Genomic DNA, 53,768 nt, shown 5'->3' with positions numbered 1-53,768 from the left:
CCACCCACGCCGGCCGACGAAGTTGTACACGGGAGCCGGGGCGAGAAGGGAACATGGGAGTGCCCAGCTGCCGCCCAGCCGGGCACGACCGCACCGCCGCCGCCTGCTCCGAGCGTTGCCAGCGGCAACCGTCCTTCCCCATGCCACCAAGCTCCCTCCTCACCGTGCCGGCCTTCTCTCCCCATTCGCCTAACACCGCTAGGCCACCCTCAGGCTGCTGCCGTGCTGGGCCGACCGGCGTGCGACCGCCGTCGCCTCGGCCCGGTCGCCAGGTCGTGCCGCCGCATCCAGCCTCTGTAACACCCTGAAAATTCGACCAACAAAATCAAAACTCTAAAATTATGGGCCTTCAAAAACATTTTAAATAAATTGCATCATGCCGATTTTATTCGCCTACTTCATTGGATTTTGATTTCGGAGTTCATAGATCGCGAATAAGGAACAATTAATTAGGAATAAACCCTAAAATTTAGTTGGCAAAATAAATAATTAAAATATAATTTAAAATAAAGATTAGGTGAGGATAGAAATAAATAAAATATTATCGCAGCCATATTTGTATCAATTAAATTTAAGTGCGTGGGAATAAGAATTAACTCTAATTAAATTCAAGTAAATTATATAAAAATAAAATATGGGTAATGTTAATCTAGGGTGAATCTTTTGGTTAGAGCAACACAAATATTGAGTAAACTTGATTTGTGCAAAAATTAGAATTTATAGGGCAAGATTTAAATAGAAAATAGACTAAATTAGGGTTAATAAGGATCTAGCACTATTCATTGCCTACAAGGTGCTTGATGTGGTCCTAGCCTAGCCGGCCCCGAGCCCCATGTCGCCGACGCCGTCGCGTCGCCGTCGCCGCGCGCCGTCGCCATCGCCGCCTGCCGCCGCGCGCCGTCGCCATCGTCCCTGCCGCGCCGCGCCGCCGTTGCGTCGCCTGTCACCCCGCGTGCCCGCGCGCCGTTGCCATCGCTGTCGCGTCGGCTCCACTGCCGCGCCGCGCGCCGTCCCGTCGCGCCTCGAGCCCCGCTCCTCCGTCGCCGTCGCGTCGCCCGTCCCGTCGCCGCGCGCCCGTCTCCTCGCCGCCTCGCGCCCCGCGCCCTGCCGCACGCTCGCTGCTGACGCGTCACGCCGCCGTCCGGTCGCCGTCGCCCTGCGCCGCTGCCGCGCCGCCCGTCCCATCGCGTCGAGCCCCGTGCCACCGCGCGCGTCGCGTCGCCGTCGCGTCGCCGTCGTCCCAAGCCCCGTGCGCCGCCGTCGCATCGCCATTAAGCCGGCCACCCCTTCCCTCTCTTTCTTTCCCCCTCTTCCCTATAAATTCCCCCACCCGATCTCCATTTCCTCCCACTCCATTCCCCTCTTTTCTCCTCTCTTCCCCTCCACCGCGCCGCCGCCTTCGTGCCGCCGCGCCGCCGTCCTCGGTGCCGCCGTGCCGCGCCGTGTGCCGCGCCGTGCGTCGCCCCGCCTTGCGCCGCTGTTGTCGGTAAGCCGCCGCCCCTCCCCTTGTTCGGTCACCGTCGCCGCCCCGGGGAGGCAATGAGCCGAGAGAGAGAGGAAGGGAGAAGCCGGGAGGGAGAGAAAAAGAAAGAAAGAGGAGGGAGAAAAAGGAAGAAAGATGAGGGAGAAAAAAAAGAAAGAAAAGAAAGAAAGAGGAGAGAAAAAGAAAAGGAAAAATAAATAGAAAATTAGAGAGAGATTAAGGAGGTTTAGAAAAATTAAAATAATTAGAATTTAATTATAGATTAATTATAGTCGTAGAATTGCAAAACTTAGTATAATTATAGATTATTTTTGGTACTCTCTATAAGTAATTAAATTCGTGGTAGATATTTGGATTTAATTACTAAGAATTGTATTTTTCGTTAAATTTTAAAGAAGATACCTTTAATAGCAAAATGACTTAGGTTGTATGAGCTTAAAATTGGAATAGCGTGGTTTCGCAAACCTTGTAGTCGATATAGGAAGATCGATTCGCGTTCAACTTTTTGAGTTTATTGGATTTTATTTGAATTCTAATTGAATTCAAATCGTTCTTCGCATGTACATTTAGACCCCGAGGGAGTTGCGGATCCGAGCGAGGATCAAGACCCGCAGGACTACGAGCAAGGCAAGTCATCACTATTCTTTGAACATGTTGATCCCAATTGCGAAATTATTTTGTTTACAAATAAGATTGCATGCAATGATGAACATACTACTTGTGATTATGCCATGCCTTGATTATTGTTTACCCTTAAATACTTGTAACCATGATTACGTATGAGTCCCTAGTCAACTATGACAAATGCTTAGAAATGCTACCCTAGATTCATGCATGCTCATATTTATCAAATGCTATATGCTTGGGAAATTACCTTTGGGAAGGTAATTGAGATGCGGCATGTGGAGACATGAGCGCCACATTGCCATGATATTGATGACATGATTTGTGAAAGGAGAAATAAACTAAACAATTGTTTTAGACTGGGGCGGACGGAGGATTTGGGTGGTATCTAGAAAAGGCTAGTACCGCCCCCGGTCAATTAAGGACCGAGCCATGAAGTTAAGCATGAAACGACCCCCGTACAACGCACTTCTCGTATGGGTATAGACCTAGCGGATTAGATAGCCGAGCGGAGGCAGTATCCCTGCATAGATGGTTCACCCCTGAGTGAGGCATGTGCGCTACGGTGGGACAGCCATTGAGGTAGGGCCGAGAGGCGTGCCCTACATCGGTGTCACCATTGGTAGGACTGCCATGAGTGTGGGAGAGAGAGAACTTAATTTGAACCATAATTTAATATGTGTGTGAGACTTCTCTTTCCCGGGAGCGCCAGAACTCCTCTCGCTGCTAGAAACATGGACGCCTAGAGTGCATGAGGATCTAAGTTCATGGAGCGGGTACTGCCAATGCGAGGTTATCGAAAAGCTTTGCCGTGACGCGTCTCATGTGTTGGGACGAGGCTTATGTGTTGGGCAGTCGCGGAGTGCGGGTAAAGTGTACATCCACTGCAGTGTGAGTAAATCAAATCTATTCGAATAGCCGTGCTCGCGGTTATTGAGCACCGGGACATGTATTACACTTGGCTAGACTCTAAATTCTTAACTTGTGTAGGATGGGATATTGCATGATGATTCTTATGCTGTTGGAGCCACTTCCTGAGAGGCGGGAAAGTGAACGTCCTCAGAAAACCATGACGACTCAATGGCGGGAAGCTATCCTTGGGATCACAATGGATGGTGAACAGAACCGTCGTTGTTTAATGTGAATACTGGTACTAAAATTTGATCAGTCTATGCTAGGTCTTAGGCTTGTGAAAAGACTTACAAAACTTGCTTTACGCAAAAGAACCATAGCCATTCCTTGAATACCCTCTATCATGTGCATTGTTGCTGTGGTGGCTTGCTGAGTACGGTTGGTACTCACCCTTGCAATATACAAACTTAATCAGAGGCCGGATGTGAAGCTTCGGAGGATCCTTACGCTTACTATCAGGAGGGTGATGAAGACGATGGCGCTCAGTAGGTCTTAGTTACGGTCGTTGCCTGTGACAATGGCGTGCCGCTGCCTTATCTACTTCTGCTTTGGGAATGTATTTCGGACCGCTCGGTCCTATGATCTAAGACTATGCCTGCGGGCTATGATGTAATAATTCGCACTAGACTCTCATGTATGTGCACTTGGTATTTCAGCTATGAACTCGTGTGTACCAGACTACTTGATTTAGGGAAATGGTACTGTTTACATGATTGATTCCTGTTATAAAAACAGGGGTCCACAGCCTCGCTCCGCCGTAGAAGGGATATAGAGAGAGAAGGGATAGAGAGTAGAGGGGAGATAGAGGATAGAGAGAGGAGGGAGGAGTGAGGATGACATGTGGGGCCCACGTGGGTCCCACCATTTTATTATTATTTTGTGTGTAACTAACATGTGGGTCCCACGGGTTTATTATTTTTTCGATCGAATTGCTACGTAAGCGCCACGTCAGATGAAAACCGAATCAAATTAGCCACGTAGGCGCCATGTTAGCCAAAACCACCCTCAAAACAGCCGAGGGACCTCATCTGCACCGGTTTTGATAGTTAAGGAACCTGTTGTGTCTGTTTTCCGGTTGAGGGACGAAAATCGGATTCGTTGACAAGTTAAGGGACCTCAGATGAACTTATTGGGCGGCAAACCCTTTCCGTCAGCCCATATTCCTGCGCGTGCGTCCACCTCGTAAATCTCCCCCAATTCCTCGTCCCCCAACCGACTGACCCCAATTCCCCAAATCGATCGCCGCAGGATTCTCAAAAAAAAAAAAAAAAAAAAAATCGCCGGAGGAGGAACGCATGGACGGATCCTGCGGTTCCCCACGCCAGCTGAAACCCTAAACTGCTCAGGTATGGCGCGGACCACCGCGGAGGAGGGGGAGGGAGAGGCGGCGACGGGGTCCCGGTCATCGTCGAGGGCAAGCCGGCGGCGGCAGCAGCGAGGCAGCCCCACGCTGCCCACGGTGATCACCCGGTCGAGGGCGTCCCAGTCGGTTTCGCCGCCGCCGCCGCCGCCGCCGCCGCCGCGGCGCGGCAAGAGGAAGAGGTCCGGTACCGCCGAGGAGCGGAGAGGAGGTAGGACGACCGGCCGCGATGGTGAGGAGAATGCCGAGAAGGAGAAGGAGCATGAGGAGGCGGCGGCGGCGCCACATGAGGAGAATGCTGAGAAGGAGCAGGAGGAGAAGGAGGCGGCGGCGGCCTCAGCTTCGCCACCGGCAGAGCATGCCTCTTCTGGGGCGTCATCCGCCGTCAGCTCCCCCCTGCGTTGGCCTTCCCTCCCTCGCACCGTCTTGGGGGAAACTGCCTTCGGAGAGACCATCTTCGAGCCATTCGAGGACATCGACCCGGACATCGTCAGGGCCCATGAGAAGTTGAAAACTAGATACTTTGCTAAGCAAGGTAAAAATCGACCCCTCCCTCTTATGCTCTGAAATGGTGAACTTGGTTGAATTGGATGAACTATGGTTAAATTTGCAAAGCATGTTCTAATGTGCTCTTTATTTCTACTGAATTGGATGGATTATTTGACTTAATTTGAATGTCACTTTAATATACCAGCCTGTATGAAGTAGAACTTGATGTTATATGCACTGTTAGTCTTATGCACTATGTAACTGAAATGGTGAACTTGGTATATGTTTCAATTTGCATATCACCTTCTCTATGTATATGTGCTTTTTATTTCTACTGAATTGGATGCATATTTAACTTAATTTGAATGCCACTTTGTCATATATATGTGCACTATGATTAGTGGGTTTCTTTTTTTCTTTTTTTGTTATGCAGATGTTTTCTATTATGTGTGGGTCGTGTGTGGTCAATCGTGGGCGTGCTATACTGTTTTTACCACTTGGATGCTGGATACTTGTTAAATGGACACATGAATTTTCTTTTCTGCACTAAACCTGAATTACCATCACTTGAGCTTGTAATGCATACTCTGCATGAATGTTCATTTATGGATGGAATAAAACATATTTTTGTAGTCTGCCTCATTTATGAAGTGCTTCATATCATGTTGTCATTGCATTTGGACGAAAAGCAAATCATATTAGCAGATTGGTTTATGATTTAGCTTGTTTGATAATGTAATCATGTAGGTGTAGAACTCTCTGACAATAGGTACAAACAATAGCTATAGGATACTATGACTACCATATACGCATCAATCAATCTCAAAACTCTTAAGGTTTGGGGTGAGCTTCATAGTTCATACTCATTTGGTCATCATCCACAATCTGAATTGTACAGTATGAAGATAGGCCTGATCTTTCAAGGTAATTTGAATCCAGAAACCTCCTTATTTGTCGGCATAGCTTGCCTCCTTTGACTCACCCGCCAAAAACCTAGATTACAAATTCCTTTTTACCCTGCAAACACTCAATACACAAAGGTGAAATAGGGATTGTCCAGTTATCGTGTGCCTACATTTGGTACAAAACCAAAGATGAACCCTAGATGGATTCCTCAAGAACACTCACAAACGTTGCCAAAGCCATGATGATGGTTTCTGGTATTATTTACTCAAATATTTAATATACCCTCTTAGCTGCCCATTGGCCTATGACATTTATAGCCTGACGCTAGCTTCCCTAGTTTAAGATCATATTTGAGCTCTCTTAAAAAAATAAACAATATGGGTTCTCCTAAAAAATCAACAGGAGTACGATATTTTGCACTAGGGTGGATGTTGGGTTGGCTGCACTCTTTTTTTGGATTTGTTTAAGGTTCCAATGAGCCATTTTCCCAACTGGTAATAAAGTTATCAGATAGATGGTTCAACCACATGGATGTTTTTGGGACATCCAAAACAAAGTCAGAAAAGAAAGTCGAAGTTGCTTGGACTTGTGCTCAAAGTACTAGTGTCGATTCTTATGATCGGCAATAAAACTTATAGGATGCACAAGCAAATTTGCACTGGACTCTTTCTGTAAACATATAACATATTGTTAGGACAGTAGGCATATTGAATCATTGAATTTCCTTGTGTTATGAAATATATAAATATTTCCCTGCGTGAACTAGTTTCCTTGTGTGAAGAATGGTTCAAAAATATTTTTCTTCCTCTGCATTATATCATTACTAAAGCTATGACTACTCTCAGATCGGCAACTCAAGTTAGCTTCATTGGATAACAACGTGCGGCTTTCTTGCTTCATAAATCCAAGATTGAACCATGTCCGTGAATCAGCTACCAAGCCAATTCTTCAAATTGCAAAAGTTGTTCTGGGTTTGTCTTCATATATTGGTTAGTAATACACATCCTCTTATTGAAGGTTCCTATAATGTTTTCTGTGAATATTTCTTTTCTAACCAGTGTATGCATTTGCAGATGGTAAGCTGTTGAGACACTCCTCTGGTTTTCTAATAGAATGGGATGCGGAGAGTAAAATTGGCATTGTTTTGACATCTGCCCTTGTGATCCAATCAAAATCTCCATCATGTGATCAGTGGTTGGCCAGAGATGAATATGCTCCCCATGCTAAGGTGTGCTTACATCCAACCTCTTTCCTTTGGACCTAGGGTGGTGTTTGGTTCAATCACGTTAACGTAAACGTAATTGGGAATGCTTCCGCCGGTAACTGATTACAATGTAATCGCTTACGTGCTTTGTTTGGATAGTTGCTGTAACGGATACCAATTCATTCCCGCTGTTTGGTTAGACAGTTAGGTAACAGACTAGCAGGTGCAAGCAAAACAGGTGTCGGTTGAGAATTCAAATTCTGAAACCGATACCCAACGAGAAAATACTTAATATGGAGACTTCTGTTTGGATGCAAATGCAGTGAACAAGCATAACACTGTCACTTCTATTTGGATGCAAATTTTGACAGCAAGAATTCAGGAGAAAGATATAATATTTTGCAAAATATAATCAATGGCACATCTTCAAAATTTAATCAATAAAGGATTGGATGAACAATTGACATGAGTGAAACTATCAGGTTAGTTAACAAATAAGCTAGGGTAGTACTTTTGTCTCAAAAATAGGACAGTACTTTGATCACAGAATATGTACATCGTCATGGTTCAAGCAAATAAAAGCCGAAGTATTGAAAATAAACATCTTTAGCACATAGGAAATAGATAGTGAACATATATGGTCTCCAATCCCCAAGACTTGTGCATATATGGAATTCTGGGTTTCAAACATAGATAGTGAACATCTTGTAGATCAAATGCCTAACATCCAGCACATCAGTTTTTCTTTGCCTCATCTGGTAACAAAAAAAATTCAGAAATTAGTGAAAGAAACATTACATGAAAGAATATATAGTGCTCAGCATCACACCAAATTAAGAAAAAAGGTGGCATTTTTTAATCTTAGGAGTAAAAAACCATAGACCTTCAGGAAACTGGCTGCACAAGGAATTGGTAGAAAAGCTCTGTTTTCTTGAACCACTTTTTTATATGTGCAAGCAAGCAAGAAAGGCGTAGGCACATACTCCAGCTAGGAGTAGTTTGGAGTGAATATGATATTACTACTTATGCTCCCTTAGGTTAATTCCTATGACATTGAGCTGGACAGCTGGACCCATACATGCATTATATACAGCGTTCGCGGAAAAATACATGCATTATACTGGTAAATGGTTTCAGACAAATAGGTCTCCTTTTCTTGACCTATATCTTCCTTTTATCCTGGTTGGGACAGTTACTTTTATGTGTGTACCATCCAATGCACCTAGGCAATTCTACAATCCAGAACACCACATCAATAAAATATGGTACAATTAATAGTGGTGAGTTTTTTGAAAGGAAATGTGATTTATTTTTTAGAATGTGCTACCTTGAAATACTTCCATCTATCATCGGTGGTGTTCTTAGGTATAGGTTCTGGCTTCTTAAGTAGAAGTTGATGAAGCCTCAAAACAGCTAGTAGGCATAAATTGAAATGCCTACTTACAGTCTCTCTACTTCGGTAAAAAAAACTTCCCTATTGTTCTATTCTTTAAATGGTAAGATAGTATATATAAGAATGAAGCTACTGATTCCTCCAACGGCATATTTCTTGTATCCTCAATACCTCCGATGTCTCTAAGCATGTCACATAGAATGTGAAATGACCTCCTGTCCATTCGGAGCTCGCTTATACAAGCAATATCACTCTCACGAGTAAGCTGGAATAGTCTTTCACTCCTAAGTTCTCTAATTCTGATCCTCCTCTCTATTTTCCAACATTTTCTCTTATATGAAATCAAGAACAGTACAGCAACATAATAATACATAAGTATAACAGCAATCATCATATTTCTAAGCCCTAAATTTCTTCTCCGCGTTTTGGTACTTAAGGGAAGGCGAGCCATAGCACAATACAAATACATAAAACAAAAGCATTAACCCTATGTCCAGAACATATCCTGGTAGCACACATAATACATCAAGCTACCATTCAAACAAAAGACAGTGCATTTTTTTTTGTTGCTAAACATAAGTAATTCACCAGAACACAATATCAAGCATCTATTCAAGGAGCATATTTACATGTATGTGCTGTTTTACTGGAACATATTCTGTCAAACAGACAATACGCAAAACTTCTTTCCCCAATCTGATATTGTGCAAAATAATATATCACCTGGCAGTAATGAAAATCAAAATTTCAAAATCTAGATAGTGAAATGAGTTGGTCCAACTTCCCTACACACAAAAAAAAAAGAACCATGTACTGATGTTCAACTTTCTTGCAATCAAGGAAAATAGATTCTACATAACCCATGAGAACTTATGAAGCAAACAGATATGAGGCAGGAACACATGTGATTCACTAGTATAAACTACTACTCCCTCCGTCCCAAAATATAACAACTTTTAGCCCTCAGGATTTGTCCCGAAATATAGCAACTTCTCCACCAACATTCTCTTCCCAACCAATCACAACCCTCCACCATTCACTTTTCCCACCTACCTCCACTACTCATCCAATCATAATCCTCCACCACTCACTTCTACCTACTTTTTTAATAACCGTGTCCAACCCTAAAACTTCTTATATTCTGGGACGAAGGGAATACATGATTTTTTAGAAGACTATCACAAGATCATCACTCACCAGCATCACAAGTATATCATCATAAAAAAAGGTGGTTTCAGTAGGGGGAGGGTTCTCACCAGCGAGGTGTTCGTTTGATAGTGGCAACGACGAAAGACGGATGTAGTTGATGGCTGCAGAATCTTTGACTAGCCTCCTGCTGCACGTCCTCGCCCTTCTCGTCAAGATCCAGTCTCCATGGAGTTCCTCCCGTCAAGATCCACTTGCCAAGGAGGTGGAACTCCGGGGAGGTGGCAGCGCACGTTGGACGGGGGAGAAGGGACTCTGGAAGTGGAACTCCCAGAGGTGGGGAGCACCGACGCGCTGGCCTGGCCAAGCGGTGGTGGAGCGCACTTGACGGGGGAACAGCGGAATGTGCGGGGCGAGGGGGCAGCGCCAGCGACGGGCGCGGGGCGAGGGGGCGGCGCCAGCGACGCGTGCGCTGCGAGGGAGTAGTGGCGGCGGCGCTCGATTTGGAGGTGCTAGGTCACGCGCTCCTCTCTGTATCGGTATCGCATTCCGCCCGTCTACGAGCGTAATCAGATTTGTATTGGGCCGGAATTCGTTTGCGGGCTATCCGATTACGGTCCATCTGAAACAAACAAGTGTAACGTGATCTATTCACGGTGGGAACTGATACGGGCCAAAAATGACGCAACCAAACAGCTCCTAGATGGTATGCAATGGGCGCATGGCAGCGAGGCTTGGAGCATAACTTGCGACTCAATTGAGTTGAGAGCAGGCGCACAGGCTGATACCAAATAGTGTGGTCTAGGAAAAACAGAAATTGGTAGGCAGATCACTCTCGAGTTGCCGGAGGCTGATACCAAATAGTGTGGTCTAGGAAAAACAGAAATTGGTAGGCAGATCACTCTCGAGTTGCCGGTTTCTTCGGAAGATTGATGCTTTGATCGGCTTTGTTGTGCAAGGCCCTTTCTAATATCTTTGTTGCTCAAGTCCCTAATACAATACCAGACCCCTTTATCTTGGTGCCAATCTACTAATTAGGAAATCTAAGACAAACTAAGAATAGGAAACAAAATCCTAAACCACCTAAACAAACTAGAGTTAACATATCTACTGATTACTTCCTGTGCCTATGGTATTTGATCCCATAATGTCGGTCCATAACATATGTTTTCTGCAATGAATTTTCAGGTTTGTGTTCATTTGTCGGATAAGGCTGATACAACTGTAGTTGCTGACCTGCTGCACTATGACAAACATTATAATCTTGCTATATTCAAGATTTCTATAGATCTATCTGCTCAGATACCCTCTTTTACTAGTGAGCTAAAGTATGCTCAAGAGGTTTTTGTACTTGGAAGAGATGAGGATCGAAATCTGAGTATAGATTATGGCAGTGTGACATATAAGAGTCCAAGCAGCTTACATCATCATCATTATATGTTCATCAGCAGTGGGGTCAGTAAGGTATCAATTTTGATTTTCATGTAGTACAGTTTGCCTTTTTATTTTGGTCTTTATTAACTTGTGTTGTTGATAATTCTAATATTCGTGGTTTCAATGTTTTAGTTTGCTATAGGGGGACCGGTCATCAACTTTGATGGACAAGTCCTTGGAATATTCAGTCTTCCAGAAATGGCATTTATACCTTCTTGCATTATACTGAAATGCTTACACATGTGGAAGAGATTTAAGTAAGTTATTCTCTCTGTTGTATTGTTGTATGATTTTACCTAATTCATTCTGATGCATTAGTTAATATTAGACCATTCTCTTTTAACATAATGTTTTGATTCCAACTTTAAACATTTTAGACATAATATTTCATTTTAGCTGAAATAGATTGTTTAAAATGGTTGTATGATGATGTTTTGCCTCTTCAAATCTCATTATGATTATTTCGTATAGTTGCATTCCTCGTCTGCATGTTAGGATGAAGTTTACTGCCATTGCCCTACTCGACCCTGCTCGTATAGAGAAGATCTCTCGGAAGTGTGATATTGATGCTGGTCTCATTGTTACACAGGTGTATATTGTTCATTGTTGCTTATTTCGTGAAAATATGTTCACTTCCATGGTTCTTTTTTCTATTATGCATATTATCAAATAATTAAGTGTCAATTGAACCATAGGTGTCCGAAGGATCAGTTGCTGAGAAACTTGGAGTTAGAAATGGTGATATTATCAAATCTTGGAATGGAATTAGCATATCTACGACGATTGAGGTAGATCTGGTGCATATTCATTGTATTCCTATAAATGAGTAATAACAGCAAGTATTTTTAGTCTAAGATATAGAGTAGAGATGAAATCTAATAAAAGTAGTAATAGTAAAGGTTGGTGAAGTACACCTGATAGAAACTATATTTCATGTGTATTATATTGTCTTTTGTTCTTTATCACCTGTTATTTTTATTACTATTGTCAGTTGGAGAACTTCTTGTTGCATATTGGCGAGGAGCATCTGGATAAAGGAAACAACATTGGTTCCAGTGTGGATCTATCAGTAAGTATAGTTTCTTGTTCTTACCAATGATTTAATATACTATATGTCCCTTCATATTAATATTTAATTATGGAACATTACTGAGACAAAAGAGAAGACCAAACATACAAATATAAGATAGCATTTATTTGTAAGGTTAAAAATGTTGGGCTATGCACATAAATAAAACTAAAAAGAATTGTGAATAGTTTCAGTTTTGTATAGTTTATGTTGTTATCTTACCTGGCAAATTGCAAAGATCTCATATTTCCATGAAATGAGCTTCATGGAGGTTCTTTTTGTGTTTTCTGTCTTTCTGAGATTAAAATCTATTTGTGGTGTCAATTTCTTAGCATTGACAAATACATTAATTTTGAAATTTTAGGTTGGTATATTCCACATACGGAAAGATTCTCATGCCACACTCAAGCTGACAGTAAATGTGTCGAATGATGATGAAGTGGTAGCAAAAGGTATATATATGTCATTTTAATGTTTATAGTGCTGAGAAAAATATATATGCATTTGAGGTTTACTGCTGATATGATTATATGATTTATACATATTAGGATTCTAACGATTTATTTAGAAAAGTTTCACATTATGAAAAAATGTGCAAGCGGATACTTGTATGTTTGTTTTCACCATTAACAGATATTTAGAATAAATACCTTAACTACAATGTTTCTACTGTCTAGGCACCTATAATGTAACTCCCGGAGACTGTACCCTGGTAGATGATGAAAACGTGGTACGAGGTGAGTTAATCTTATTGTTTGCTGCTAAATGTTAAATGTTAAATTAAACATATTTTACATATGTTGTGAAGAAACTAACTCTAGCATAAGAAATCGTAGCTGTCCTCATAAAGTGTTGCCTTTATCAAATACTTTTCCTATTTAAGTTATGTGTTTAACTAGTTTTGAAGTTCTTTTGAACTCTCGAGGACACAACAAATGCACCGAATGACATTTTACTGTATGATTAGTCTGGGTCTTTAGGATGTGAGAACTTTATGGATGGGACTGCATATTTGGCTGAGTTCGGCACTCCATATTCCCAATCCAACTCTCTCGTTTTCCGTGTGCACGCTTTTCAAACTACTAAACGGTGTGTTTTTTTTCAAAAAATTTCTATGCAAAAGTTGCTTTAAAAAGTTATATTAATCCATTTTTCAAAAAAAAAAGCTAATACTTAATTAATCACGTGTTAAAAGGCCGCTCCGTTTTGCGTGCAGGAGGGATGGGTTCCTATCCTGCATTGCTTAACACAGTATGGGACGAGAGTTTTATGTGGGCTGCATTAGTCTGAGATGTGAAAATGTGTGGATGGGACTTCATTGGTTACTGTGATTGATTTGTATATTTTCTGGCAACTTGTACATTGTTTTTTTTTTACTTTCAGGAGAGGAGGCTACTTGCGAAACTGCTACTGATGAAGTTAGGGACATTGAAATTTCTCCTTTGTCTGAGCATGTATGTACTGTGTCATCCTAAAAATGTTACCTTTCTCGTGTGTAGTCGACTCAACAATGATGAAAATCTACTTTCAGGGTATGACAGTCCTTTCTGATGAAGAAGTTTATGATAACTGAAGACGGTTTAGTCGGCTCTTGATTTTGTAGTTGCACATGTTGTGTTTTGGAACTGAGGCAATCTTTGTTTACACTGACCAATTGGGTGTGCAAGAAACTGAGCTTAGTTCTCTTTCTTGTAGCAGAGCCACTAGTTATCTGAAGTGATGTTCTGGACATGTATATATTCAGTGGAGAATTTAGTTTGATGTGACTCTTCTATACAATTTTCATGGTGCTTGGAGCTCTGGATGCCTATGTATATGATAACGATATGATACGGATATCAGTTGGGTGTTTTTTTTTTTATCTCATTGACTACTAATTTTTCTACAATTTTGGCGAGCACTAGGTAAGCCGTGTAATGGTTTTGGCTCGACATGGAGGTTTTCCTTGGCAACCTTAGGATTAGGTTTGGTAAGGGATCTCTGATGATGCTATGTATTAGGAATAAGTCCACTTGTTGTACCTCAACTTTTCTTTGAGTTTGTTTGACATCCCTTATTTTCAATATCAGAAATATTTACTCCTAAACTATATAGCAGTATGGATGCTTGGTTTCGTTGATGTGATATTCTAGTTAGGAAAAAAATATTAAAAATATATGGGATCCATATGTAAGTGAGAAGAAAAAAAATATGAGACCCGCATGTTAGTGCCCTCTTCTCTCTTCTTTTCTCATTCCAGCCACAAAGTGCTTGATGAAAGCAGCCGACGAGTTCACCCAATCTTTAGGAGAGGTGGAGGCGTGAGAAGGACAGACAGGCAGCCGATTTGCTCGTATGAGCTCGAGCTCGCTCGACCTCTGTGGAGGCAGAGGTGGAAGTGGGAGGGAGAAGGCAGACGGTGAGCCCATTGAAGAAGAGGAGGGAGGCGGGGTGTAAGATCTCGAGTTTTTAAGCTATAGTCTTAGTCATGCTAATGTCTTGGTCACACTGGTTGAGAGCGGTGTTGACCGTGCCACGATGCTGCCCGGGACATATTAATGTATTGAATGGTGGATCGTGGCTACCGCCAAAGTTGCAGTCATTATAGTGACTGCATCTGATCCCAATCCAATAGAATGATGCCTCATGCCCTCATGCTATATTAATTGTTTTGTATCTTAGAGAATCAGCTCATGAGCATTAATGCAAGAATTAAAAAAAACTTATTTTTTATAGAAGCATTTGTTATATGTGGGGCTTTATATTTGAATATAAATGTTATGATTTTTGACAAATTATCATCTAAATCTTATTTATGGATATTTTTCATGCCAACATATTTCCTCAGGTTTTAGGCTCAACTAAAAAGGTTTTATGAAGACATAAAATTCATATATAGTGCAAGCCGTAACCTAGGGTCAACGGCTACACGGATTTTCACCAAATACGGATGAATATTTATAAATAAGCTTTAATAATTATTGGCTCTCTATCTTGTATTGGCGGTTATTAGTTTATTAATCTTTTCCTGTTTTGTGCTCTTTGTTAAGAGGATATTTTATTTCCTGAGAGGTTGGTTATGCTTTTTGTTGGACGAATACTGTATTAATAATTGACGGTAGCTTTTTTAAGCCTGGGATTTATTCCCTTGTAAAAAAATAATTGTTTCGTGAGTTTTGCATTAGTGCTAACTGCTAAGGTAAAAGTGAGACAGACAAGAAAAGCTAGCGAAACAGACACGGAGCGTCCGCTTTGGTTGCGGGATCCGGCCCACCTCGCACGGGCCTTCCACTAGTCCACTAGCTGTATTCTGCAGTTTTGAGCGGAACGGCCGGCCAAGATTAGATTAAAACTAGAAAACTTGGTTTCTTTGATTATATATCTATTCTTTGATTCGCAACCATATACAAAAGCTCGCGGTACAAACGATATAGTCCAACACCAGTCTCTCATGAGGTTACCAATCGGCAGGAGCAACCTTTACAGCTTCAGCACAGTTTAAACCTAAAAATAATAAATGATAGAGAAATGGCTTAGACTGGTATTATCAAAATTGAAACCTGCATGGAACGAAAGTAGTAGGTTCTTGAAAATAAAAGCTAACAGAACAATCAAGTTAAATCTTTGAGTTGTATTTCGGATGTGAGAAATTTCACTTTAGATTCAAATTACATAAAACAAATAGACGGAAAGTAGTACGAGGATACTTATGCAATTAAGCAACCATAGCATGCAATTTTAGGTGCAACAAAATATAGCTAAGTTATCATGGTATATCACATGGATATATATGTGTGTAGGACCTGAGCGCCTGGCTTGGTTCTTCGGCCCACATCACTGGGCTGCTTACAAAATAAACAAAAATTTAACGCTAACAGGATGATATAATGCAATGTATAATTTCTTGCAATTATTGCATTTTCAGCTAAAACTGTACTTTTTTAGATTCACCATGGTTGCACAGACAGCATCACATACTTTACTGTACCATTCATTTAGGCTATCCTTGATATTTGATAATTTGCACCTACTTCAATAGCAGCCTCCAGAATGCATCCTTCTTGATGACCACTCTTGATTAGCCTATCCTCTCCCTCCCTCCCAGTATGCAATGCTGAGCTGCACATATATCTTCTTGGCTGTGTGAGGCAGCATTAACAAATTGAGTGAATATGCAATGTTCACCAAAATCATCTAATGGCTTAATACAACGATAATTATTTTAATATACAAAGTCAGAAGGCAATATAATTTGAAAAGTTAATTTGGACCTCAAAACAGCATAAACTACTTTGTATTCCCTGCCAAACTGTATGAAAAAAAAACATATAACGTATCTTGGTCAGTAATAAGTGTGGGGATGAAATCTATATATTACAAAAAATGGCAACGGCTCTGATACTTCCTAAGATAAAGAGAATGATTTTAGCTATTTGTCAAAACTACTGCAAGTATAACAAGTATATAAGTGGTTAATAAAACCTAGAGAAAATCCAGCCCTAATCCCAAAAATGCTATCGACAAGCGCAACTTCCTCGAAATACCATCGTACAAGTGTACAAGCACTTTTCTTCCCGAAATATCATCACAGTTAATTTACCGTTTAGTCTGCACTGTTAGAATTTTTTTTACCAGAATGACCAGATTACCCTTGCTCCAAATTTTAATGTCCTGAGTCGGTAAAAGAACTTATGGGGAAAAAAAGAGAGCCCTAAACCTAACTGACGGGGCGACGACGGCGGCGATGCGGCGCCCTTGGGCGGTGGCGCGGGGCCCCCCGGCGGCGGCGAGGCGGTGCTCCCGGGCGGCGGCGATGCGGCGCTCCGGGGGCGGCGGCGCGGGGCTCCCAGGCGGTGGCGCGGGGGCCCCCGGCGGCGGCGCGGCAGCCCTCTACGGCGATGTGGCGCTCCCAGGCGGCGGCGCGTGGCTCTCAGGCGGCGGCGCGTCGGTAGCAGGCTCTCAGGTGACGGGCGGCGGCACAGGGGGTGACGCGGGGGCTGCATGCGCCGGTACGGTGGTCGCAGGGGTCGGCGAGGAGGTCGCAGGCAGTGGCGTAATAGTCCCAGCAGGTGGCACATCCCTCTCATGTGGTTCCATTTTCCTCCTTTTGTTTGGCTTCATTTGAAGAATTTGTACTGCATGATGTGAATGAGATATTGGTGGTGGAATTGTAGATGGATTGGACCACAGTGAAGGGGAGCATGAACATGAGGGGATGGATTCATCTTGGATTCCCCTTATGAGTAATATACTTGTATTAGGGAGTCAGACCAGTTACATTTTTCTTCTCACACATCGACGATGTGTTCATCAACAGAATGGACCCATCTACTTATTTACTTGACGTGAGAATAATGGGCAAGACATGTAGGCCTGAATTTCCGGGTGGTTTTTCTTTCAAATGGCCTATTGATGCAGACGTAACAAACTTCAAAGATTTTCTGGGTGATATTTGTGAAAAATATCCATGGGGTTTAAATGAAACTGTATCCTTGCATTATATTCATGCTAGTAGCAAAGAACTCATTCCAATATGCAAAGATCAGGACCTGACAGCAAGCAGGATGACTAATGTTGTCATTCTAATTCTTGGGTGCTAAACAGTTGTTGCTTTCTTTTTTCAGTTCAAGCAGGACGACTAATGTTGTCGACGTGATGACTGTTAGGCTTGCCTATGATATTGGTTTCTACCTTTCCATTTTATGTAGGTGAGCTTAGCTATTATATGTAGATATGTTGTTTATGCTTGGCATCCCCGTGTCATCTGAAGTATCATGATGAATATTATACCAATATCTGTCAAAGAGTCATTTTTCTAGGAGGCATGGTTTGGTGCGGGCCGGCTAATTTTAAGTTTCTACATGTTGCATTTATGATAGAATGCTAATTTTCCTTTTCAGGACAAGAATAATTTTACATTGTTTATTTTATGCCTTATATTTACTTAATTAAGATAACTTCCTTTTACCCTCCCTAATTTTGTGTAAAACTGTCATTGTGTGTTCCTTAATTTTTTTTATGTGTTTCTTTTTTTTTCTCTTGCTGAGTTCCTGTAAGAAAGAGCTGGGCAGTTCAATGTTTGCTTGATTTGGGCAGTGGTTTGCTTGATTGTTAGCTGATGGGGAATTCGCATGGTCCAGTTTATGGACTATTTTTTTTTGTTCCAGTTGGTGCATGTGTCTGCATTTGCACATGTTTCCATCTTTTCGCTTCCATTGTTTGCTTTGAGTCAATTGGGTCATGCGTTATGAATGTGTTGGCTGTATTGCGATTCTTTTTATACACGGTTTACATCTTTACTTCTTTTTAATGATAGAATCCATGCTTCGTAGAGTTCATTAGGTGGCTATAACATTTTAGTTTTGTTGCGAATAACTTTTCCATAACTTGATTCAGTGAGCTGCAGAGGCAAGCAATTGCAGATATTAAAGATTAAAGTGTCATTACAACTGACTCTCATATTAATAAATGCAGGGTCATTCATTGATGCATTTTCCTAGCCTGTTAACTGCATCACAACACCGAGCCCAAATTGGAAAGAGATCATGGCCATCCCATCAAGAAGTTCTTGCAGGACCTTGACCAGCTCCCCAAAGTACCTATTTTTACCACCTTGCAACGCAAATTTTCTCCGAATGCTCAGTTTTCCTATGCAAATTGTGCAAATTTGTGGTGTTTTCTATTTTGTCACAGCCTGACAGCAAGCTGGTGAGTTTGCTGGACGACCGGGCAGACATGGAAATCAGCTTCAAGGCACTCCAAGTCAAGCTTTTCAGAGTTAAGTGCTATTTTCTCAACTAGATTACTGCTTTCATTAATATTTTAAGCACATTTGCATTTCTATATGCATGGTTGGAAAAAATAATGTTGTAATTTGACATTTGAACTTTACTGGTATTGTCAACAGAATCCTAGTAAATCTTTAGTGTTGGATAGTGTGGTGGGGATGGATTTCTCACTAAGTGATTCTGGTATGTTTCAGGAAGTAGTTACTGTCGAGTTTTGTGATACCTTCCAGTTTTATGTATTTTCAAAAGCTATGTTTGGGTTGGAGGATGCTACCTACAGGCATCTATTATCTTAAAAAAAACTATAGTTATCCTCAGCCATTCACCATAGGTGGTGCCGTGGTGCAACCTTCAGCAAGAGATTTATAGATTTTTTGTAATTTATCTGCTCTTTTGTCCTTTTCTATCTGCATGCTTTTGTATGCTAGCAGATAAGATTAATTATATTGAACTAGATTATCAATCCAGTAGCTGATTCCTATGTTGGTGAACCGATGAATTTGAGGCTTGCGTGCTAGCGGCAGAATAGGTGCTTATCGCTGTCAAGATGACAGGCAATGTGAGGAAGGCCCGATGAGAAGAGGAGCATGCAAGCTACAATTGCTTTGATACATATATGAATTGGAAGCTGTGGAGAGGGTTGTGCACTGGTAATGTTGTTCTTCCACCTTATTACTACCTATTACAATTTTGAATATATGCATTTGCTACGTCAATTGTTTTTATTCAAACTGATGTCATGAAACCCACCTATGTTGATGTTGAATTGCTGTACATTTCTGTAGCTTTTACTAATAACCAAGTATGCGTAAATATAATTTGTTCCAAGCAATTCTATAGTATCATTTAGGTAGAGTTCATGTCTAATGATCTTTAGTCAAATCATGAATTCAATGACATGTGTGATTGGTTATCTTGTATGTACTTGTGCTTTCTTGCAGTCAGGACTAGAGAACTGCTCCATCCTCACCTTTCCCTCCCTAACTGTCTGAATGGTGAAAAAACATACCTTGTAGTTTTTTGAACTGCCATCAAACTACAAGAACTGTGAACTGCTCCATCCTCACCTTTCCCTCCCTAACGGTCTCTCCATTTCCAGTTTTATGATCAACTGATACAAGGTAAGCAGTAGAAGTAGTGAAGCGGCTAGGGTGAAAACAGTATGGAAATTTTCCAACCACATCGACACCGTTTCCGCAAAACTAATATGATAATAATAATTTTACTGACTGTTGCTGTCTCTAAAATTTAGCTTTTCCAATTTTTGTCAGAGTGGTATTGAAGTTGACACTAAATAGTTGAATTCAAGAATATGGAAATTTCCCGACCGTTTCCGTCAAAAACAATAAAATAATTATACCGTTTCCGACCATTTTCATCCCTAGAAGCAACGGTGCCTCACATAAAGTTATGGGTGATGGTGGCAGCGCGGTACACTGTACGCAACAAAAGGATCTTTCTCTGTGTCTAGAATCTGATTGTCATCTATATTCTAGGCTTGATTTCCTTCGGTTCTTAAGATAGATTAAACAGTGGTGCTATCATATTCATAAGCCAGGTGGATTCTGATTTGGCCTATTTGTTTTCTAATAGATTATGTTGATCAGTCTGCTTTCTTGCTTAGACACACAAGATGGCAGCTTTTATTAATAGTTTTTTTATTGGACACAAGTTGAATAAATCTGTTGTGCATTTTGGGGAGAGCATCAAAGAAATTATTGATGAGAAGTTTGGCAATGAAATGTAAGATTTCTGCCTATTGTATTCTATTTTCTATTCGTCCATGTGATACAAAGTCGCGTGATACGGTTAATAAACTAATAAGCTTAAAGGTTTATAGTGAGAACTGATGTAAAGTAAGCACCTTTCACTCAAAAAATTATATAAAGCCACCCACCCCTGGGGTTTCAGTATTTCGTTGTCTAGATCGACCACTATGTTCTTTCAATAGTGGTAATTGGTAACAGGTGGAAATGTGAGTATTAGGATGCCAACTAATATTATGTATTTGAAGGCTACTAACTGTGTAATTTTGGTCGACATGCGTATATCCTTTGTGAAAAGTAATGCATTAGGGTAATTGCTTCCTACTGCAGCATGTCAGCTATCGACTTCTACTGTTCGGTTGACAAGGTAGGTGCTGATGGAAAAACAAGGTATATGGTGCTGATGGAAAAGATCGTGTGGTGGTCACATTTGATGGGAAATATCTTCCTTACGCTAAGCAGGTTAGTATTTCCTTTCATTGCTTGCTTGCCTCCCTATTGTTATTGAGCTCATCATCTATGTTGAATTATTTGCCCTCTATATGGACGATTTTGGAATTAAATATATGCTAACATATCCTATGCCCTGATCCTATCAAATCTGGCACCCATTTGATCAAATTATGTGTTATTTGTTGTTAGTTTGATTGAATCTTGGCACGCGTCAATTGTTCGATGGCTAAAAGAAGAAAAAAAATTCAGGCCCATGTTGTTGGAGAAGAACCAGTTGATATCTGTGCGAGTGTTCCCAGAGCCCGACTGGCTAGACAAGGAGCTCCCACTGCTCGCCCGCTTGGTTCTGCTTATCTCCTAGGTCTGCCCGCCGCACAGGTCTTATATCTGCCCTGGTACGGCCTGGTTGATATAGATGAGAATGTGTACAGGGAGATCATCAACTACCGCTCGCTGCATCACGCCAACGTCATTCGCTTCAAGGAGGTTCGTGCCACGAATTAGCTTTTTTTACATTTTGAACGTTTTCTCCCCTGTTTTATATCAAAAGTTGCTTGATCCTAATTACAGAGTGGCTCCAAATGATGCAGATAAGGATGATATTTTTTTTTTAAATTGAGAGAGCCGTTAAATTTAATAGTTTGAGAGTTGGCTGATTTCTCTAAACTTCATGCAGCGACGGAATCTTGTGATTGATGTTAAACAGCTACTTTTTTATTCCTTCCCTTTCGCCCTTTCATTTCTTTTGTTATAGACTATCTTACCCTTGCGTCTCTGTACCATCTACACACGTGTGAATGATTCTAAGTGGCATGGTTGCATGTGCTTTAGGTTAGACACAAATTTATCTGTCTTTTTTTTTCTTTTGCAAAACTTGAAACATAAATGCCAGGACATATTTCTTTTTCCAATGTAGGAGTAAATTGTGAAGGTATGAAGGAATCGTGTTGTCCTGTTGGCTTTACCTGTTCCTTCTTTCAGGAAAGAGGGGCACTCTGTTATTAATTGTTTTTTTGGAGGAAAAATCCTGCAGGTGATACTGACGCCAACGCATCTTATAATTGTCATGGAGTTTGCAGCAGGCGGGGAGCTGTTCGATCGAATCTGTGATCGCGGGCGGTTCAGTGAGGGTGAGGTCCCGTGATTTATTCCTGAATTTTACTACTTTATAACTCTGTCTTATGTTGAACGGGCAATATTAATGTTCTTTTATTCTGCTTGATGCTGGCCAGGTATTTCTTTCAACAGTTGATCTGTGGAGTGAGCTACTGCCATTACGTGGTATGCAACAAACAAGAAACTCATTCAAGAGGACCAATTCACCATCTCTAAGCAATAATTACTACTGTACCCTGTTTCGATTTTATATCTGAGCTAAATCTTTATGAGTTTCTAATTATATTATTCCGGTGTCAATCTTCCAATTACAGCAAATATGCCATAGAGATTTGAAGTTGGAGAATGTTCTCTTGGATGGCAGCCCAGCTCCATGGCTTAAGATATGTGATTTTGGCTACTCCAAGGTTTGTTGCCGAACCCACTGTCATTTTTGCAATGTTGGAGCTATTGGCGTCCTTCGCTGAGCACCCTCTAAACAATAATATTTGGTTGTAGATTATTCTACGGTTGTATTATGTATGGTTAACACAAAGTTTTTAGCGATCATGAGAAACTAATTATTCATCAAATTCAATTATACCAAAATTTGAAAATTAAAGTATATTAAGAGAAACTAAAAGTAACAGATTGATCTTGAACATAGTATTTGAACTTTTAGCTGGAAGCAACGGTACATTTGAATATATAGTTCTAACTAATTATTTATCAATTCCTATGATTTTGCAAAACAAAAATAAAATATTACGGCTCATATTTATAAGCTGTTATATGGGGTATAACGTTATATGTACGTAAGTTTTTGGTTTTGAGCTATGTTCAATTTAGAGGTATATATATATATATATATATATATATATATATATATATATATATATATATATATATATATATATATATATATATAACAACCTGCTACAATGGGATGACATCGCAAATTGGTAAGGTCGTAATGTTTTTCTTTGCCTTACCCATGTTTATTAGATGAGGCCAGTGCATGCATAGGGCTGATAATCCCAACAATAAGCACACTGTACATTGTCATTCTTGTGGGGTGTGCTTGGAAGGTAAAACACTTGTGGATTGCCACTTTCATTGATCTATATTGATATCTATACAATGTGGTCCTGAATTTGTTTTTTGAACTGGTAGGGTTAGTTATTCATGCATATACATGACCTGTGAGTGTAACTTGTGTTATTGAAGTGTAATCCACCTGTATCTCAAGAAGTAGTTTACTATCCCATTCGAATTTCAAACATAGGCTAAATATATCAGCATGTATAAATGCCTTCATTCTTTGATGATAGTTTAGAAAATTTAGTTGTTTATATTTAGGAAATTAATTGAGAAAGTTAATTAAGATAACTTATGGGAGTATCTGAATAGGTTTTGCTGAAAATAAATTAAAAATAGTTGCATCCAGTCCTGCATTAAGATTATATATAACACAGTGTACAGAGTCCAGGTTATATATTTTATTTTGTCAGCATATCTCTTGCGCTGATTTTTCCTTTTCAAAAGTGCTGATTTTTTCCTTTTCAAAAGTGTCAATAAGAAGGCTTTATTCTTAAACGTGCATTTACTTTGCCAACCATTTATGACATGAGAATTTTGAGACTACCTAGAAAGAACTATATTTCTTTTTGAAAACAATATAATGATTGGATCCCCAATGGAGAGACTACATATCCTGGCGATCATGTTTCTCTACCAAAGAAATTACAACCAGCAACTCTTGCAGTTGATTATGGTGATTTATAACAGAAATAAAATTCTTGCACTCCATCTAGCGATGGAATTTTTTAGACCTCTATATTTCCCTTCTTTCATATGAAAGGGAAAAAAAGGAAGAGTATTGAAGTTCATTGCTATTTTAGGTGGTCACTACCTTCTCTAGGTTTATTTGCCAAATTGTCAGACTCCTAGATCCATGCTAATATCGTACAAATGTATATTACTAATCTAATATCACAGAAATGTAATCATTAGTCTGTTAGAACCCTGCAGGCAGCAAACTACAATTTGAAGTTACATATGTAAAATCTGCCATACAAGTGTTTGTATCAACGTATATACCGGTTATCTACTTTATTATCCTTGTCTATATAAGTGTACTACTATATTTCAAGCAATGTGGGCAAGTATCGGTTCAAAAATCTAGAAAGTGGTCCTCTTGCAGCCAAGCTTGATTGCTGTAAAAAGAAATCAAGGTCCACCTTGGCACTAATGGATCTCCATCTCCCTGCTTATGTGTAGCATTGTATTTCTGTTTTCCTAAATTTGTTTTGGTTAAGGTTGATAACTTATATGCTTTTACTTCCATCTCACTGTTTCCATGTTTATTGAATCACAGTCAGATATGATTCAAGTTTAATAGTTCAAAAATGTTAGGCTTTTAGACCCTTTTTCCAGTATGTGTATTATATGCATTATGAGTGTATTAAATTCTTTTTATAATATATGTTTTGAAAATTAATATAGTAAGGATAAAAATCCCTTATATAATAAACCCTTTTTCGAGGACAACTACATGCCTACAACTTTCTTTTATGTACTTGTTTCCAGGTTTCTTTTACGGCCATGTCCCACTAGAGACGAAATGACTTTGGTAGTGGTTGTTATTGCTGTACAGCCCTCACAGTAGTGACTGGTATATTGAATGTAAATATACCCACAAATGTGCTGAAATTGGTGGAGCTTTTGGTGAAGAAGAAACAATTGGTGGTGGACAAGCAGGAAGTGATTCCTTTGAATGATTGAAACATTTGTGTTGGCATTTCTATTTTCAGATTTCCTACAAGCTAACTTTGGCATTTCTTTTTTCAGATTTCCTACAAGCTAATTTCACTATAGTATCACAAATGCCTAGCCTCAGTGAAAATATAGATGTTTTGACAACTTTAAGTGCACCGATTCCTTTTCGTTGTATTTTGATATGGACTATAAGAATCAAAATTACCTGAACAAGTGAAAAACCCTTTGGTCATCCAGAGGACCAACAGCGTTGCAACTTTGATTGAATGTGGGTTATCTACAATACTCTTCCATATGGCACTGAACATATAATATCTTAATTGTCAATCTTCTAATCACTATCTTCAGCAAGCATCAATTTATGTGTTTTTGTTTTTCTTGATGTTGAAGCAGGAGCAGTTGATTTATATTGGTGCAATACAAAAGCTCATTTGATCACTTTCCATCGGTGGGAGACAATACTTACCATCGTGTTAGTGTATTTCATTGCTAGAGTGTACATGTGTATGTTATGCTTAAACTATTTTATTGAATTCCATGTATGATTTTTTTTCTACTGTCAGATGTCTATGTACTAAAGCTTACTTGCATACATCAATTTGCAGAGTAAGACATGTTAAGACAGTAATTCTATGATATGTGATCAATAAATCTTGAACTCTGTTTCTCTTGAGTCTCTTACAATTATATTCTGGTATTCAATGACAATCAACTGATGTAGTATAGCGTGCTGGTTTTTTGTACAGGCGGTGCGCCATTGGTGCACCCCACCCTCTAGTTTCCTAATGAAAGGGGCAAAAACTGAATTCATTAGGCATTGAAGGGTAGAGGGGGTATTGGTGAGACTAAATGGCATAACCCTAAACTGGAATTGGTCATGATGGGTTTTAAAAGCAGTCTTAGCCTGATCTGTTTCCACCATCCTAATTTGATGATACCCAGCTTTAAGGTCGAGCTTAGAAAAATATTGAGTTACCACAAGTTCATCCAATAACTCATCTACAATGGGCATAGGAAACTTGCTTTTAATAGCGATAGCATTCAATTTCCTATAATCAACACAAAATCGCCAAGTCACATCTTTCTTTTTGACTAAAATCACTAGGAAAGCAAAAGGGCTCATACTCGTGTAATCAGGCCAGAGTCAAACATTTCCTTAACTTGTCTTTCAATTTCAATCTTTCGGAGGGGAGAATATCTACAAACCTTACTATTCACAGGAGCAACATCAAGAAGCAAAGAGATACAATGATCATGTACTCTATGTGGAGGTAATTCAGTAGGTTCCTAAAAAAATGTCATGAAACTCCAAAAGCAACTTACTGACAGAGGGTGGAATATGGGAAACAGGAGGTGAAACTCCAATAAGGCAGCAACCCAAACATCACACCTTTTCTGCCACTTACGAGTCTGCACTACTACGCCACTTGTGGCGGCGCCTGCAAAAACCGCACCCCCCCGGGGGGCGGGTCGATGAGCTGCATGCGAAGATCCATTATCGCATGCGGTTGCTTAAGACAGCCGCATGCGATAATGGGCCTATTTTCGCATGCGGCCGTCTTAAGGAGCCGCATGTGCGATAATGGATCTTCGCATGCGGCTGGCTTAAGGGACCACATGCGATGATCGGCCATATATGCTCCTCCAGGCCCGAGCTTGACCATTTGAAAACGAAGCTCTCTCTCGCCTAAAGCAAGCACCAATCAGGGGGGGAGGTTTTCAACTCGAAATTATTGCTTGAACTCTATACGAAAGGTGAAGAACTCTCTCTCCTCCTTCATTTGGCTCCATTTTTGTTATATTTCGTTGGTGGAAAGTGGAGTTTTTTTTTAATATTTTGACAAGGTTTGTTTTAACTAGTTTTTGCAAAATCTAGCTTCAAAATGTATGTTTTGATGGGCAAATTTTGCATGTAATCACTTGTACGTACTAGTTACATGTATTGTTGTAATTTTTGTTGGGAGACAAATGCATTTAAACTTTTGTATGAAATACCTGCGGTCTATTTTTTTTATCTGTAATTTTTTTGCCTTCATATAATTAGATGGATCGGTCGTCATGGATGTATGAGATGCGGAGAACGCAACCGTATTTATTAAGAAAGCATCTAAATTTATTGATCAGGCTAAAGCGCATGCTTTGAGGGAGAATATGACAAAGATCTTTTGTCCGTGCCTTCATTGCAAGAATAAGAAATTGTTGGTAGATCCTGGTGAAATATTGGGACACATAATGGAGTACGGATTCACTGCCAACTACAAGGTTTGGACCTATCACGGGGAATTCGCCAATCCGGAAGATGACGATGAAGAGTTAAGTTTCGAGATGAATGAGGCAGAGAATTTTATAATTGAAGACATGTCCCGTGAAAGAATGGATGTCGATGTTTCCACCGATAGTGATGATTTTGATGGTGGTTTTGATTTAGAGGATATGCTACACCATGTTGAACCAGAGGTGCTAGCGGGCAGGTCACGAGGATTGGAGAATTGGCAGGCATTAGAGAAGGCATCGAATGATCTTCTTTACAATGAAACGAAGGGATGTGATAAGGATTTCACAGTCTTGCGTTCAGTGCTTGAACTTCTGAGATTGAAGGCTAAACATGGATGGTCGGACACAAGTTTTAATGATCTGATGAGTTTGTTGCGTGTGTTGCTTCCTAAGCCTAACTTTGTACCATCAAACACGTATCAAGCGAAGAAACTCATATGTCCTTTATCTCTTGGTGTACAAAAGATTCATGCTTGTAAGAATCACTGCATATTATACCGTAAAGAATATGCGGACTTGGAATGTTGCCCAACGTGTGGCACAAGTCGGTATAAAATGGGGAATTGGCCCGTAGATTCAGAGTGTACCGATCCAGATTCTGATAAGGGTAAGCGCGGAAAGATTCCCTCAATGGTGATGTGGTACCTACCAATTAAGGACCGCCTGAAGCGTCTGTACTCAAACCCGACTGATGCTGAGTTGATGAGATGGCATCAAGAGAGCCGGAAGATAGATGGTATGATTCGACATTCCGCCGACGCTCGCTAGTGGAAGACATTTGATGCAAAACACCCAGAATTTGCTAAGGATCCCATGAATGTAAGGTTTGCGTTGAGCACTGATGGAATGAACCCGTTTGGTGACTTAAGCAGCTCGCACAGCACATGGCCAGTCCTTCTCACAATGTATAATCTTGCAACATGGATATGTCAGAAACGAAAGTACATTCTTCTCACTATCCTCATACAAGGTCCAAACCAACCTGGAATCGACATAGATGTTTTTCTTGAGCCTTTGATGGAGAACATGGAGGAGCTTTGGAAAGAGGGGTTACGACTATGGGATGAGTTTAAGCGGGAGCACTTCAATCTTCGTGCGATCATATTCGTTACCATCAATGACCTACCTGCAAACTTTTCATTATCTGGGCAGATTAAAGGGAAGACTGGATGTCTGATATGTCTGGAGAAAACTTTGTACAAATACCTGACGTCGTCTTTGAAGACAGTGTACATGCGGCATCGACGGTTCCTACCACAAAGACATAGGTACCGTAAGATGGCTAGATTGTTCGATAATACAATGGAGAATGACACTGCCCCAGCAGCAAGAGGTGGTACATATGTGTATGAGATAACAAAGAAGATTAAGGTTGTATATGGAAAGGGAAAGAAGAAGACAGTAAAGAGGAAGAAAGCTGATGGTGACAACGGGCCTGCGTCGCCTTTCAAGAAGCACTCAATTTTCTTCAAATACTTAGATTACTGGAATGACCTAGAGATTCGACATGCAATTGATGTTATGCACCTCGAGAAGAACGTGTTTGACAGCACCATTGGCACATTGCTGGACATCCCGAGTAAAACGAAGGATGGATTGAAGTCACGTAACGATCTTGTAGATTTGGCCATACGGCATGACCTTCACCCAGTAGTGCTGCCAAATGGGAAGACCGAGATTCCTCCTGCTTGTTACTCGTTGACACTTGAAGAGAAAAAAGCCTTCTGTAAATGTTTATAAGGGGTTAGAGTGCCTACTGGTTTCGCATCGAACATCAGGAAGCTAGTATCAATGAAGGATTTGACCATTTAGGGATACAATGCGCATGACTGTCATAGGTTGCTAACGGTATTCCTACCAATTGCTATAAGGGTAGTCAAACTAGTCCATACAAAGGTGGTTATAACAAAGTTGTGCTACTTTTTCAATCGAATTTCGCAGAAGGTATTTGATCCTTTGGAATTAGGTCCGCTTCAGACATTTGCCGTCGAGACTGTATGCCAGCTTGAGATGTATTTCCCACCATCATTTTTAGATATGATGGAGCATTTGATCATTCACATCGTCCCTCAGATTATTGAACTTGGTCCCTTATACTTACATCAGATGTGGACCTATGAGCGTTACATGTCGATCCTCAAAGGCTATGTACGTAATCGTGCTCACCCGGAAGGATCAATGATAGAGGGATACACAACTGAAGAGGCAGTCGAATGTTGTATGGACTACATAAAGGATGCTAATGCCATTGGCATACCTGTTCATCGACATGAAGGGAGATTGTCTGGAAGGGGTACTGTTGGTAGGAAGCAGTTCTTCGATAATGATGACAAAAAGGTGTCCGCGGCACACAACAGCATTCTTCAACAGCTCGCTATCGTTGAGCCATTCATTGAGCGACACCTAGAAGAAATCAAAGCTTGCTTCCCAGGGTGGTCCAATGATTGGGTATCAAGAGAGCACAAGCGTCGCTTTCCTCTGTGGTTCAAAGATCTAAACCTGCCAGTTGGTGATTCTGTGGAGGATCTTACTTTACAAAGACTGGCATGTGGGCCTTCAAGTATTGTCAATTCATGGCAAGGTTACGACATCAATGGATTTACCTTGAGTACGACTACGAAGGACATGAAAAACACCGCACAAAACAGTGGGATTCGTGTCGAAGCGATTGACACGAGTGGAGAAAAGAGGTCGTATTATGGGACCATTCAGGAAATATGGGAACTGGACTATGGCCTGAACATCCAGATCCCTGTGCTCCGTTGTGAATGGGTTAAAGACACAACAAGGGTTTTCGTTGATGACTACGGGCTAACGATAGTCGATCACAGTAAAACAGGCCACAAGGATGATCCATGGGTTTTAGCAGAGCGTGTGGCTCAAGTGTTTTATGTGAAGGACCCTTCAGATGAAAGAAAAACTATTGTCATATCCGGAAAGCAACAGATCGTCGGCATCGACAACATCGAAGACCCCAATGATTACAACTAGTTAGACGATGTACCATTGTTTATTGATCTTCCAATGCAAATTAATAAGGTTGAGAGAACAATCGATGAAGCGAATATGTCGTACGTTCGAGCAGATGGTGTTGCCAAGGTTATTAAGTCATAGTTATTTTGTAACCTTTAGTTCTCATTGTGTTCCAAATGTACGTGCATGAATTTAAGTCCCCCTTATGTTGTAATCATTAGCATGTAACATTTGGTTACGAGTTTTGAGCAATTTTCATGAGTTTTCTTAGTGCCAAAAATATTTGGAATTTTTGTTGTACTGAAATATTGGGAAAAAATATATATGTACAGTTTATTTAGAGGAAAGAAAAAAATATGAGTTTTTTTTTTGGTAAAAAGATCTTTCCATGCAGGCGACTTAAGCCAGTCGGATGGAAATATCTTTTTCGCATGTGGCCGGCTTTACGGCCCATACGGAAATATCTTTTTCGCATGCGGCTAGCTTAACGGCCCGTATGGAAAGATAATTTTCGCATGCGGCCGGCTTAAGTCGCCCGCATGGAAAGATCATTTTTCCATGCGGGCTCTTAAGCCGCCCGCATGCGATGATCTGCGCCTATATATAGGGAGCGCAGGGAGCCAAAATTTTCTAAGTCCCGGCACCCGCGAAACCCTAGCCGCCAGGCTGCCAAAATTTTCTAAGTCGCCGTCGCCGTCACCGCCGCCAAGTCATCCCCGCCACCACTGGCTCTTCCCCGAAGTCGCCCCCCTCACCGTCGCCGTCGCCGCCGCTAGGAACTCTCTACCCCCTCGCCGTCGCCGTCACCGCTGCCAAGTCGTCCCCGGCACCGCCGGCTCCTCCCCGAAGTCTCCCCACCCCTCGCCGTCGCTGTTGCCGCCGCTAGGACCTCTACCCCCTCGCCGTCGCCGTCGCCGCCGCACGGACCTCTCCCCCCTCGCCGCCACCAAGTCGTTGCTGCCGGCTGCCAAGTCGTCCCCACCACCGCCGTCTCTTTCCGAAGTCGCCCCCCTCGCCGTCGCCGTCGCCGCAACCAGCACCTCTCCCCCCTCGCGCGTCGTCGCCTCCAAGTCCTCCCCGCCACCGCCGGCAATACCTCCTCCGGTCCAAAGTCCCCCGGTAACATTTACTTTAAAAAAAAAGAAATGTGAAATGTGCAATTGTGGATTGTAGAATATTGTTTAATTGTGGATCGTAGATTGTGATATGTGCAATTGTGGATTGTTTAATTTTGAGAATGTTTAATTGTGGATTGTTAAATTGGGACTTATGTTAAATGGAGATTTATGTTTAAATTGGGACTTATGTTAAATTGGGACCTATGTTAAATTGTGACTTATGTTTAAATTGGGACTTATGTGAAATTAAGTTAAATTGGGACTTATGTGAAATTAAGTTAAATTGGGACCTATGTTAAATTGAGATTTATGTATAATTGGGACTTATGTTAAATTGAGATTTATGTATAATTGGGACTTATGTTAAATTGAGATTTATGTATAATTGGGACTTATGTTAAGTTGAGATTTATGTATAATTGGGACTTATGTCAAATTGAGACTTATGTGAAATTAAGTTAAATTGGGACTTACGTAAAATTGGGACTTATGTCAAATTTTTTTACGTCAAGTTGGAAGATGTCTAATGATAAGGTTCCATCGAACACACCAATAGCGCCTCAAGAAGGTAACGCTCCTCAAAAATCTCGAAGCAACAAGCAGCCATACGCTTCTAGTGAAGAAACGTGGCGCACACCAAGTGACCCGTTTCCAATGGAAATAACACAAATCGCCCCTCGCGATGATGATCCGTATTACATACCTATGGAATAGGCCGTAAGTGCTGAAAATCGTTAGCCGTGTATTATTTCCTAACTATGATGTGACATGAACCTAAACTTGTACAGAGTTACCTATTCTGTGCAGATGGTAGTCCGACGCCGCTCGAAACATAAAGCCGGGAGGAACAGGAGAGAGGAAGAAGTCGAGATGGACACCGCTACGTCTGCACCTGAACGTACGAAGACATCTACAAGTGCAGGCGGGAGTGGGAAAAAAAGACGTGGTGAGAGAAGCAAGAATAAATTACCCAAGGAAACTTACAACGTGATTGCTCTCGATTAGGATGGGAAGCCCGTCGAGCCACCGATAGTGCGGTCCAAGTTTAGCAACGCCTGTGGCACTCTAGTCAGGACGCGTTGTCCCATTAATGTCAAGTTGTGGGAAACGGTGGACGACAACATCAAGACACTTCTCTGGAATGAGTTGCAGAAGTATTTTGTGTTCCCTCCTGGATCAGAGGTAAGGGGGAGAGATTACGCACTTAAAAAGATGGGAGATCGATGGCGACAGTGGAAGTCCAATCTAAATCAGAATTATGTTCAGAAGAATCTCCCACCGTTTACGGATTATGGACATATATCGCAGGCTAACTGGGATACGTTATATCGCAGTGCTATAAACAACCTCCAGGAACCAACTTGTGCGGTTATTACGTGTGCGAGATGCTCAGAGTAAATGGGAGGTACAAAACAACCAGTAACCGAGTAAGTCATCGAACTCTTCTCTACAAAGAAACCCATCTCGCACACACTTCTCACTGAGTACCATTTTATTTTCCTTTTTGTGCGCAGATCCCCGAAATCCCATATATTGCACAACGATTCAACGACACTACTATCTTGAACGTGGCCGCTGACCTCTGCCGATTCATCCGTCGCGATGTCTGCAACACAAGAGGTCTCTTCTACGACAACCAGAGTGAACTTGCAATGGACGGCAAATTTAAACCTCTCAGAGAGTGGGAGAAAGAACATATGCAATGACATGTACACTACTTATACATATGATGAAAAAATTGTGGCACTTGTATTATATATTTCGTATGTAAATTACGATTGAATTAATTAATGGTTATGTATTACATGTTTCTTACTGCGGCACTTGTCTTATCTCATATGCTTACTATTCCGAAATACGATAATAAACCCCTCAATAATTTAATATTAATTACAAGACACTTCTCACCAAAAGGCTAGAATAAATATTATTTGAGCTATTCAGAAATTAAATTTCGCATGCGGTCTACTTAAGACGCCCGCATGCGAAAATAGATCTTCGCATGCGGTCTTGTTAGGTCGACCGCATGGGAAAATATATCTTCGCATGCGGCTTCTTAGATGGACCACATGCGAAGATCTATTTTCGCATGCGGCCGTCTTAAGTAACCGCATGCGAAGATGGATCTTCACATGCGGCTGGGACGGCTGCATGCGCAAATGGTGATCTTTGCAGACCATTTCGCGCATGCGGGCCGGCCAACCGCATGTGAAGATCGATTCCGCCCGTATGCAAAAACGCTTTCTGTAGTAGTGCTGTGTGAGAGAGACTGCATGGAGTTCCTCTATGACCACAGCATCGGCCACCCCTTGCAATGAGATCTAATTGCCTTGGTACTGAAATTTTAAATTCTTACGGGCCCAATTACAAGTCATATCACCCCATTGTTCCAACCAATCCATCCCTAAAATAGCATCATGACCATCCAATTCAATCACTCTCATGTCATATACAAAAGAATGCCCCTGAACCCACCAAGTAAAATTGGGTAACATAGAAGGAGAGATAGATTGCAAGGGTAAGCCTAACTGCTGAGCAAAGTGAAAATCCAAGAAACTATGAGAACTACCCGAATCCACTAACATTAATAACACCTTGTTATGCACAAGAGCTCTCAATCGAATAGCTCAAGGATGATGAGCTCCTGACAAAACATTTGGTGAAACATGACAGTCCTCCTCTTGATCAGATTCTTCCTCAGCAATCACTGCATTCAGCAAGGCATCTGGGATGATTTCAGTAATATGCATTGTTTTGATTTGGCCTAGCACAGCACACATATGCTCAGGTGAGTACTTGTCACCACACTTGAAGAATAACCCATTAGCTTTACGAAAATCACGCAATTGGCGAGCCTTCCAAAGTTCAGGCTTCAGTCCCAAAGTTTTAGCCCCAACCGGCCCTTCCACCTTTGGCACAAATTTCTTAGCTTGTAATCGCTTCACATAGAGAGAAGATTCTAGCAACAATCCTTCTTTAGTCAGAGCCACTGCAGTAGCCTGTTTAACAGTTTCCGAAAGCTGCAGCAGAAAAGCATTACGGATTTCCACTTTAAGCCCCAAAATATAAAACGAGATACCAACATCATTCCTCCCACTGAAGGATCAAACAATCGGACTTGATAAACAAGAGAATCAAATTGTTGCTTATATTCTGCCACTGTGCTAGTTTGAGTCAACAACTACAGAGCCAAAGTTCTCTCACGGTGTGTGTTGCCCTCAAACTCATGAATGACTGCATAACGAAAATGGAGCCCAATCACAGACATCCTCCACCAGCTTAATCGACTGATACCATTGCGCGACATTGCCATGCATATGCAAAACCGCTGTAGATACCCAGAAAGTAGAGGAATTTGGTACATCTCAAAATAAGTCTCACACATATCAATCCAAATATGCACATCCGGCCCCTCAAAATGCGGAAAATCCATTTTCGGCAAGTACGACTTAGCCCGCTCCCCATCCTGAACCTGATGGACATCATCTTCAACCCCATAGTGTGTGCGGAATCCATACCGAGGAGGTGGTGGTGGTGGGGGTGGCACTGGGGGTGGTGCGCCAGCGCCGGAACGCGAGACCCCAGAATACTCACTTGTTCGATGGAGCCCAAGGATGCCGACGGCGAGGACAACTGCTTCTGGGGGCGCACCACTTGCAACAGCTCCTACTGTAACTTCCCCACCGAATCCATGGCGAACGACCTTAGTGACCACCTGATCTACGTGACCATCTTGCTTCTCCAACCGCGAATCCAGTGTCTCCAGCCGAGAGGTAAGTGCATCCAGATGCTCCAGGATCTTCATCTCCATGGTCTCCAATGACTGACGGAAAGGAGCACTGAGTTTGATCGGCGCCGTGATGCTCCTCTCCTCCAAATCTAGCTGAACCAGAACTGAACTTATAGCGGCTGCACCCAAGGGTAGCCGCCCACCGAAGCATAGGGATATTACCAACCGGATCGAGAGAATACGAGAACGAAGCAAACACAGGTAGCCTGGATCTGATACCAATGTAACGGGTCACCGCCGCCTTCACCTCCGATTCACCAGATTCAATCCAGATTTGAGAGATGGGGAAGAGAAGTGAGGAAGAAGACAACACGAGGAAGAAGAGGTAGAAGAAGCAGAACAGAGTGGTTGGGGAGAAGACGTGTTTTGATTCCCTTCATTGGGTAATTTGGAACCATGCTATTATAATTTTGTAAACTTTGAGATATGCCATCGGTATCGCAATGATATGTAAGACCCACATGAGTCAATAATATGTGGGTCAGGATGGCATATCTCAAATTTTATAAAATTATAATGGCATGGTTCCAATTTTCCCTTCATTCATTGGATACCGTTTTACATTGGATACCGTTTTACAGTTCTCCTTCCCTCTTATATAGTATTTCTTAGATGGGCTCGCAGGCCCAAATACAGCGACACAGCTGTAGCTCGTCACACAGGCGTGACACTGAAGCTCCCGTAACGATAACCTAATTAACGACGTCAATGACTCCCTCCGTCGGCGGCACAGCCGCCAGACCAACCGCATCTTTATTGCGAGGTGACGCTCCGTGGCTCCGTCATAGATGGGATGGATGGCTATCAATCCTCTTCTTCCACAAATTAAGCCACTCCCTCCTTCTCCTCCTCCTCCTCCTCCTCCTCCTCTCTCTCTCTCTCTCGATCCATCTTGATACTCTATCCGATCCATGCCGAGTTCTTTCACCGGCCGGAGTTCTGTCGGTCCGGCCGGCCGTGCACGGCGGCGGGCGACGTGCTCCTGTGCATCCCGGACGAATTCTCTGGTCGTGGGGCCAGCCGGCGTGTCCCGGATGTGGTGCCTGTGCGTCCCGGCGAGACGATGCTCAATGGATATATCATGTTCAAACGCCTTCCCTAGCAGGCCAGGGATCTGCGTGTGTCATGTCCATCCATGGTTCAGATTTTCTCTCTCTCTCTCAAGGGTAACAAGGTAGGCTAATTGATGAAGTTTGTTTGTCTGTTATCATATATATGGAAGTTAATCTCTAGCTAATGGATTTTTATTACCATGCACACACGATGCCTGCATATGCTTCACGAGGACGGCCACTTCCCATCTTTTAGTTTAAGTAGCCCTAGTTATTTAAGTAGATCTATAATCTGAGCACATTTTCGTTACTAGTTCTGCCAGCACATCCCGGAAACGCCCTTCCAGTGAATGAAGAAATATGAGGAGAATATGGGATATGCTGTCATCATGGATCTCGCACGACCAAATCAAATCAGCAATATGGAATACAAACTACGACGGTAGTCGGTACATGATCGATGTACGGCCCTGGCCATCAGCTAGGGGCTTAAAAAAGGATCCCTCATCTTTATCCTACTAATTGTATGGGAGATTTGGAAGGAAACTGTTCCAATCACAAAGAACTTTCAGCCATAGTAGGCCTGTGACGAAAATCAAAGAGGAGACCAAAACCTAAGCCTACCAGGAACAGAACGACTCTCAAAACTTGTCCTTAGTTTTTTTTTCTTTATACAGTTCTTTATATTTTTACCGCTATATATTTAGTGAAATTGGCAACTTTGAAATGCGGTTGGTTTGAAAAGAAGTCATTACATTTCAGCAAATTAACATTTCAAAGTTAATTTGACCATGTCTGCGAGCTACGGATGCCAGTAGCTAGCGCCCACATCATTTCCTAAAGTGACTCCTTCCTTTTGGCATTCTCCTGCTTGTTGCTGTTCATTTCCTAAAGATTTGGTGTTCTTCCTTTTGTTTTCGGGCTGAGAGTCCCTAGAGACTCCTTCTGCTTGTGGCCCGCATGTCAAGTGACCCATGTTTTTTCTGCTCCTTCTTATATGCAATTGGCAGAGCTCCTGCAGTCTTCCCCTCGAAAAACGCCCACATTGTGGTGATACTGTTGTTCCTTCTTCTGCTAATTAATTCCGTAGCTGTTAATTTGTGCGTGCTGTCACTCATGGAGTGGAGAGACATGTACTCCCTCTCTTAAAATAAACCAATCTTATATAGGATTTATATAGGATGTGACACAGTCTATACTAGATTAGTTTATTTTGAGACGGAAGAAATATGTGCTCATCATCTCGAATGGTTTTATTTTTTCCAGATTTGGCTAAGAGAACACCAAAGAAAGGACGCCTTTGCTACTGTACATCGAGGCTAAACAAGTGCAGCTTGTGTATGTCCATCTATCTCGTGAGACATTTGTTCTGTGCTACTGATTCTGAAAGAAGAGTTTTCCCTGCTACTCTGCTGTGAGCAGATATACCAATTAAGTTGAGAATATATGCTAAAGGATTTGCTGGCAAAAATCCGTGCAAACATGAGGGGCGCATCAATTTGCATTTTAAAACTGAGGAAACAAGCAACTTTGGATCACTCATGTGCCAAAAAGAGATCGTCTGTGTATGTATTGGACGATATTCTATGACTTCAAAAGAGTCTTAGGCGAGCAAGGTTCTCAACTCGCAGCTTAATGGGAAGTCCTACTCAAGGTTAGGAACGTTGTACTACTAATTTCTGTGTGTTTATGCTAGTACATCTATCTATCTTTCTATAGGCACCACGTTTGCTTTACATACTATAAATTCTCATATTAACTAGCCTATTGAGTCACAAGTTCGTGTGACTATAACCTCTTGATCTATTACACGTGTTTACAATAAATATATATTTGTTGATTTATGATTAAGAATATTATAGTAACAAAAATAATGTCATATATTACTGTGACCATTACCTCCCCCAATAATGTAAATAATTTCTAGATGCATCATCTGTAGTAATAATGTAAATAGCGATATATGTTACATGTTACAATGCTATCTTGACCGATTAAGAAGTATGCATATACTTTTTTATTACAAATCTTATAATCATATGTTAAATCAACTTTACAAAATTTGATGATGTGGCTCGTCCTAGTGGCATCTTGTGGCATCTTGGGATTCCCTTTTCACTATTGTAGATTAGAGAAAGAAAATAAAAAGATATTTTATTAAAAAAAATTATATAAAAAGAAATAAAAGCTGAGTAGTATCATCTAAGAGCCTATTTGGCAGGACTTCAACTTTAAATTTAACTTGAAAAGCTATGTATAGAGTGAAGTTATAAATCGGCGTAAACACAACTGCACCTCGCTAGTTCATTTTGTGAGAGCACTTCACCCCGTTTCAATTCATTTTTAGGTGAAGTCGAAATTGTTTGGCTAGACTTCCTCTATAGTAAAGATGGAGTTGAACCTCGAGCTCTCTTAAACAACCTCTAATTCTACTTTTAAAATGTTAGACAGATTACAACTCTATATACATAAAGACAGAATAATAGAAGATACGAGTTTTGTATTAAATCTAATTTTAATGTCAATTTCATATGGAAATCATAATTGTATCATGGAATAGAAGATAAGATTTGTGTATCAAATCCAATTATATCTTCTTTTTATTACCTTACCTCGACTAGTTGGTGTTTTTGCCGCGGAAAGAAATAAGAAAAAGATTATTCCGTTTTGGGTACTATACTTACATCAAAAAAGTGCACTCACTTCTTCTTGAAAGAACTGCTAGGCAGGCGGACCATCCAGGTCAAAAGAACTGTACTGGGCAGGTCACTGAGTTAAGCAGAACCAAAATATAATCAACACTTGGGCTTCTTTGAGTTTATTGATGGGCCTCCATGAGCTGCTGGAAGAAAGGGAATTTCCGGCCCAAATCAGCCTAAGCCTCGGAAATTCCCGTCTCTCTCGTCCCCATCCCTGTGGTGGGCTGTGGCGTCTCCTCGCCGCGTCGCAATCCCACGAGAAAACCCTAGGCGGTGGCCGGCGCGGCGGGGGGACGGCGAGGGAACGGCGGCGGAACTGCGAGGGCACGTCGAGGCCGGCGACCGGAGCCCCCGTATCTACCCCGCCACCGCCAACTCCTCCTCGTGTCCTGCGCTCTTGCGAAAGAACATCTACGGCAGCGACCGGAGCCCCCGTATCTACCCCGCCACCGCCGGCTCGTCAGGCAATTCGACGCCGGGGACCGGAGCCCCCGTATCTACCCCGCCACCGCCGGCTCCTCAGGCAATTCGAAGCCGGCGACCGGAGCCCCCGTATCTACCCCGCCACCACCGGCTCCTCGTCCAGCGGCTGATCAGTACTCGCAGCCAATTGCCTCTCCCAAATCCATCAGGTATATAATTTTGTGCACATCTCTGTGTTTTCTCAAGTGCTTGATTAGGTGCTTGCTCTACCTTTATAGAACAAAAATATGAGTAAATACCACAATTGACAATGTGGTAGCTCTTAAGTGCCCATCTGAATTGATGAACATCTCGAAAACACATTTTCTCACACAATGCATCAGAAGAAAGAAATATGATCTCATCATACCAAATTCTTTGTGTTGAATGTTTTTTTGGCCCTACTCTTGCTTTTATTCAGTGCTCGACAAGGTGTTGCCTCATGCCCATCATCATCACTGGAACACAAGTCCACATTATCACCCTCACCGTCTTCCTTGCCCTTGTAGATATTGGTGCTATAGGCTGGCTACATTTTGCTCTGGATGAATTGACAACAACTAGAGGGCTTGGTTCAGGGGCGGACCCAGGGTAGATTCCAGGTATGCACCGGCATATCCAGAAACCTTAAAAACTCATTAGGATCAGCTCTGCATCAGGTTGAATAGAAGAAAGAAGATGTTCATGCAGTAGCTCTAGCTCTCTGTAAAGCAGCAGGCTGCCAGACTCGCTTGGAACAGCGGTAGGTGCGTCATAGTCCACATATCGAGTCCATATTCCCAATGGCCTTCTCTTGATCTTCTCGTGATACACGACCAATGAAACGTGCGTAGCACTACCCAGCACATACAGCCACACACTAGCTAGCTTACTTTTGAGTACTACTCCATACAGTATGACTTGACTTTACAGAAATCAACATTGCTAATATCATCCCTGATTTTAAATATGTTACTGTGCGATTGGACTTTAGATTCAACAGATATAGTGACATTGGCAGTGTTAAAATTCAACTGAAAGACATCCCTGATTTTAAATATGTTACTGTGCGATTGGACTTTAGATTCAACAGATATAGTGACATTGGCAGTGTTAAAAATCAACTGAAAGAGCTATTGGCAAAAGAAACCGACTTAATTACTTAAATGCATTTTTCTATTTTCTTCACAACATATCTAGGGATGATGGTTTTATTATTTATTAAGCACAAGTTTGAATGTATAGTAAGATATTAGGGTCATATTAATGTAAGTTCTACTGTATCGGTCCTACCTTAGATTTTCGGTTCCATTTTGTATCCTGCAAGGAGATGTGTGTGTGTGTGTGTGCGCATACCCAGGGTGAATTTTCTGGTCCGCCACTGGCTTGGTTGACCCTCATGTTAAGCAACTTCCTTGCTATTCCTTCTAGCTATTGGTGCAGATCCTGTGTCTAGTAGGTTAATAGCCAATGGAAATATGTCCTCCACAAAAGTATCTCTATCGCAATGCTCATCTGGATCTTCTTTTTCCCTCTTAATCTCCTCCTTTAACTTCTCCTCCAAATCATTATTGTACAGTTGTAGAAAATCTTCATCAACTGATGATGGATCTGAGCTAACTAACATGGCATCATTTTCCAAAACACACAAGTTGTCCACCTCGGCAATTGCATCACCCAAGCCTGTAACCAATTCAGTCTTTGGACCTGCAGAGTGCTTGACTGAGATACACCTTATCTCTGCATGATGTACAAGTTTGCAACTTTTTCACTCTCAAATTGCTTACACATTTCATCCACTTGCCAATCTCTTTCTATAGCAACATGCTAACTACACCTGTCCCATCTTTTTTGCTGTAGTAGATAAAATCACATTCTGAGTAGCCAATGTCCACGATCAGTCCAACCAAACTGAAGTAGCAAATGATATCTCTATCCATTTTTTCTTGCACATGCATCAGGCCATTAACAGCACCATCACAGAACAAATTCAAGGTCTAAACATCATCCTCCATCCTATCAGATCAAGAAAATCACCACCAATGACTAAAGCCGCAATTTAGTAACAAAAAATCTGCTGCAATACTGTCCTATCCAACTAAGATTATCATAGGTTCAGCAACTAGACGGGAAATTTCGAACCCATCATCATCCATATTGACAATTAGGGTCGTTTAGAAAGCCAAATCTGCAGTAAGTGGGGAAAAGGCATTCCTACCTGCTGCAAAGTTCAGAACCAGGCTACTCTGCTCTCTCCACAGGTCTCCTTTATCCTTCGTTGGGCATAGATCACGTCACATATTATGTTGTTGGCTAGGGCAGAGAAGTGGCGGGAGATGGCCCAGGTTGGCACCAATACTTTGCGCCTAACAATGATGCAGAGAGAGCTCCAACTTTATCGCCATCACGGAAACAAGGGACAAAATTGCAAAAACGGTGAACGGGAGCAGAAATCGCAAAAATGATGATCAAGCTGAGAAGTGATTTTTGAACATTGTGCTTATGCGGAAGATGTGTAGTATAGTTTTAGTTGAAGAAAATTCGCTTTAGCCTTTTTTTATGGATTGTTTAATCTTAAACATCATTGCCCAAATCTAATTTTCTCAACTGGTATAAATCCATTGTATCTTGTTTCTCTTGTTCTGATTATTTTTGCCCCCTATTAAAAATTTGTTGGTTATTCCTGAGAATGGGATAGCATTGTAGCTGAGGATTATTTGTTTATGACAATGTATAAACTAAAACACTGCTTTTTCAGTTTTTTGCAATGTCTTCCTCATGAGCATTTCATACTTTGGAACTCACTTAATTTTGAATGGATACACATGGTAAATGTCATTGCCTCTTTTAGAATTCTATAAAGGTTTCTTAATTTTAGACTAAATCACTTTATTGACTTGAAAAGTAATTGTAATTTTGTTTGTTTTGAAATAGATGGCTCCTCCAAATGCTTTCTGCAACGAACTAGAGCAATGGGTATATAATGAGTTCATTGGGTCTGTAGTAATTATCGAGTTTAATCCTAAGAATTCTGCTGCTTTGAAAGAGTTATGGGACTCAATTCGACCAATTCCTGATGAGGATGAAGAAGGACACCGTGAAAGGGACAAGTTGAGTAAGGAAACTCATTCTTCGACTGGATTCATTGTGAAAGAGAGTGGAAGATATATTTCAGTGTTAACGTGTGCTCACGTGCTGGGACCTGCTTTCAAAAAGGAGAAGCCAATTACAAGTTCAAAAGTGAAAGAATACTTTGTGTCAAGGATATTATGTGATCATCGTGAGAGAAGGTACAGAAATGGTACAGAGACAAACAGAGAATACATTGAAGCAAATGTGACTGAAATTAGTTGCGAGAATGATTTAATGCTTTTAACTATATCCAAGACAATATTTGCGAACTATTGCAATCATGCTCATCGTGTAATTCCCATGGCTGAAAGTTATCCTAAGGCACTACAGAAGGTTGTACTCCTATCCTGGCCAGGTTATCGGCATCGGACGGCAGTAACTGGAGAGACGTCACATCCTGGAAGACTTATCAGTACGGTGTCTATTGGAAATCCTTATGGTTTTAAGATGCGACTCGCTGAGGTGAATATAACATCAGAAGATGGTTCTTCCGGAGGACCTTTGATAAATGGGGCCGGTGAATTTGTTGCAGTTCTACATGGAGGTTATGGCAGTGGATTTTCATTTTTCATATGTCTAAGTGATGTTAGGAAGACCCTGACTACTTGGGGTAAGTACAAATAATGTTTTTCTATTCACATTAGCACTTTATTGTGTTTTCGATAACTTAAAAATTGATCTATATTTGCAGGAGTGGTCCATTGATCCTTTGAATCCACTACCACAGCTGAACACTATGCATATATCCTCTTGGGATTGGCTGATGATTGGGTAGTCAAGGCCTGTGTGCTAATTGAGAACTTATATCTATTCATATCTTCTTTTTAGCTGTCTTGGTCATGTCTCCTTTTGGGATTGGCTGGTGATTGGGTAGCCAAGGTCATGTCTCCTTTTTGGATTGGCTGGTGATTAAACGGGTAGTCAAGGCATGTGTTCTAATTGAGAACTTGTATCTATTCATATCTTCTTTTAGCTGTTTTGATCACGATCTTGAGTTGGTATCATCCACCCAGGATTAAGATTTTGCCATCATTCATCCAGCACAAGATATAGATGATTGACAGGTACAGTCCGGAATCCATTGTTTTGATTGTACTCAATCTTCACCAATTGCAAGGAATACACTTTGCTGTTTCTGGTCGCGGCTCTTTTTTTCTTTTCAATTCTTTGAGAATATTTTAGCTTTGTCAGGCAAGATTTCTTTGTGACCGCCCAAAAAACCTTGCCCGCCGGGGAGAGCCAGATCGGCTCAACATGCGAGGGCAAGCTGAGCTGCAGCGGATGATTTGACTCTATTCCACTGTATAACTTCTCTTGTTCAGTTTCAATCTGTACTTTGCTTGAGTTTCAGTATTCTTTCTCAATACCTAAAATAATGTCTAAAGTAAGCTCATAATATTCTACTTGAAGCACCGCTAACTTCTCTCACACATAGGCATAGGGATGCAAGTGGGTAGTTCCGCTAACTGCAAATAAACAGAAGTGGGATAAGCGGGAAAAAAAAGCCGCTTGCATCCCTACTCACACAGTCGATTAATTTTTATTTTTCGTGGAGGTTGACTGATTCTTTTGTGCAAAATCCAACCCCAGAGTTGTCGTGAATACACACGATAGTTGTTCTGTTTCCTCTGAGTTCATACTACCTTCTACTCTCTCCGGGCTGATAATTCTTATCGTTTTAGATAAGAGTGATGTTAAACTTTAGAATCTTTGATTATAAATTATTTTTTAAATATTTGTCTTTCAAATATGGTGATTACATGTATAGATTAGTCTTAAAAAGTACTTTAATAAAAACATATATTTGTTAACACTTTTATACATATTATAATAGAAAATAATGGTCAAAGTTGTTTTTTTTTTGGAGACCGTGTCCTTATCCAAAACAACAAGTACTTTCAAATATGGTGATTACATGTATAGATTAGTCTTAAAAAGTACTTTAATAAAAACATATATTTGTTAACACTTTTATACATATTATAATAGAAAATAATGGTCAAAGTTGTTTTTTTTTGGAGATCGTGCTCTTATCCAAAACAACAAGTACTATCAACAATATCAACAAGGAGGGAGCACTTAAATTGTCTATCAACAATATCAACAAGGAGGGAGCACTTAAATTGTCTAATGTAGTTGATTTTTCGCAAAACATTTGAAATTTTTTTATTCAAAAAAAGGGTATAAATATGTAAATATAGGATAGCTCTATTCTACATCCCCTAAAATAACTATTCTACACCCCCCTTTCCACCTCCCAGGCCCAGCCCATCCCTCCACCCCGCCCCTCCAGGAGGGGGCGCGCCCTCCTCCCCCTCCCGAGTCCCGATCTCTCTCTCCTCCTCCCCCTCCCTCCCACGATTCAACCCCTTCCCCACCCGATCGGAAGGGATCCTCCCCTCGCGATCGCTCCTCCTCCCCCTCCCGATCTCTTTTTCTTTTTTTTTCTCTCCCTTTCATCTCTCATTTTTCCTCCAATTATTTTCTCTTTTTTTTAAAAAAATTAAAAATAAATTGGTGAAATCAAGACTTGAACCAATGATCTCATAGTTCATAGCAAGCTCTCATAAACAATTCACCATATAATGTAATGTGAATAGAAAACATTGTTCGCATGCTTTGTATGTATGTTCAAATTGTGTGAGAACCAATTATGTTAATGTAATAATCATATTTTGTTACTATGATTCAGCAGTAACATTATCACAGAAGGCAGGGCCGGCCCTGACTTTTTGGTGGCCCAGTGCGGAAAAAAAATTGAAGGCCCCCATTCACCATAAAAATACAAGATAATATTTAAAAACTCATTGTCATTAACGAGTTTCACACTAATAAGTTTAAAATACCAAAAGGAAATATCTCTAGATCATTTAAAACAATTTCTTCTACCAGTTCTAGATGCAAAATCAGTGATGATAGCGTCAATAACAATCTCATCTAGCGTATCTTCTCAATGCACAAAGTAGTCTATCAGGCTTGGTACCATAGTATACATGTTTTGGAGGCCCAGTGCGGTTGCACTGCCCGCACTGCCCCAGGGCCGGCCCTGACAGAAGGGTAGTAACATGATCCATTACTGCAAAATTTATAGGTTGTTACTACACTGTTGGTAGTAACAACATGGTGAAATTTACAGTAACAGAGAACATGCATAGTAACAGTAACACTGTGGTAGTAATGTTTTCGTATAGCTAAAGTATTTTAAATCTCAATCTTTAGATAGCAGTAATGTACACGTCATGTCTTATTTTTTTAACCCGTTTGCATCATGACATTCATAAAAAATGTGCTTAACGAAACTAGAACCATCATAACTATTTTTAGCGTAGTTACTGCTGAAAGCAGTCGTGTTACTACACATCGGCCGTCGCGTTACTACGTTGTTCCAGTGAGACGAGGACTAAAATGAGGGAAATCTCAATCTTTAGAGAGTAATATCTCTCACATCATATCTTGTTTTTCTAATCCGTTTGCACCATGACGTTCATAAAAAAATGCTTAACGAAACTAGATCCATTATGACTACTTTTTGACAGTACTTTTTGACGTTGTTACTGCAAGAATGTTGTCTCGTTACTGCACGATGACCATCTTGTTACTGCACGATTCTGCAAGACGAGAACAACAAAGTGGTGAGCGGGGGAGAGAGTGGTGGGCGGGTTTGACCGGCGGGAGGGCACTTTGACCGAGGTGGGAAGAGGGTTTTGGGCCCTAGGGAGGGTGGGGGGGGGCTTTGACCCATGGGAGAGGGGTGGGGGTGTAGAATAATTATTCTAAGGGAGGGGTGTAGAATATATTTGCTGAATATATAAGTCACAATAAAATATTTTTTAATAAGACGAATGGTCAAAAATCATGTCATAACGGAAGGAATATTTCAAAAGTGAATTGAAATCTCAATTCTAATCCTTTAAATAAATAATGGTATTCTCAAACAAGAAATTCCAAACCAACGTATCAAAGGACAAAAGTTGTTATATTTATCTGCGGAACCATCCTTACCCATCTGGTCCCGCCCGACCCATTTCTCTCCCCCCTTCAGGCCCACCCATGCCCTTCTCCCTCCTTCCCGTGGCCGGCGGCGCCACCCCACCTGACTGAGCTCCGGTCGCCATCTATGCCATGAGACCGCCGGACCGAATTGCATTCCTGTCAGATCCCTGAAAACCTGAAATGGAATTAAGAGAACCTGATTTTAGTTTTGGGAATTTTGTGGTCGCCGCAAGACAATTTCCTAGGGTTCTAAGTTAACTACGCCTAAGAAGATAATAACTGAGGTTTTTCTTATCTCATTCCATCAGCATAAGCCATCTTAAATATCTTACATTCCTTGCCATGAGCTAGCAATTACAGCGGTAAAAAGCAACATCAGCGATAAGAACAGAACAAAATGACAACGTCGCGACAGCTACAGTGGCCCCTCATTCTGTCTAAGTCGTCGGATCCTTCCCTTGAACACGTGGCTTCATCTCCTCCTTCAGATTTCCTTTACTCATCGCTGAATCGTTTTATTCTTCCTTGGTTAACTTCAGTTCTCTGAAACTCTGAATCTTCTGAACATACCCTCTATTCTAAATCTTCCTCCATTTCTTCCTCCACTTCTGGCATTACCCCCTCCTCAAGTCCAACCTTGTCCTCAAGGTTGAAAATTAGGAAACATCCCTTGAAATATATGTTGCATCTTCCCAGGTTGCATCCTCCTGTGTTAAATTGCTCCACATAATCAACCATTGTGTTACAGCAGTATTATTTCTGGGAATCATCCTCCTTTGCAAGACAACAAGCGGTTCTGTTTTAATTTGACCATGCGGACCTACTGCTGGGAGGTCTGGCATAGGAACAACGTGAGTCTCCAAATGTTTCTTCAGTTGACTTGCATGAAAAACTGGATGTATATTAGCTCCTTCAGGAAGTTGAAGTCTGTAGTCCACAGCTCCAATATTCTCCATCACCTTAAATGGTCCATTTTGCCTATAAGATTGCATCTTTAGACTACTCTAGGCCCAACCACACAGCCCGCACTACTCCAGGCCCATGTCTGTGACACCCCCTCTGGAGAAATTATGTGCACCAAGTATGCCACACTGTTGAGGCCAAATGCACATTTCTTTAGTCTCACCGCCAACTGATTCTCCTTTAGAGCTTGCAAAACTAATTTAATGTGCTTTAAGTGTTCCTCTTTTGTTTTGCTATATATGAGGATATCATCAAAGAAAAGCAAAACAAATTTCCTAAGAAATGGTGCCAGGACCTTGTTCATCAATGACTGAAAAGTAGCTGGTGCATTGGTTAGACCAAATGGCATCACTTAATACTCATAATGCCCTAGGTGAGTCTTAAAAGCAGTCTTGGGAATGCCTGTTTCAGCCATCCTAATCTGGTGATATCCTGACCTGAGGTCTAGTTTAGAAAATACCTTAGCCCCATGTAATTCATCCAACAAGTCTTCTATAATGGGCATAGGGAATTTGTTCTTCATTGTTTGAGCACTCAATTGTCGATAATCCACACACATCCTCCAAAACCCATCTCTCTTTCGAACCATGATAGCTAAGGAAACATATGGACTATCAATAAGTTTAATTTCCTAGGACCGGATCAAATCTGAGATTATGTTTCCATGGCTTCTCTTTGGTAATGAGGATCTCTGTAGGGCCTTAAATTTGGTGGTTTAGATCATGCTTTCAGGTTGATCACATGGTCACATGCTCTTTTGGAAACTTGGAAACTGTGATAGAACCTCCTTAATCTCTGCTGGAATGTTGTCAGCCCCAATCTTCTCTTCTTCAAGCATAGCATTTACTTATACTCTACACCCCACAGCTCTATTCCTCAATAGTTTCTCCATTTTCTATCCATTAATCAGGAAGTGTTTCCCTGGTTTGGTGAAGTCCTGAAACTTCACTAGCCTCCCTTCTTTAGTAATGCCCAGCTCCCTCTTTTTCAGGTCTAAAGTAATTGGACTATGCCTGCATATCCAGTCTGCACCCAAGATTATATCATATCCCTTCAAAGTTATCAAGCTGAAAGCATTAGTAAAGTGCTCTCCCTGAATTTTATACTCCACTTCAGGGACTTTCAGATTTGTTTTCAATTCTCCTCCTCCTGCTACCACTACCTTCTTAGTTACTGAGGAAATTATGGGACACTTGCTTTTGACTGCAAACTCATGATTCATAAAAGTACGAGCACTCCCACTGTCTATTAACCCAACTGCTTGCTTCCTATTAATCATGATTATAACTGAAAAAGTATCAGGCCTGGTAGTGCCAAAAGCTGCACTATGTGATACACTCATCAACTCTTCCTGCATTTCATCCTGCTTAGGTGCCTCTAGTTTATCAGGAGTGAGTTCCTCTTGTTCTTCTCCTCCCTGACCATCATCCTCTTCTTCTTGAGATTGATCATTTTACATCAGTAGGGCGTTGTTAGCTTGCCTCACCTTACACTGATGTCTGAGGAACCACGACTCTTCACAAAACCAACATTTCTTGTCCTCTTTCTTCTCCCCCTTAGCTCTTTGAGGCCTACTGTTCACATTTCTTCCTTGGTTATTGTTGTTTGGGTTTTGATTCGATTCCTATTGAAATTAATTGCCATCTTCCTTGCATTAGCAGCTTTCTCATAATTCTTGGCATACCAATAGGATTCCAACAACCCCTGTAATTTTTGTCCACATACATCATGCTTAATGTCTCCTCTGTGTCCACCAATGAAACAATTATTAAGATACTGTTCTTGAACATATGGGTGGTCTCTCCTTACCAAGTCAACATATTCCTCAAACTTGTCTATATACCGCTCAACAGTACACCCATACCGCTTCACATTTAGGAACAATTTCATTGTTTCATGTTCACTAGTTGCAGAGAAACAAATATTCACGATATGACACCAGATTGGCCCATTGCTCATAGGGAGTCCCAATGATTTCATAAAACTTCCCACACTGCTTAAGCCAATCAATTGGATCTTCCCCTGTAAAAAGTGGTATTTCCAGCCGAGCCCCCTTAATCACAACTTTCAGCATAATGGTGGGTCTCCCCCTGAACTCCCATGTACCCATGTTTGTGCTGATCTATAATATGAACTCCTAAATGCCCCTGTGCTGAACTGGTGTTCCCCCCATAAGACTGAAACATAGGTGTTGGCCCTCTGAACCCAGTAAAATTTGGAGCTTGAAAAGGTGCATAAGGTAAGGATGGTGGGGGAGCAAACACTCGTGGAGGTAATAGTGGTGGAGGAGCAAATTCTCGCTGAAACATTACTGGTTCCCATAGGTGGAGGCACCCATTGGCTGAGTGATATATGCAGGGGATGCACAGTGTTTGGTTCAATGGTAAAATGAACTTCTGAGCTAGTCACGTTTACCTGTGTCGGTTGGTTGGGGCCTGCTACATCCACTCCTTTCCCCTTCATTGTTGCATCTCTCGCAGGATTCTTGTTTTCCTCAGCATTCTTCTACATAGACAACCCCAACAAGAGCCCTTCAATCTCTTTTAGCTCAGTTTTAAGACCCTTGAGTTCCGCCATGTAACGCCCCGACATTCGTTAGCTATAAACACAAGCCAACTTACACCGGGGTGTTATGCATTACCTGTGAGATAGTACCAGTCCCAGGATACACTAGTGGTACACACATAATAATTGTGGAATCAAAGTAAACTGATTTATTATATCACTGGGTAGTAGTCCTTACAAAAGTTGCCATCATAGACAGGGCCATAGATGAGCAACACAACAGCACAGAAAGCCATAAAAGCAACAACGCATAAGTGAACAGCACGAAGAAACTAAGCGACTAAACAACTAAGCACTAGGCAAAACACTTAGGCAACTAACTTATTCCACAGGCGAGGTTTGGGGCTAGGCACGAAACATCTAGAAGTCTTCATGCTCTGCTTGCTCCTAGAGGCACTCCTCAGCGGGCAGGGTCGACGTCTTCATCTTCATACCCTATAGATTTATATAGGGGTAAGGGTGAGTAATTAATGTACTTAGCAAGCCAGCTGTTCGGTTTAAACAAGAAGGCTAAGGTTTTATTTGTGAAAGCATCCTTTTGGCAAAGCGATTTATTTCACAAAACTTCTAGTGAGTCAAAGTTTTAGTTGTCGGGAGGAGGCTCACGCCTTGACCCATTCCACAAGTTGCTTTGCAACAACTTGTCACAAGATGATTAAATAATAATTAACTTGTTTCCTTTATTAGTTTCTTTTCACTTTCACAACAACTGGATTAAAGCAATATCATCCCAACAATGCTATTTCTCATAGTTCACCTAGCTATCTCAGCGCATAAACACCTTCTCGGCCCTAACAACACCTTGGTGTCTGTTGGTGGCTATTAAATGCAAATTCTATACCGCCAACATCTGCATAAAGTTCAGATAATAGAACATTCAACATAGTGATAGGTGCTTAATTTCACATATTCCACAAGTGTTGGTGTATATTTGCATGCAGGTGATAAACCCTGAGGTTGGCAGGAAATGTAGACTAAAGTGAGGAGAATTATGTATCCATACAAGCATGGGTTGTGAACTTCATCGACATATCAGAAAATCAGTCCAAAATTCCGAGAATTGGATAGAGGAGAGTCCAGGGAGTCCACAGGCCGAAGGCCAGGCCGGGAGGGCCCAGCCCAGGTTCGGCCGAACCACCTAGTTCGGCCAAACCCCACTGATCACCGTTGATCCTGGGGTTTGGCGTGGACGCTCCAGATGATCTCCTGATGGCAGTTGCGGGGCAGTTCGGACATTTCCCCTTCTCACAACCGTCATAACTGCCCTATAAAAGGAGCTTCACTCCTTCACTCTCTCACTCACTTCCAAGCTTGAGCTGAATTATAAGAGGCTCTATTGTACTATATTGTATACTAGAATAGGAAAAGAGTAGAGTAGAAGAAGTCGGAAGAATTCCGGAGTTGTCAGTAATCTTCTCTCATTTCTTTTATTCTGTTTATTACTCTGAATTCAATATAATATTCTTCCTGAGTAATTTAGATTTATCTTGTGAGTTATAAACACTAAAGTAGATATTAATTGCTTAGACGTGGTGTTTAGGTAATTGTTATCCAGTAATTGCTACGTATCCCACAATACGTTTGAGGTAGGTGTAGAGGTGGTGACAACCCTCGATATCACTTAAGTCCTCCCTGTCCAGGTATGTAGTAGAGTGACATCTGAGAACAGCGGGTTGCCAGTGCCTGAAGTATTGCATTAGGATTAAAGATAAGCTTTCCCTAGACACTGTTTCTCACTAGTAAATCCTCTCTATCCTGGCCTATTAGCTGCTTGGTGTCCTTAGGTGAACCGGAGGAGGATCTGACCACACACATTCCCTTGGATTTGATACCCTTGGAATACTCCGTAGGGGAAGTGCTACAGTGGTATATTTGTGCGCTTGCGGATTCTATATGTGATCGTAAGAAATACCAACAAGCATTTCTGGCGCTGTTGCCGGGGGACGGTTGCTGATCATTTCCGAACCTTGTTCATCCTCATATCCTTTTTACTTTGAGAAAATCCATAAAATGCCATCGACAAGCACCCTAATCCCAGAAATGCCATCGACAAAGATAACTTCCTAAAAATGCCATTGCACAAGCCACTTTCTCCTAGAAATGCCATCACACCGTAACTGCTGTTAACTCCTCTCCATTAAGTTATATGAAAAGACAATCTTACCCCAGGCAACCATTTGCTCACACATTCTGTATTGTTTGCTGAGACAACATTATTTTGCATTGATGCATATTTCTGTTAGCTTCTAAATTCATATACATCATTATTTTGTTATCAATCAAATTATTTCATAATTAAATTCACAAATAAATTTCACACATTTTACCATCCAAATTCTTTCAGAAATTTTGCTATCAATATCAGGGTTGTGATATGAGCAAAAATAGGGTAGACTGTCTGACAACAAAATGTACGATCAGTCATTTTTCAATTCCTTGGTTTACATATTTCAAGCATTGAACATGCATACTAATAATCAAGTCAATCCATCTACAAAGCCACCAACAGAATTTGATTCACATCATGCAGCACAAAGTCTTCAAATGAAATTAAACAAAAGGAAAAAAAAATCAACACCACCTACTAGGACTGCAGCCTCCTCCTCCACGGTAACCTCAGCGACTGCGGCTGCAGGCCTCTCCTCTCCCTCCTCGCCGGCGCCTACGGCCCCCGCGGCGCCGTGGACCTCGTCGACGCGCCCTGCCACGCCCCCGCCGCGGGCCTCCTCGCCGTGCCATGCCATGCCGCCGCCACAAGCCTCCTCGCCGTGCCCTGCCGTGCCGCCGCCGGCCTCCTCGCAGCGCCCTACCATGCCGCTGCCCTGGTCCTCCTCGCTGCACCCTGCCGTGCCGCCGCCCTAGGCCTCCTTGCAGCGCCCTGCCACGCCGCCGCCCTGAGCCTCCTCACTGCGCTGCCGCGCTCTGCAGTGCCACTCTTGTGGACCGTCGGCATAGCGGCACCACCGCGGTGGACTACCGCCAGGAGCGCTGGATCGGGATCGATAGGGTTAGGGTAAAATGGATCGGGATCGGCGGTCTCTTTTCTCGAGATATTTTCTTTGACAGTGTACATTCTGCACCGAGGGCAAAATGGTCATTATCAAAAAAAAATAACGGATGTAACTGTGTGGAGTTGATGGTGATGGCATTTTTGGGAGAAAGAGGCTTGTGCAATGGTATTTTTGGGAAGTTACCTTTGTTGATGGTATTTCTGGGATTAGGGTGCTTGTCGATGGTATTTTATGGATTTTCTCTTTTACTTTTTATTCTACCTTTACCCCTGCTATCCTAGAGAAGTATTCTTGTTAAACTCTTCTCGACCATGGAGCAACCTCTTTTTGAGCTGTCTACTCCTCGGGGCGAATTCTATGAGCCACCTCCTTCATCGGAGCCCATTTATACAACTGGCTATGAAATTCGTCCCGAACTAATCAGCATGGTTAGAGAAAATCCTTTTTCTGGCTTTGATCTAGAAAATCCCTACCAACATCTGTGAGACTTTGAACAAGTCTGTTCTTGCCTTAAGATTTGTGGCATGAGACAAGAAACTGTACGGTGGAAATTGTTCCCGTTCTCTCTTCAAGAGAGGGCGAAGCAATGGTACACCTCTACCGTTGGATGCGTAAACGGTAGTTGGGAAAAGCTATGAGACAGATAATGTCTTGCCTTCTTCCCAGTTACTCGTATTACTGCCCTTTGAGTAGAAATTCTCAGTTTTCAGCACATCAAAAACGAATCAATCGGTGCAGCCTAGTCCAGATTCACTAATTTAGTGCAATCCGGACCAACCCTGTCCTTACCCGAGTATGTGCTATTGCAATATTTCCATACGGGTCTGGATAAGGAGTCTGCATTCTATCTGGACATAACCGCTGGAGGATCATTCATG

At 41.5% G+C, this 53,768-nt stretch overlaps 3 protein-coding genes and 1 long non-coding RNA gene across 19 annotated transcripts; all 4 read left to right on the top strand.

Annotated features, from left to right (window-relative positions):
- Positions 1-4,234: 4,234 nt before the first annotated feature.
- LOC127770277 (uncharacterized) lies at positions 4,235-13,881 on the top strand. The gene is made up of 12 exons (XM_052295938.1): positions 4,235-4,914; positions 6,620-6,763; positions 6,848-7,002; positions 10,706-10,981; positions 11,084-11,208; positions 11,423-11,540; positions 11,647-11,739; positions 11,943-12,020; positions 12,385-12,472; positions 12,698-12,757; positions 13,404-13,474; positions 13,552-13,881. Exons 1-12 carry the CDS (start codon positions 4,368-4,370, stop codon positions 13,591-13,593), a joined length of 1,797 nt encoding a protein of 598 aa, XP_052151898.1. The 5' UTR covers positions 4,235-4,367; the 3' UTR covers positions 13,594-13,881.
- Positions 13,882-16,604: 2,723 nt separating this feature from the next.
- On the top strand, positions 16,605-25,552 carry LOC127770278 (uncharacterized). Of its 16 annotated transcripts, XR_008016923.1 has the most exons (10): positions 16,605-17,068; positions 17,174-17,707; positions 18,474-18,594; positions 18,693-21,015; positions 21,196-21,367; positions 21,438-21,492; positions 22,040-22,136; positions 22,239-22,287; positions 22,437-22,529; positions 24,691-25,552. It is a non-coding gene; the product is annotated as an uncharacterized LOC127770278 (long non-coding RNA). The 16 variants fall into 16 exon arrangements; XR_008016916.1 differs by having other exon boundaries at positions 17,174-17,242; positions 17,624-17,707; positions 21,196-22,136; XR_008016910.1 differs by having other exon boundaries at positions 18,693-19,437; positions 20,884-21,015; positions 21,196-22,136.
- Positions 25,553-27,111: 1,559 nt separating this feature from the next.
- Positions 27,112-30,144, top strand: LOC127770769 (uncharacterized). The gene is made up of 3 exons (XM_052296576.1): positions 27,112-27,889; positions 28,124-28,879; positions 29,189-30,144. Exons 1-3 carry the CDS (start codon positions 27,112-27,114, stop codon positions 30,142-30,144), a joined length of 2,490 nt encoding a protein of 829 aa, XP_052152536.1.
- An 11,846-nt stretch (positions 30,145-41,990) lies between these two features.
- Positions 41,991-43,435, top strand: LOC127771541 (uncharacterized). The gene is made up of 3 exons (XM_052297465.1): positions 41,991-42,054; positions 42,161-42,968; positions 43,050-43,435. The coding sequence occupies exons 1-3, from the start codon at positions 42,052-42,054 to the stop codon at positions 43,061-43,063; spliced, it is 825 nt and encodes a 274-aa protein (XP_052153425.1). The 5' UTR covers positions 41,991-42,051; the 3' UTR covers positions 43,064-43,435.
- Positions 43,436-53,768: the final 10,333 nt, after the last annotated feature.

This window comes from Oryza glaberrima, chromosome 4 (assembly GCF_000147395.1).
Source record: "Oryza glaberrima chromosome 4, OglaRS2, whole genome shotgun sequence".
Lineage (NCBI taxonomy): Eukaryota > Viridiplantae > Streptophyta > Magnoliopsida > Poales > Poaceae > Oryza > Oryza glaberrima.
The sequence above is the reverse complement of the archived record's forward strand: the minus strand, read 5'-3'. Positions and strand labels throughout refer to the sequence as shown.

Coding starts and splice junctions, on each gene's coding strand:
- LOC127770277 (XM_052295938.1), top strand. CDS start 4,368: ATGGCGCGGACCACCGCGGAGGAGGGGGAGGGAGAGGCGGCGACGGGG. Junction 4,915..6,619: donor TAGATACTTTGCTAAGCAAG/GTAAAAATCGAC, acceptor GACTACTCTCAG/ATCGGCAACTCAAGTTAGCT. Junction 12,758..13,403: donor TGATGAAAACGTGGTACGAG/GTGAGTTAATCT, acceptor TTTTACTTTCAG/GAGAGGAGGCTACTTGCGAA.
- LOC127770769 (XM_052296576.1), top strand. CDS start 27,112: ATGGAGTACGGATTCACTGCCAACTACAAGGTTTGGACCTATCACGGG. Junction 27,890..28,123: donor AGAGAGCCGGAAGATAGATG/GTATGATTCGAC, acceptor TCCTCATACAAG/GTCCAAACCAACCTGGAATC. Junction 28,880..29,188: donor TGAAGAGAAAAAAGCCTTCT/GTAAATGTTTAT, acceptor CATCATTTTTAG/ATATGATGGAGCATTTGATC.